Source organism: Astatotilapia calliptera, chromosome 4 (assembly GCF_900246225.1).
Source record: "Astatotilapia calliptera chromosome 4, fAstCal1.2, whole genome shotgun sequence".
Classification (NCBI taxonomy): domain Eukaryota; kingdom Metazoa; phylum Chordata; class Actinopteri; order Cichliformes; family Cichlidae; genus Astatotilapia; species Astatotilapia calliptera.
In genome coordinates, this window is record NC_039305.1 from 13757561 (window position 1) to 13829649 (window position 72089).

Here is a 72089-nt window from a genome sequence, read left to right on the forward strand (position 1 = left end):
GGACTGAGACGAGGCTATGGTGGAGGTCCGGACTTTTACTCCATAAGCTCAGAACACATACAATAACACAGTACCACCTACTGGTGGGAGGTAGTAATAGCTGCTGCTTATTACAATATACCACATCTGCAACCACCTCAGCTACATCCTGCATCGTTGAGACTGCTAGATATGTATTGTGTTTACCACATTCGGGAAACAAGATGAAATTAGCTTTGCATGAGTGCTAGAGGTTTCGGCAGCACCTGATTGTTTTTGCAGCTCTGTGCTCACTACTGCCCCCTGAAGGGTAAAAGCTGAACTAAAGGTAAAGTATGGGCATGAACTTGCACGACACTTTTTTTTTTTGGCTGAAAGTAATATTTTCCTTTGTGGATGACATCCAAGTCTCACTCCAGTCACTCCATTTTCTTTTCTTTTTGACAGTTTGACTTTCACTGTGCAATGCCTATGCCGCATTGCTCAGACTGTAAAGTTTAGGTTCATTCGGCTAGCTCTAATTTCCCAAGGGCTGCCACAGCGGATGGATCCGTATTGTTTGATTTGGCACAGATTTAAGGGCAGATGCCCTTCCTGACGCAACCCGTCCTTTTATCTGTGCTTGAGGGACAGGTGTCGTACCATTTGTGTTAGCTCCTGGTTTCGAACCACAGAGTTTTCACGTGTAAAGCGCATGCGTTAAAGGTTTCAGCTAAAGGTAAGCTCCTTTTTTTGTGCGCAATCAAAAATCTGAGTTTGTAGCTTCCGGGAAAATTTGGGACAACAGACCGTCTCCTAGCCAATCCTAGTCTGACTTTAAGGAAATGCGTTCTGACATATTTTACCCAGAAATTACATAAAATTGAAATTAAAAAAAAAATGTAGATCGGGTAAATAAACTTTAGTAAATAAGTAAATAACCTTTTTCATGAAAAAGAACTCGTGCCTCGATCCTGTAACCAAAATGTTAAAGTCAAATGATAACTGGATGATAAGCTGGTATGAACTGACCTCCTTTAAGTCTTGGTGTCAACTTTATTGTCACATCCCAGAACTATCCTATCCACAGTGGCGCAGGGCGTTCGCCACCAGAGTCGTTAAATTATAGCATGCTTCATGCAGATCAGCTCCATCTTATGTGGGATTGGCTATCTGCATCATTGTAGACGGTCCCTCTTCGTTCAGAGGTGAGTCTCTTCAGCACCTCCCCGGCACTGCTTAAACATCCCCGCGACCGCCTGCCGGAGACAGTTACTGCGCGCGCCACACCACGAGGGCATCCGTCTCCTTTTCTCTTGCTGCGTAACACACAATACAGTACGGATTTAATGCAAAACGAAATTTTGCATCACGCAGTGGTTTTCCATCTCGCCCATGAGACAAACTTGGGGAATATTTAAAGATGAACCTGCCGTGGACACTTAAAACACTTGAACCCACACAGAAGCGGTGTGTTCTGTGAATGCTGAAAAAAAAAGCCCAGTTACAGGTAAGATAATAACTTCCAAGAGCAACTGATAGGGATGTGTTAAAAAATGTACGAAAATAAAGGAGAAGTCAGATTTACGGATTAATGAATTAAAAACGGGAAATTGAATGTGCTTGAGCCAAAGAAATGTCTCGCCCGTTTTCCATGGGCTGTGGTAATTTTGTTAACTGTTTACACAGGCGCAATTTCACAACACACATAACCAAACAATATCCTATCCTGTTTGTATACAGAGTTTCCTAATATTGTTAATGAATGACTTAACCTCACTCTTTCAGTTTGTCTTTTCTGAACCAGATTTGTGTCATTGTCTTGTCTTCTGCTAAAAAAAACAAAAACAGATTCCTGAAGGCTTTTAGCTACAAAATACTCTTTTTACCATCTTTGCTGGAAGCAAACTGCATTCCTGACTCCTTTCTTCCTGTGCTGGCTCTTGGCTGTATATTTTTATAGGGAGAGATAGAGAATACCTGTTGCTCAGTTTGCACAGTACCTCAAACACAGCATTTTTTCCACAATATACCAGACACCTGCAGTGTTTAGGTGGTGATTCATTTTTCATCTACACAGGTGCTTTGGGCACCATGTTAATCGTGTCTGTGCTCTGCCTCTATAGAACTAATCACTAATCTTGTTTATTCTTTGCGATGGGAATGTGCTTTTTCCAGTTTCCAAGTGATAGGTAATACAACAGTGTAAGCACCCGAACAACAGTAACATGTGGTCGGCTGTTTACCAAAATACAAGACTGCAGGCAGAGTCCAACCTTTCCTGCTGCTATGGAGAAAATGATGCACTGGCATAATAAAACCTCTTATCTTTTTGGCTTCAAACTAAGTTGTCAGACCACGTTTGCCTCCTGTGTACTGGCAGTGAAAAGCACTTCAGTCTCACTGCAACAAGGCTATTGGCAGTGCCGTGATTCCCCCCATTCAATTACTTAAGCTGAGATAAATTTACATCCATGCTTTCCCCCTAATAAATTGGGGGGTGGGGGGGAAATGTGTCAACAACCAATCCAAGGTGGCTTGTCACAGCTGATCGTTTTGCAGCGTGTGAAATGAAAGAATTTCCCCCGGGAGAGCTCATGGCTTTAGGGGGTGTGGAGTGATTTCCCTCGGTAGCAGTAAGCCTGACCGAATAAACGCGCAAAGGTCTAACCTCAGGTAGAAAGCAGCATCTAAGCTTCTGTATGAGAAGATATTCCTCCTAAGACATGCTGTTATTCAGGTCTGTTCTCAACAGAGATACAGATAATCACGGTGTAGACTATTAGATTCCCTATATAAACTGCTGGCCATACGTGTGGAAAAAATACAAATTTTCTTATTGCTACATCGTGTGCTCGCATGTGGACAGTTTTCTGCCATATAATAGCCACTCATATCATCTGTCCGCAACATAGCTTCTCTTGTGCTTGTGTCCAGGTGGGATGTCATAATCAGTGCGACACAGAGAGACTGAGGTGTCATGGACTCGTGGATCTTCCCGTCATCCCCTCCGAACCTGTCGGAGCACCTCATGTACGACAGCTTCATGCAGGACAATGAGTCCATCCCCCACGGGAACTACACAGACCACAGCTTCAACAGAACCAGCACGGTGGTCATCACCTGCATGTACTTTCTGGTTTGTGCTATGGGGCTGTGTGGAAACGCTCTCGTCATCTATGTCATTCTGCGCTACGCCAAGATGAAGACAGTTACTAACATCTACATCCTCAACTTGGCGGTGGCTGACGTGCTCTTCATGCTTGGCCTGCCGTTCATTGCCATCCAGTTGGCCCTGGTCCACTGGCCTTTTGGGCCTGTGCTATGCAGGGTTGTGATGACCGTCGACTCCCTCAACCAGTTCACTTCTATCTTCTGCCTGATGGTCATGAGTATTGACCGCTACTTGGCTGTGGTGCATCCCATTAAATCCACAAAGTGGAGGAAGCCACGCATGGCCAAGACTATCAATCTGGCAGTGTGGGGGGTGTCGCTGATGGTTAACCTGCCAATTGTTATTTACAGTGGTGTAATTACAAAGCATGATGGCTGCTTCTGCACCATCGTATGGCCTGAACCTCAAGAGGCTTACTACACAGCATTCATGTTCTACACATTCATTCTAGGCTTCTTCCTGCCCCTCATGGTCATCTGCCTTTGCTACCTGTGCATCATCATCAAGGTGAAGTCCTCGGGCATCCGTGTGGGCTCCTCCAAGAGGAAGCGCTCAGAGAGGAAAGTCACCCGGATGGTGTCCATCGTGGTGGCAGTGTTTGTTTTCTGCTGGCTGCCTTTCTACGTTTTCAACGTCACATCAGTGACGGGCACCATCAGCACCACCCCGATTCTGAGAAGTACCTTTGCATTCGTGGTGGTTCTAGGATATGCCAACAGCTGTGCTAACCCCATCCTTTATGCCTTCTTATCAGAGAACTTCAAGAAGAGTTTCCAAAATGTCCTGTGTCTTAAAAATGTGGGAGGGCTGGACGAGGTTGATCGAAGTGATAGCCGACAGGACAAATCTCGCATGATGAATGACCCGACGGAGACCCAGAGTACTCTCCTCAATGGGGACCTGCAGACAAGCATCTGAGGGGCGGCTGATTGGACTCATGTACACACTCTCAGAAACAGTCATCAGTTACCAATCTCTCTAAGGTTTCATCAGGAAGAACATTATTAAATATTAAACTTATTAAAAACCAACACAGAGGAAAAATCAAAGGCATGCCAAACTGCAGTGTCCCTCTTGATGTATTATCAGGTTCTAAGCAAATCTATTATAACATAATAACACAAATTCATAAATGCTGTCTTTAGGCTGTGGATGAAATGCAAATTTAATCTCCTCAGTCCCGAGTGTATTAACTCTGAAGTAACTAAACAGACGTCAACACCCAATTGCAAATGTGCCCAATTAACCAGTGTAGTAGAGACCCAGCACTATGTACAGAGTTTATAGCAGAGAGGCTGTGCCAAGTTTACACATTTTTGTATTGGCTGAAAATAACAAGAGAACAGTGTGCTCAAGATATTGTGTAACTGCAGATTATTTGCTTCTTTTCGGGAAGTATTTTGACAGTAAACAAAATAGAAACTGTATTTAAAGAAAGTCAGAAAATGTATATAAATATATGAATCTCTCAATCCTGTCTTGTACAAAACAGCTGTAGAACATAACGAATGTCACTGCTGTTGTGTGTCGTTATGTTCTGTAAATAGCTACTTTTTTCTTATTTTTGTGAGTGATTTTCCTTGGAAGACAAATGTATCTCATGTAAATATGAATGTTCAGTAGGCCACCAAATATTTAGTCCTGTGTCACTTTTTCCCTGCATTACACTATGTACATATATAATTTAGGTCCCATTAAAGGGTACTGGCTTGACAGTTTATCAAGCAAGCCTCTAACCAAAGTGCTGCTAAGATGTATAGACATTTCGTAGGGTTGTAATACCATGGTGGTATTAAATAGAGCAATGTTACCTTCCTGTTTTACTGGATTTTTCACAACACTGCTTATTATTTAACGACATCTACCATATAATAATCTTGCTGTCATTGTTTGCAAAGTAATAATTACCAATTAGCTTAAATTTGGGGGAGCTGTTTCTAAATGATCAAGAATGAATCCAGAGTCTTTTTATTATGTTTTTTCCAAACCTGAAACCTGTTAAGATAATTTCTTATTTATAGTTATTTTACTGCAATTTTTTCTGTCCACCGGTTTCCCAGGAACTGCAGTGCGCATCAAAGGGTACAGATGACTTGATCTATATCTTAAATCAGTTCCTGTATCTGGAGGCTGAGCTTCCACATCACATATTATTAGTTAACACTTTGTATCCTTTGACTCTGACCCATCGTCCCCCGTGGCGTCTTGGGGCTACATTTTGAGTGTGGTTTCTAACACTTTGTGTCTGCGTGTTGTGAATTTGTGAAGGGCTAGAACACTTATCCTAAAGAGGCTGTGGTGTTCCTTTTTAAATCGTCATTGTGCTGCTCCAGGAGTCCACAGTTCCTTCTGGCAGCCCGTGACCTCTCTGTTCCTATAGTCGGATTACTATCTTTGTGTTTATGAAACATTTATATTAGATGTGGAGGTTTCTTCAAAAGCATCAAAGCTACTGATAGATTTTAATTAATTCATGAAGAATCGTGACTGCCCATGTGTTGATGTGAACATGTCAGCTAGCACTCTCTAGCAAACAAGAGGTAAAATACGTGTTACTACTGCCTTAAGCATGCCGAGTTCAATATGTACTTCTTTGTGTGAGTGTTTACATGATATGCAGAAGTGCACACACACACACACTTAGTCACACCCCATCCATAACTAACCAAATTCCATATCCAGCCTGGCACTCTCTCTGCACTATTGCTGCATATGTTAACAGGATTGTAACTTCTTATTAGCATTGAAAGACATGGAGCACCTCTAGTGTCCTATATTTCTATAGCAACAGTGACCAGTTGGTATTGGTTGCATAGAAACATTTATAGCAGGACAATACTAGAGAGATGACTCCAGGAATACATTATGACTAGATGTTGCTCAGAAGACTGAAGAAGAAGAAAAAAACTCACCATCTCTGAGCTATGAAACCAAACACATCAGATATACATGTGAAAGCTTATAGTCTGTATTAGTATGTGTGAGCAAAATAAACACCTTGCATTAAGTATCATGGTAGCAGATATCAAGGGAGAGCTGTGTTACTGCTGTTTATTAATGCTGATTTCTTAAAATCCATTTTTTCCTTTAAAATATCTGAATTGGTTACATTGCCTGTTCTATTGGTGTTTTATTTCACTTTTCTTTGTTTTGTGAATGTTACCATTCCTGTATTTTGGGATATATATGTTCTCCCAGCTCCTGTTTAGTTAAATTAAAGTGAAATAGTTATCTAATGAGATGAGATGAGATTGCGTATAGTTGTGTTGAAACTAAATAAAGAATATGTTCAAAAATCATTTGGTGCAGTCTTTTAAAACTGACCTTTGTCACAGCATGAATGAGCAGGTAAACACAGATGTTGTTTATGAAGAGTTTGGGACTTAGATATCAAAGGTATCCAGAGGTGTGGCTAAAGGGGAAATTTGATTGGACCCTCTCCCTCCCTGGAGAGGGAGAGGGTCCATTGCACTGACATGCACTGACATGTGGTCATGTCAATGCAATCATGGGTGGAAATTAAAGGGGTATAGCACCGCTCATTGCAATCATCAAGCTATCACTTTAAATTATAACTATTTCATGTTAAATATTATTAAACCCAATGAAAGCTATTAGTTTAAATGTAGACTGGAAGATAATTTATTTTGAAAGTTGAACTCCCCCTCATGAACCTCACATTGGCTCAGTCCACTATAGTACACTGCACAAAGCATGTGTGAGTGGTCTCAATACCCACTAAAATTAAGCACGTTTGGTGTTGTAATAACCGGACTTTATTTTTATTAATACGCTACCTCGCTGACTTGTGTTTCAATATTGTTACAAGGTGGCTACGGCTTATTTCCTAATGTGTGTTTATGGAGATGAGGGATTTGTGCACTCATTTAATTCTCAACCAATTTTCTAAGGATACAAAATGTTAAATTAAAATCCAATTTACTTTAAACTGTTTTAATTAGGCGGAAGTTATAGTCGCTTAACACAAATTAACACAAAATAACTGTCTTAGCAAATCATAAATACGAGACAAGTTTCACTTATGTCATAAATAATGAAGTAATGTAAAGTAGTGAAGGGATACAACCTCATCTTATGTGCTGTTTTAGTGCAGGATGTGGTTAAATGCCCATGACCAGGCTTGTTCTTTTTTTGTGTTGCGGTTTTAAATGTGACCACAAGGTGGAGCCATAATCACATGCCTACATCTGATCAGTTAGGCATGTGATTATCAGCTATCAGCTGTGTTTCAGCGTTCAGTCTAAGTTTTGACAAAGTGAGACTCCACTTTTGTTTCTGTCCTTGTTCTTCTATAACAGTACATGCACGGCAGCGCTTCACTTCTGAAAATATATTTTAATGTGCAAACAAAAACAAAAAGAAAGAAATGAGACAGACAGCATATCCATATTCCAGTTTTGTTCTGAGTTTAATCACTGAAACGAATGAAGCTCTCCTCTTCCTTTTCGTTTCAGCTGTGTCCCTGAATGTCCTTTGGGCGGTCTCAACTGCTCCACCACAGAACAAAACCACAGTGTGACCATTTCAGAAGTCTTCAATTTCACCCTTCAGAAATTCCTCACTGTCTACGAGCTGAGGTTACGCAGGAGACCAAAGGATATGCATGTTGGTTTTCAATAGAGCAGCTAAACAAACAGGGGTTCCTTTTTTTCTTCTTTATGTGGCATTACTTTGTGATTGGTTAGGGCCCTGGTCCTCTTTTTTCCCCCCTTTTCTTTTCTTTTTTTTTTTTTTTTTTTTTAAATACAAGTTTCAATCCGTCAATTTTTTTTTAATACACACAATCAGTGACCACAAAACCCTGACACATATGTGTGTTACCTAAAGTCTGAGTTGACAAACAATTTAATAGAACACTAGGTTTGCAGAGGCAAGACATACTGTAAGCCAAACTGGTTTACACCATCCACAGTTGCCATGGAGAAGATTAATACTGATGGATGCAGAGCCAGACTGCGGTCGCACAGGGCCCATATATGTGCAATGTGTTTAATCCACTAGAAATCTCAAACAGCCTTCTCACCCAAAAGTACAGAAGAAACAAATCATGACGGGCAACAAGCCTCGAGCCATTACTAAGGGCAATTTTTCACATATAAGACCATGAGAGCCCAATCGCATGCAGTGCTGTTAACAGGGCTTCTTTTTTTCCTTTGCACAGAAACATTCAAGGTGTTCAACTCGAAGAGAACACATCAGCCTCACATATTACAGGACCTGATCTGTAGTTTTGTGTATTGAATCTTCTTGTCATACAGTACAAAAACCCAAAGCTCACATTCAACATACACACTTTCTAAACAGCAAAAGGTGAGCCAATTAGTCATCACCATCATTATACCAACAATTCCACAAGAATGAAAGTATAATACGTCAAAACAAAAAAAGAAATTTCCAGTACCAGGACAGCAAGAAACATATGAATGTACTGAAAATAACAATTAAAAAAAAATTAAAGACACTGAAAAGAAAACAAGTAAACAAAAATTCAACGAGTCGCTAAAAAAATAAGATATTCCCTGCCCTCAGCCAGACTTTAAAAAACAAAAATGAAACAATCAACACAGTAAATAATGAAACATGAGAACACACAGGTCCAAATCTGTTTAGTTTCCATGGCAACGCTTCCCCAGCTACTGGCAAAGGCAGCGTCTCCAAGCTCTCCCATTATTTCTTTGCCCATAAAAAATAGATGTATACTAGATTCATACAGTATTTCATAACTAAATTCACAAATGATAAGAATCATAACCATAAGTTTAAAAATGTTCTTGCAAAGTTCATAATACGCTGATTTATATATTTCCTTTTTTGTCCTTTTTTTTTTTTTTTTTTTTTGCATTCAGTCCTTTATGCATATGACAACATACTGTCCTCCATCATCACTAAGTTAAATGCTTGGTCAGCTGAAATGAGAGCACCATGGGAGAGAGATGGAGAGTGTGTGGGAGGTGGAGAGGGACAGAGGGTGGGGTGTGGGGTCAGAATACTGTGAGAGAAAAAAAAATCCAGATATGACCAATCGGCGTGACAGTCGGTCACGCTCAGACTCTGCCCCTGCAGCAGGAAGGGGAAGGGAGAGAGAGCGACGGGGTGTGGAGCCTCTTCCCTCTGCCCAAGCCTGGAACTGGCGGTGCCTGACCCTTCCTCCTCCTCCTCCTCTTTATTCAGTTTTGTCAAGTAGATGCCAAGAAGTAGCTCAGTGCTTGTTTTGTTTTCTTTTGAAAGTATGTGTAATTTTACACATCTCTTTTTGTTTGTTTGTTTGTTTTCATCCTCAAGAACTGGAGGAGCAGACTGGTAGTCAGAAAGTTTCAGGTAGCTTTGTGTGTTTCATCCTGTCGCCAGTCACATGACTGTCTCATTTAAAAGCAAGTGGTTCTTCATGGTCATTGGTCACAAAGACTACTCATACTCAAGGAACTGTTTATGGTAGAATAAGAGATACCTAGAAAGAAAAGAGAAAACAAAATGAATTACAGTATCACACTGTATCAGACTGTGTACCACTAATGTTGTGTTTTGACTTTTACCCTTCACTATCGAGTACATCCTTAATGCTAGCCTTGGTGATTATGGCATCATCACATTTGAACCACTGATCCTTGTGCTGGCGGATAAAGCTGGTGTAGTGGCCACTCTCTAATGTGCCTTGGTGGTTGACCACAGCAAACAAGGAATACCTAAAAAGAAAAAAGAAAAGAAATGGAAAAACTGAGTTTTTAATGCAAGAATATCCCATCATCCCACCAGTAAATGAGCTCGTTCGGTTCAAAACCCAGTACCATTAAACTTTAAGGTCATTTTTCACACTATAGAGATATTAAGGAAAAAACATTTTCACAAACGACACAGTATCTTCCCAATAAATGTCCTGGAAAATTAAAGCAGTTGTAGCTGCAATGGATGAAGAAAACTAAGCAGCTTTTAATAGGCTTCAAATTGATTTAATTAGGGGAAGTCACAGCCGGATGGTTTGGGTCATTAGCATGTGCTACTGTGTAAGAGTCTTTGATGTCATACAGCAACAAATGCTGATAATTTAGTGATATTTCGTGAATTTTGCTAATGCAAGGTACTCACTTATTGTCATTGTTTAATACATCAACCGACTGTTGATACTGCCCGTTCATTCTGCTCTCTTTACTGTAAAAGACAAAGAAGACAGTTAATGTTTGAGGCAAGTATAAACTTCCTCAAAAATCCACTAGGTGGCAGAATACTACAATCAATGAAAGCACGTTGGTTCTCTGCCTGTAACACTAATGATGTTTCAGTCTATGAGCGGAGCTGAATGGATGCAACATTCAGGGGTGGGGCAAGACTGCTGCTGCATGCTCTAGTGACAGTGTATATTACTAGGGAGCATTTACACAAAGCATGTCATGAAATGTAATAAATGAATTGGGAAGGTGAAGGCTATACGAGGAAAAGTATTTTTTCCCCATTTGGATCTTAGCTGCCAAATATTTACTATAATATATATGAAAAGAAAAGCTGAGGGCCTCATTAGTAGTAGAAATGAAACATGTAGACTTCAGCGATCATCTAACCTGGACGCCATGAAGGGTGTCATGTCCAGCTCTAGGGGGAAGGAAACATACGTGGTGATCTTCCTCCGTAGTTTAGCAGAGTGCTCAAACCGCTGGAGAGGGCCAGAGAGGGTTGATGAGAAGGGAGACGGGAAAAGGAGAAGTGGCAAGAGAGAGAGGCGGGGGGTGGGGAAACCAATACTATATGTTTAGAATTAACAGGCATCATTTTTACAAAAAAACAAAACAAAACAAAAAAAAAAACATGAGTGAAATGTATGTTTTCCACCCTGGCTGTCAAACATTTCCATATTTGTAATGAGATAACAAGTGAGGCTGATATCCATCTAAGACAACATTACTGCAGCCTACAAATACATTATAGCTCTCCAGTATTGCAATAAATAAAACATGAAGATAATGGAGCACCATATGAGTCATTAAAAATCATAAATGTCCTGGGACACTGCACAAAGGTGCAACACTGTAGGAGGCAACAACAGCTAAATTGAATTATGAACACACCTACGCACATGTACCAGCCAGCTAAGGCACTGCATAATGTGAACCTTGCTGACATCAGATGAAAGGCTGCATACACACAGAGCAAAATGAATCATATATTAATGCCACTGCAATATAGAACAAGTACAGATAATTGAACAGCAGAATGCATTGGCATGAAGGCGGAAAGGAGGGAAAGTTCACGTCAAGATCAAATGCATTTGTTTTCCTCTGGCCTGCAGTGCAGTCTCTAACTAAAGGAAACACAGAGCTAGTCAACCTTATAGCTTGGCATTAATGTTTACATCCTGTCACGAGCGAGGGCAGGTTCAAGATTCTCCTCCGTGCAGCAAAAAAGCTAAAAAAAAAAAAAAAAATGGGTAGCACGATGGAAAGAAAAGTAGTTCCTACATAAAACTGCTCAAATTGCTGCTCAAGTTTTTAGGGGATGAGACCTTAGCATTATAAGGAAATACTTATTAGCTCAATTACATATAAAAGCATGCAGGAATCTCATCAACACATGCACACATTTGATTTTAAGGGTGAACTTTCCTTTTAAGTCACACAGCTCTTTTAACTATTTCGGAGTGGTGACAAAATTAGACGTGCGAATGTTAGATCCTCAGATTAGCCTTAAATAATCAAACTGTCAGACAGTGACAGACAATGTAACGAGTGATAATTGGCAGCGCATGGGTGACTCACTTTGAGATGGAAACATGCTACGATGGGAAGCTTCTTCATTGTCAGCTGTTTGGTGGACTCCTGGTAACTATGGCAACCACCACATTTTATTTTGGCACTGCTTCCTAGATGCTCAGGTCGCGTAAACCTGCAGAGTGAAGAATGCAATAAAGAGAGAGGGGAGAGATGACGTGTTAAAACGTGCAGCCAGAAAATGGATATGGAACGGAGGCATGAAACGCGAGAAGCAGGAAGAAAGATTTCTGCGTGGAGTGTTTCTGGTTGTGTTAGATGTCCTCTGAATGTGGAGCGCACTAAGCTGTTCTCCGTATCAGTGGAAGAACATGAAGGTCTGTATAATATGCCTGCTTGCACGGTTTTGCTGCAGCACATACGCATGTCAGTTTGCCTAACGCAAAAGCCCATGTGGTGTCGTCAACGCCTTTATCACCATGGCAATAACATCAACCAGTTCTGTAGCTTTAAGAGACTTGCTGCAGCAACTAGAGATGTGTGAGAAGCTGCAGTAAAAAAAAAAAAGTCAGCAGGAGAGGAGGTGAGAAAAAGAGAGGGGGAGGATGAGACAAATGTGAGTGGTAGAGAGTGAGGGCAAACGGGAAAAGAATGAAATAAGATAAGGAGAAGAGGAAAACAAATTGAAAAAATGAAGAGGCAGTAGAGGAGATATGAGAGGTCACACTCCCTGGTCAACCTGGTGATGGGAGAAGATGAGATTCAAGGATAACACGGCTGTTGTGCCTGAATAGAAACTATATGTGACCCCCTGTACATGTGCAGGGGTGGGGTGAATGTCTGACTGCTCCTGAAAAGATGCAGGTGGACTGATAAAAGCTTATTTCCTTTTAAATCAGCGCAGATTAATATGCCTACTAGGAGCCCGATAAACATGTAGCATCCAACCTGAGAAGGGTTTTGGTTTGCTTTTGCTTTTTGTTTATGTATTTTACATCACACTCACTGACACATCCACAAGTATTTTTAAAATCAAGAAAAAATGTTCTTCTTTGACTCTCCAAAAGAGAAAAAATGCCCACAGAAACATTTATTAAAAAACAAAACACAAAACAAACAAACCTTCATTTACATAAAAATGTCAAAAAACACTTAAAATGCAAAATGCCTGCAAAATCAGCAGGTGACAGTATAACTAATTCCAGCACCATGCTGCCAGTTGGCCCTGCCGCTGCCACTATAATCCATAATATCAGTTTTCCATGTCTAGACATAAACAGGGAGTATCTGCACCTTATATGGAGTTTTCCAGCAGGCCTTTTTTTCAGTGGCTTTAAACAGTTTTTCAAAATGTTAAAGTGTTGCATTAAAAAACACAAAGCAAAAGAAAGCACTCCTGGGGAACCTGGACTGAACCTTATGTATGAATGAATGAATATATACCTGCGCAAGCAGTCTGTGAGCGTGGTGGATCCTGACAGGTGACTTTCGCCATTAACTGTGCTTCCATCCCCTCCAGGGCTGAGGGGCCAAAAAGGCGTGGAAGAGCCAGGAAGGTCCAGACTGATGTCCCAGAAAGGGTCTATCGTTGTGGAAACCCCACTACAGGGGAAAAAAGAAGAAGAAGAAGGGAGTTCAATTATAATGTTTAACTATTAGTGTGTGGCTTTGTGTAGTTTGGCGTCACTTGGCAGGATGATGACATAGATGGTAACGAGTAAGATTAAACTCCCACAGCCCCCTTGAGATTCTGATCATGTCTTTGTTTAAGGCTGATGGAAGACTGAATGTGCGCATGTGAATAATGTCTACACAGTTGTTCCGGGTTCATCTGCAATTCAATGATGTGTTACGTCAAAGAAAATGGCTTTGCGTAAAGAATTTGTATTATTACAGCCCAATAAGCGTGATGGACTGCAGCCCAGGCAAAACAGAGGCCTCAAGTGCAAAATGTGTAGAGTATACATAAATATATATGCACAGGGGTGGGCTGCCAAACATTATCAATGTTGGTTAGATGAGTCATGGTTTTGCAATACCCAGAGCAACCAGTGGGTGGCTAGCAAGGCAAGCAGACATGCATTTATGGCAATAGGAGATCAGCTCTGCAGTAATTTGACACCAGTATGGCACTACTTTAGTTTGAAAGCCTTTGCTGATGCATTTTATTGCTTAAGAGCTTACCCATTATATTCAAAAAGTGATTTTAATGATTATGAAGGGGCGTGATTTACTGCCACGGTGATGCACTGTCATGAGCAGCTCTGCATCAGCAGTCTCTACTTTCACAGTGGAGGCAGGTAATGTCACAGTAAGCTGGGCTGGGCTTGCCTGCAAGTCTGGGTGAGGTGCTTTCCAGTTCAGTGCAGCGTGCTAGTGTTAATGTGACAGGACAGCTCTAGGGGGAAGCAGGCAATGCTTGGGTTGCGCTGCTGTCTAGACAACCTCCATTAAAGCAGCTCTGCAGGGACTGGGTCTTTGAATAAGAGCGCAAAAACCAATGGTTCCCCCACTACTTGAAGATGACAGGAATATGTGGAGGATGCATGAATGAGTAAATGTTGGAGGGAAAAAAAGACAGAAGGCGTGATGCTGCTTCAACATGAATGCTTAGTGAACATCTCGAGTGGGATTGTCTTTCAGCAGTCCCTTTCCATTACATCATGACGGGGGTTTTATCTGACCCCCCCCCCCCACACACACACACACACACACACACACACACACACACACACACACACACACACACTTACTGGCAAACTTGACAGGTAACATCTGATTGCAGGCCCCCGGTGAAGATTTGGTCAATGATGCAGTTACAGTGGTTTGGATTGTTGGCTTTCTTGCCATTGTCGTCTGTTGACCAGAGAGAGGAGACAATATGAACACACATGACTGCACACTGCCCACCTCTTTAGCACATTTAAAAGCTTCACAGTGCCTCACTCCCACTTCACAGCTCTTTATTCTCTCTAGCCAATCAGGGTAAGCCTTTCCGTTGTGGCTATGACTGAGTCAACCTGTCATTGCACTGCAGCAGGGCCTATTGACATTCCTTACACTACTTGCTTGCTGTCCCGTTGGTACATTGTAAGTCTCCTTCAGTATGTTTCCAGTGAAGTAAGGCACTGTTGTCTGTCGGTAGATTTTAGGTATAATTCGATATGCCAGATCAGAGACAGTAGGTGGCTCTGTCTCCTAACACTCCCCTCAATCTCAGCCGACACTGTTTTTACCTGCGTTTACTCACTTAAGTCGAACTGGAATTTCAAACTAAAGTATTTATGGGCCACAAACTCAATAAATAAATAAACCCATTAAACTAATTGTGTTTAAGGACGACTTACTGATAGTGTCTCCTTTGCAGTGCCTATGCAGTACATCCAATGCTGCAATGAGGAACTCATGGGCATCTTGCTGCTCGTAGCCTGCGAGGTGGCGTGCATGAGTCCACACCAGGTGCAGCAGCCGGAATGGAATGTGGGGCGAACGGTGGCCCGAGTAGAACTGGGAGAAGGGATGAAAGATGGGACAGGTGGGTGAGGGTGAAGAAGAAAGGTGGTTAGCCTATTTTTCCAGGTGTTACTAGGTGTGTTATTTTATCCACTTCATTCCAGTCTCTTTTGGCTCTTTTGTAAGCACTTCATTCAACAGGTCTTGCCAGATATAAATGAATTCTAACAAAAGTTACAAAACAGAACCAGCTCTGATGACAGCAAATCCACAGAGAGGGAAAGTGTAAGACACAACAGAGGCAAGTCAAAGCAGATGGGTGGGGGAAAAACAGGGAGAGTGTGCAGCAAAAATATCCATCTGTTATGTGCTGGAGATCTCTGGCTTGCTGTTGAAATTGGACTGAGAATTCAGGGCAGGTCAGGATGGACAAGCAAGTGACAAGGCAAGTACCGGCAGGGTGCAAAAACAGTGCAACGAAGTTCCAACAAGACCTCATTAATGCCAGAGGATCTCACATCTCGACGTGCGGATAATGCGCGCACGTCGCTTTATACTCCTCAGTTTTCTCTGAAGTCTGATTGAGCGGTGAAAGAAAAAAAAATGCTGAGCTGACGTCTCTTTTTGAATCTTACAGACTCTTCTCCTTTTCGGCAGTCTGAAGGTGGCTGACAAACGAATTACGCGACAACACGAAGACAAGAATAGGGGAGAGGAAGAGGAGAGAGTCGCTGATCAAAGCAGGCCACACCTCCCCTTTTCAATCCAAAAAAGCTGCCTGAGATCACGCAGGTGCCTACAGAGCCACAAGATGACTTTTGATGAAGATACAGAGGGGAGCTGGATGTAACCTATGAAACAAGGCTTAGGCACAAAAAAAAAAAAAAAAAAAAAAAAAAAAAAAAAAGACTGCTCACGTGCCCGGGACTGTTTAAATGTAAAATCCTGAATTGTATGCCTCAAAGACACTTCATGTGAAATACAACTGAACAGTTCAGCTAACTGAGACAGGACAGACATGTCTGTGTGTGTTGCGGAGGTGGGGGGCTGATGATTCAACTCGTTATATATTATAACACCACTTGCCAACTGTGTGCCCATATACACTGCAAATGAGAGGATGTAAGAAGGAAGTGAGACAGTGTGGGAGCAGAGCAGGCAGTCATTACGTAAGACTCTGGGTTGAGTTTATTAGATGTAAAATGCCTATTTTCTGTTGCATGAAGAATAAACAGTTAAGACTTTTTAAGGGCTACGTAATTTAAATCTGGCTGAGCAGATTCAATAAAGGTGTATAATTACTGCATTGTATGTTGCACTCTACATTCCTTTCAGGCAGCATTTCTTCCCTTGTCTCTGCCTCCCTCTTTGGACTTGACAAAAGAGCACAAGAGTGACTCAGCCTTTTATGGCAGAGAAAACATTCTGTATTGCATGGTTGTTAAAAATCTCTAAAATTATAGCTGTGTACACAAAAAAAAAAGATGATAAAAAACTAAACATTCACAAACCCATTTTCTTTGTGCCATTTACGAAACCTATCTAACAAGTTTGCACATGTCGACTGTGCGTCGTACCTCCTGAAAGAGCTGCGACATCTCACACACCAGACAGGAGTTTGATTGCATCTCGCACTTGTGTCTGTCGGAGAGAAAGAAGTCTCGTAGCAGTGGTGTGTGTGTCAGAGCCTGAACGATGCAGTTCATGAAGCACGTGTTGCCCAGATTTATTAGCCCTCGTAAACCTGCGGAACAAAAAGGGAATAAAAGAAGAGGGAGAACATCAGGGCTTTGAAGGTTAAACACAGCAGTGACTCCAATTCGCACTGGTGACGATGAAGAGATTTTTAAATCATATTTATCTTTGGACTACAGTGAACTTCCTTGTTCAAAAAATAATTCAGTACATAAACTATTTACAAGTCTTTTTCTTTTTTTCAATGCTCTCTCATTTTAAAGTCTAAGCTTTCGCTCAACTTAGCCAGACAGTTATTCCAAACCCAATTCAGCAATGTTTTAGCCGTTAGCTTTGGGTTATCTTCATGCTAAAAGGTGTATTACTTACTATTCATCACTCACTGAGTTGTATTGGGTTTCCCTGGGCCTGTTATTAAGAACTAATTCCATAGTATCATACTGCTACTACCATGCTCTACCATGGAGGTGTGACCAGAAGATGAGCAGTGCTTCATGTTCACTAAGAGCTCTTTCCAGAAAGTAAAATATTTATCTCAGAGTCCTTTAAATGGCATTTGGTAAACTCTGTGAGCTGTCATGTGTCTTTTACTGAGGGATATATCCCTACAAAGGACTTCTGAAGATGACACACATCAAAATTCTATGCTACTGGGAATACGCGTTGCTTTTATGCCTTTAACCTGAGCTGTGGCTCGACAGAATTTTAATCACAGAGCTCTGAAGAGTTAATTGGATGTCACGCTTTTGTACTGGCATGTAGTGTAAATTGTGAAACAAATGCACCTTGTAAGAATATAAAGTCAAGTAAAAGGTTTGAACACTTCTTTTACATTTAATAAATTGAGTTAGATTTGGTTTTTAACACTAGATTGATATATAAAAGGCTGGTTCATGTATTTAAACATAATGAAGTTATGCATAAAAGCCACCAATGCTTTGTGATCCATTTTTGTTTGGCTGAAAAGTTAATATGGTGTTGGGTCAGGTATGCCAGCAACACTGTGTGCAACTTGGATGTGTTCCCAAAGCTTTGAATGAATTCATTTAGAGTGAGAAATGATGGCCAGAAGAACAGGTGAGACACAGCTAGATCTTGGGTCTAATCCAACTGACCAAGGTTTGGTTCTTGATAAGAGTGCTCAGTGAGCGCCTAAACAATTTAGACTGGTCATGGTGGGCACACACACATAAAGACACCAGTTCCACTGCCCAGTCAGGTTGACCAAGCAAATTGTTTGAAGGTATAAAGAGAGTGAAGGCTGGTGGGAGATGGGGCGGGGAAAAAGGGTAAATTACTACATGTACAAAATTAGAGACACAATGGAAACAACAGGAGGGGTAAAAGCATGGCAAGAGATAACTCCAAAAAAGGAACAAAGAGAAAACAAGCTCTGGGTAGAGATAGACACACATTCTGATGTAGTGTGCATATATCTGAGAGGGAACACTGTGTCCTGCCTCTCCCAGTCCACTGCCTGCGGGGCTGCCCAGTCTGGTTGACCTTGAATATTACACCTAAATGCATGAGTGACTCCAAGCACACTTGCGCACACACACACGTACACAAACACACAAAGAGCCATGGAGAAAACCCACAGCAATCACAACTACGATGAGAAGAAAAGCTGTGCAGATTAAGACGTGCAGAATAAACAGTGCAATCGATTGCCCACCTATGGTGCAGTTTGTAGTGATTTTCCTCCGCTTTGGATTGTGTCGTAATAACTCTAGCTCCCTCTTGGTCGGCTCCCACGTCGTGTACTTCTCCCCTATGCCTGTGGACAAATGTGACGGGGCAGAGATTACCAGGCTGCTTTAGTTTAAAAAAGAGAAAAGAAAGAAAACTGTATTAATGAAAACAGAATGCTATACCTTGCAATTTCCATGCTTTCCTCTGTTCCTCTTTGGCAATCTGCTCCATGTCTTTGTCATAAATGTAGTCTTGACACACAAAACAATATATTCCACCATATAATAGGTCTATTGCTGTAGGAAGGAAGGAGGGGGAAAGAGAGTGAGTATTAGATTGCAATCAAATTATAAGTATTTTTTTTTTGTACAGTAATAGACATTTTGGGGGGGAGGGGGGGGGGGGTTAAAATGATTATTTTGCTGTCTAAAACCACTGATAAAACCAAGTGTTACCATCTTATTGCTTCCACTAGAAAAATGACAGATGTGAGGCAGGCAGTGATGGAAAAGGTGTATTTGTCTACCACCCCCACTTGTGCTTCCCATTAACACAACCCAACTTCTTCCATTTTCAAACTCCACAGCAACAATATTTCAGCTCTGTTGCTGTGACAACCTATTTTTAGATTAACCGGACATCTTTCTGTTTTTGGCGCTACTCACAATAAGAAGGTGAGCTAATGCATCATGTAGAAAAACCAACCGGTGTATATGTGCTGCTCAGTGTTTTGCAAGGGCGTGAAATAAGAAAAGACAGTAAAATATATATAGAAACAGGATGCTCCACTGCATACAACAGCACCCGGTTAATGAAGAAAAATTAGAATAATACAAGTGGCAGAGAGAGGAGGAAGACAAGGTCCTGCATAAGGCATGAGAAGCATAAGAGCAAAACAGTAAGAGGATGAAGAGGTGGGGAAATGAGGTTGATAGAAAAATAAGCAGACAAAGAAGGCATGAGCAAAGTCCTGTGAGTGAGCCTGCTAAGAACGGGAAGTGAAAATGATGGGTACAGAGCACTGAGAAGGGAGCTTGACATCTAGCAGTGGAGCAGACAAGGGAGTTTGGATTAATTTGATTAGAGGTAGAGAGGAACAGAGTGCCAGTGTCAGGGAGGCACCTGTGGAAAGCTCAACGCTAATTAAGACCGCATCCCCGCACACAGGACGGAGTGTGTGTGTCTGTGTGTGTGTGACCAAACTGCTGAAATGGATTAAATCAATTAAAGCCATTAAGATGTGTACAAAACTGTTCTATTGTCTCTGTTGTTCCCACATTTAATTGTGCTCATCAGGGTGATGTCAAAATCTTGCTCTTTAATACCTTTGTCTTATTTAGCATAATTGGTATGTAATGTTGAAGCTACTCTTTTTGGTAGCACAAGATTAGCAAAAGTCTACCATCCCCTTGCTGAAGAAGACTGCCAGTTTAAATGTGACTGGGACTAGGCACTCCCACAGGAACTGTAATGCAATGCAGTCAGCATCTATTTTGCCACTGGTCGTGAGAATAATTTAAATATAACCAACTAGGGTCTTAGAGTGCGTGAGAGTGAGCAACTTACCTAGATTGTGTCTCTTGTTTTTTGCGTGTTCGTGGATGTGTTTCTTTGTAAAACAGCCAAAAAAGACGCAGTAGAGACAAGAGTGGAGTCGGTTCAGGTGGGCGCCACACATGTGACAGATACACGACTTGGCCTGGGGAGAAGAACCCAAGGGATTACGGGGGTTGGGAGAGAACAGGGGACAAAAGGAATTAAGATCAAGGCAGGAAAGGACAAGTCCATAATTTTGAGAAAATCCTCTGAAGCAGGACAGAGCTTCGAGGCCTAGTAAAAGTATAAAGAGCAGAAAAATAAAGTTCTATCTTCAAGTGTCAGACAAACAATTCTGAGGACACAAAGCTTGAATGAACCTGACAGGAGGACAGACTAAAGACTGCTGGGCCTGCTGACAAATCAAACACAGCGACAAATTAATTTCACAGTGAATCTTTCTGTATTAAACATGTGCAAGCCATAAAGGGTGTTGATGCTTGACAGGCACACCAGAGGATGCAAACAATGTGCGGGTAACTCACTAACAGCAATAGGTGTGTTGCCAGTGATTTCATTCATAACATGGCATAACTGGCAAACATGCAAAAAACTCTTCCTTAAAGGAATCAATGTAGAATAATAAGCAGCAACTATAAAGCTAAAATGCTAAAGAGCATGAGTGACACAGAGGATAAAGGACCTGTTCTATGAACACAATGTGTAGAACTATAGTTCTGAATAATGTGATCAGCAATAGAGTAGGACAGAACTGCTTGACATGCAGGTCAAGCATTTAAAAAGGGTGAAAGGTCAACATGAAACTACTATAAATAAATATTAGGGGTGCAACGATATTCGTATTGATATTGAACCGTTCGATACAGTGCTTTCGGTTCGGTACGCATATGTATCGAACAATACAAAATTTGTAATTTATTTTATCAACTTTCCTTCTGACGATGCTGTCTGTGTTGAGAGCTCAGTGAACCTGCGTTCGACTACTCCGCCTAGGCTCGACAGTGCAGCCTAGGCGGAGTAGTCGAATGCAGATCCACTGAGCGCTCAACACAGACAGCATCGTCAGAAGGAAGAGCGCAGGGCAAGCTAGCGAGACAGAAGTTAAGCTCTCCTTGCAACATGGACCTCCCCCACCCTCATTCAGATCTGGCGTTTGGAATTATTTTGGTTTTCATGTGACGTATGACCCTGAAGGTAAGCGAGTCATGGACTAAAGTAAAACAGTATGTTGGATGTGCCACGCAATGCTCAATTACATGGGTGGGAGCTAGTGTGTTAGCGCAGTTAGCTCGTTAACGTGTTGGCCGTCTAGCCCCATGCACGGGGCGATCGGCGGTAGCTCATTAACGGAGATTTGTCGTGTTGTGGCGTTAATGTCATTTCAACGAGATTAACCTGAAAGCACTAGTGGGAACACAACGAATATGACTGCACATTTACGCCGACATCATCCTAGTGCAAAGACAAGTGGAAGCAGAAAAAAAACAAGCAAGCATGCTATTAACTTTAGCCGAGTCATTTAGACAGCTGTTAGCACATGATTCTCCTTATGGGGACCTGATATGTTTAATATGCTGCTGAGAATATAGCCCAGAAGAAGCGGATAGTATAGCTTTTATTTTGGAAAGAGACATTTCTCTGTAATAAACTCTCTTTTCCAAAGATGAGTGATTCCTCAATCAGATACAGGGCTCGCAAAATCGCTAGCCCGACGTCCCAGGGCTAGCGATTTTTCCAGTAGGGCTACCAAAATCTATCTCTGCCCTGCCCGTCGGGCTATTGTAGGAAGGAAAAATATATGTCAATGCTTTTGCATTCTTTCAGAAATGTAGCTGGGTAATTATGTAATTGGCATCGGTGAGCCACTGTCAATATGTGACATATTGAAATCGCGTTTGAATTTGCGCTTGCTTTTTTGTTTTCACTTTGCAATCGTGCGAACTGTGTATAGAGAGCGACAGCACTGATTGGTGAGTGATGATAATTTGCGCACCAATTCCTCTGACATCGTCTTATTAATCGTTAGCTTACTATGCAAACATGACAAGTGAAATCTCCCGCAGCTTAAACATGTGAGAGGTTGATCGCGCAGAGAATCGCTGAGCTTATGTGAGTGCGTGTGTAAAAGCAGCAGGATATATATTTGACTACGATGACCTGGATGACTGAGAACCTTCACAGACAGATATATATTTTAGTTCTGCTGAGCCAAATAAGACAGGTCAGGGTGAAGAAGTGACAGCCAAAGAAAAGCTTACCACAAAACGGAGAAGTTATGACAAATCAGACTATAAGGCAAAAAGAAAGTGCAGCTTTATGGTTTCATGGACAAAATAATTTCTGTGGCTGCAATATGACGAGCTAAATAACCAGGGCTGCACATAAGTGGTCCGCAGGTGCGCATTCGCTGTCAAAATAAAAAACACGCACAAGGGTTAGGGTTAAATTTAAAAACTGTACTTTTGAGTTAAAAGATATATTTATAATTTTAATAAATGACAAATTAAAAAGGCATGAACATTTTTTTGTATCGAAAAAATATCGAACCGTGACACCAAAGTATCGAACCGAACCGAACCGTGAATTTTGTGTATCGTTGCACCCCTAATAAATATATAAATGCAGTATTAATGATCTAATTAAAATCAGAGCTTTGTCTGATCTTTGTTTGTTTATTTAGGAATCTAAAGGACACTACAGCAGAAAGTTGTCAGCATGCCTTTTTGAAAGGGAGAAATTGAATAAGGAAAGGGAGGAGAAAGAAAGCAATCTAATCAAAGCCTTTCAGGGTGCAGACCTGATGCAATGAGTCACCCACTTAGAGGGGAGATAGCACAAAAAGAGCTGTGAAGTAGGTGAAGATACCGAAAATAAAAGGAAAAAGTACTGACCAGACAGCTTTCGGTTTTACACTTTTAGGCACAGTGTGTGAAACTAACCTCACCCTCTACTTTATAACTAATGCTACTGCATATAAACTCAGCGGTCCCGCGTTATGTTGTCTGCCTATTGTTAACTTTGAATTGGGATTCAAAAGCATAACCTGAGACACTCTGAAAAACATAAACCATCATTGTGCCATAGAAATAAAAAAAGAATTTAAAAAGAGGTCCAGTCAGTTTTGCCTTCTTCTTCCTGGACAAACCACATATTAGAACAGTGAACAATGAAATGGTATTATTACACAATTATCAAAGATACCACTAATAATGCAATCCCTAAAATAACTAACTACAATTGTAAATATGTTCTGTAGTGAAACTTTGTTCCCATGACAAAGAACTGGGCAAAGAAGTGGGACGTTGAATTGGGCTCCTACGGGCACATTAGTTTCAGGTCTGTGTACAGGTTTTGTGTTTCAGGAAACTAACATTATAGCTGCAAGTAACAACGCCGTTCAGCAAGGCACAGTTGCTAAAATCTCATCTCGCCGCTTGGTATGGCTATGCATTTTGTTTCCAGTGGCCCCTAAAGGTGAAATGCAACATTTTTATGCTTCCTTAAAAATTAACTTTCTGTCATGTGATATTTGGACAGAAAGTATATTTAGACCTCACTTCCTGAGACAAATACCGTATTTCCCGGACTACAAAGCGCACCTGAATATTAGCCGCACAAGCTAAAATCAGGGGAAAATCCTGTTTTGTACATACATTAGCTGCACCTGACCAAAAGCCGCAGGTGTTTCAATGTTGACTTATGTAAGAGAATATGCACAAAGGGAATTGTCAGGAAAGAGATGGCTGTTTGGAGACATCACTTTTATTAATATTTTGAAAAACAAGTTATGGGTACATATTTGCATAACTTTTTAGGTATATGTGCACGTAGCGGTAATTACAAGTACGAAACATGTACTGTGCTTCATAAATGAGTAACAAATGTAGTACATAACAATAACCTACAGCACACCAGAAAAATAGATTCGGACTACCTTTTAGGCTCAGGTGCAGTGACATGGCTTTAACAAGAAGAAAAGTCAGTCATTCACCACCATCTTTCTCTTCTTCCTGCGCACTAAAACCACCAAAGTCCTCTTCTCCAGTGTCTGATACGAACAGGCTCAGGATGGCTACGTCATCCACTCTCAGCTTCTTTCATTCGTTGTCACTTTCAAAACCAAACAAATCCTCGTTGTCAGTGTCAGAGTCGAACACCCTCTGAAGGGCCGTGGCGGTGTCTTCCTCTCCATAATGCAGCAGTCCAGCCCTTTGAAATCCGTTGGTGATCATGGATGTTTTCACACTTTTCCACGCTGTCAGGTTCCACCGGTGGAGTTGAGCATAACTTGCTTTTCGCAAGTTTATTGCCGCTCGTCATCCACGACTCCCGCTGAACGCGTAGCGTTAATTTGAAGTTTGTTTTTCGCGCTACTTGTACAGCACTATGTTGCCTGGCGGATGGACACGTGACCAACATACCACTCTTGAACCCCGATACTGTGTGTCTGATCACATGCCCTCCTGCCAGTCAACGTAGTGCCGTACAACAGCGGAACAAACAAAATAAATCCTCTTACGATATCACAAAAATCTTGGACAATCCATAGAAAAGCCGCACCTGACTAAAAGCCGCAGGGTTCAAAGCTTGTGCAAAAAGTAGCGGCTTATAGTCCGACAATTACGGTACTTAAAAAAAATCCTTACAACTCCTGCAAATGGTGATTTGAAGCTCATCTGCACCAATGTTCGAAACAACTGGAGAAAACAAAAAAATTCGCAATCACCAATATGGTGAAAACACCTCAAGCTGAATTAGCCACAAGCCCACAAATTCAGCAAGTCACTTTCAAAAGCCAAACGCCCCTAGAGACAGTCTGCTCCATTTACATTATATATTTCCTTTAGGCATTATTATTAGATGCAGCATACATTTTCAGTACAATAAACTTTCCTTTTTGCTTATTGTTAGCTTATAGTTAATGGTAGATCAGGTGCCTCTGAACCAGTAGTTATGCTGCTACAGTCTCAGATAAAGCATCTTCTCTAGCACATCCAAAGGTTTTTCAGTGGGGCTGAGGTCTGTATTCTAATGGCTAACCCATGTGTCAAAATGACTCATGCTATGTGGACCCCTCTTTCACAGGCTGAGCCCGATGAATCTTAGCATTGTCATCACAAAATAAGCTTAGGGAAGAAAAAAATTTAAATGATGGAAAAACCTGGTTATTCAATATATTCAGGTAATCAGCTGACCTATTTTCTTGTTGAACCTAGTCCTCCATTCTAATGAAAGGCTCTTTCTTACTTTAAAGTATACCTGGGAATGGGGAAAAAAATAATCCTGATGATACAATGATGGTTTATTCACTGTAGCATTATCAAATGTGTAACGTGTCTTTTTCTTTTTTTTTATTGTTTAAATGGCAAATGAATTACCTGAGTCACTTTCTTCTCCTTCTCCAACACTGATTAGTTACCTTCTATTCACCTTAATCTGGCTTAATGAATACCACCATGACTAGTTATAAAGTAGTGATGGATTGGTCAATTTAAAGAAAAAAAAAATCAGTTTGGACTACATACACAATAATTTATATAAAAAATATTGATATTGGGTGGCAGTGTAATGATTCTCCCACCTATAGCACATATCCAGATTTAATACTTGATACCCTCTATTTCTATCATTTCTCTTGTCAGCTACTTGCAACAGAATTTTAACAACAGAAGTTAACACAACTATTTCATATGTTAACAATAACAGAAATGCCGCTGTTAACTGTACTTGAGGCATTATGTTTTTTTAGAAGGAAAAAAAACATTTGGACTGAGACCTGAATCCCCGCAGAGATGATTTATCAGTGGGAGTGGGCAGAAATGGTCACAAATTGTGTAGGAGCCAGTGGTTGCAGGATAAAAATACCATTCCTGTGCAAAATTCTACTGTCAGAAGAGAAAAGAATTCAAAATTCACTTATCTGATTTGCAACAAAATATGCTAGTCAGGATGTGATCAATGCGGACAGTACCATGCAATGACACAGAGGTAGCCAGCAGAACTCCCAGTGCGGTCTATGTTTTGGATAAGCATTAGTAGGCATGGGCTAGATTGTGATGACATTGCAGTGGAGGGGATATTCACGGTTGCAGGCACTAAGCTCTGTTTTTATTCAAATTGGTCTGTGAGGCAGCCAGCTTTGAATGGGCAGAAGGGGCAGCACCAAAGAAAAGCTCTATGAGCTTGGTGAGTGAATAAGGAAATGAACTAATTACGTCACTTAAAACTAACATCTACAACAAACTCTAAATCTTTAAGGTCGCATGTAAAACATATAAAAGGTAAAATGGGAGACAGTAGTAGTAGAACAGATAGAGTGAAGAAGCAGTTCCGTTTTTAGAGTATAAATTAAGCCCTAAATACACCAGTAAGAAAAGCTACTCACTGTACTTAATATTAATAACATGTTTTTAACTGCCTGTCCAAACTCATCCCACCAGCAGTGATGTTAATCCCCATTTCTCCACTGCACCATAGCACCAAAAACAAGAAATCCTGCTAATGCCACGCCTTACCCTACTCCTCACCCTCCCCTACCTCAATACAGATGTATTGGGCAGAAAATCTATCCCTGTTCTCTGCCTCTTACAATAGTTCACAGGCTGTCTACTCCTCAGTGTCAGCAGTCCTGCATCTCTGTCTGCACCTGGAGCTTTTAATGTTCTATTAGATCAGCTATTGATCAGCCGCTGGCTCAGATGACTGGAACAAGTGTCGGGCAGGTAGCAAGCTCATGTTCGTGCTGCGCTAGGCTGCATCTCCCACCTGGGATGCACGCTCTTTGAGGGCGGTTAGGCTGTGCTCTGAGTGAAGGGAAATGATGCGCAAAGTTGCTGATTCATAGAAGAGCAGATTTAGAAAACCACCGATTTAAACGACTATACCTCCAATCTATTATTAGCATGGGCAAAAGAGGGCATAATGCTTTGTGGAGTCCACCGATGCTGTGTGGGGCTACTAGCAAAAAATGACTATGATGGAATAAATATGAATCCTCCAGTGCTCTAGATCTAACTTCACAAAAGTGCCATCAGTACGTCACACTTACTCCAAGCATTAAGGGTAATGCATTCAGTTATTCAAACGTAGCCAGTAATGTGATGAGCTGTAACTGAGGAGGAGAGAGAATGATGACAACAATTATGATGTGGACAAAGGTCTGGCTCAACGGAGAACCTTCTTGCTGCTGTAAAGAGAGGAGCAAGGAGGGGAGGGGCAACAAAGTCAATACAGACTAGAGAGCAAAGCTATATGAGAACAGTGACTCACCATGCTGCCTAGCACTCATAAGCCCATGCATGCTTTTCAACACACACACATACATTAACCGTAACTGACATTAAAAGTGCATACTATAAATACGCCTGAAAACACACACAGCAAACACAGACATTGTTAGACATTTGCTGTGGTACTTGGACACAAGTGTGCACATATACCGAGTCTTCTTTGACTCCATATTTAACAGGAGCAAGTCAACAAGAGACTATGGAAGGAAACTGATGGTGATGCTCCAGAACCGCACTGCTTCTGACTGACCTCATGGGGCTGTTGCCTGACACTGTCTTGGCAGAATGATGCTGTAACCCCCCCACCCCCACTATTTTCACATAACAATGCCTGGCCCACAACATGCACTTTCAGTAAGCTGCCCTAGAGATACACAACATGAATCTGTACGGTTTCACGTCAGCTCATTGCATGGTCTGTTGAAAGTGATATGAATGCTGTGTAGTCTTGGCTTGAGAATGTATTCCCACCTCATACATATGAATTTTAACTTGTAGGAGACATAAGGGATTGTTAGAGTGTGTAGTTTAGCCTCATACTGTCACATATAGTGGTATAACGACACAAAGCTAAACCCTAAGCCCCTAGTGTACAGAGTCTACTTTTCCCAGGAAAACGAAAAAGACAGACACACTAACACAGACACACACACACACACACACACACACACACACACACACATCCGAATAAACAGTGTATGAAGGAGAACTCCATACTGGGGATTTGTGCAGATTTTGTAGGCCTGCTGAACACGTGACAATCTACATAATGAATATGTGAAAGTAATTAAGATCACTGAATAAGGGAGTGACAGTCTGCATTCTCTATTCTTTTACTCTTTTATTTAAGACATTAAGTGATGTGGAAGAAAACAGGAAGCAGAATGCAGCAGTGAAAGATGAAATATGGTATTTAATTAGTAATACTGTATTTAGAGATCGTCTTCTGGAATATGCATATACTTGGAAACCAGCCATACTCCCTTGAAAGGTCATTGTGAATCAATGCAAAAAGCTCCATCACACAAGAGCACAAAGCCAACTTTAATTCAATTCACCTCTTAAAAACAATAATAATTTATGAACAAGTTTGTTAAGCTGCAGAGATGTTTAACTGTCCAAGCTAACAAATTGCTATATGGTTATTGCAGCTATCAGATGCCCAAAGCCTGCTCTACCAAAATAAGACAACTATTTATTTAATCAGAAATTGAAGAGCAGCTTGTTTTGAATGGCACCCTTGGACTAATCATCAAATTGCGTGTTTTTCCCTTCAGCACCAATATGCCATAACCATCACTTGCGAGAAAATCTATAAGCACCACTGAACAGAGCCACAATGGAGCTATTGCAATATAGCTTCCTTAAAAGTGATATTACAGAACAGACCCAAGTAATTGTCATCCAAGTGTCTGATGCTATTGTCTTTCTCACAAGGAGAGAGAATGTTTTGTAGACATAATGTCAATCCCAAGAAAAGCTGTCACTTCAGTGAAAGGTTTTAACTATAGGGAATGACCAAGTGTCTACAAAAAAGAGATTGATTGCCTCTTGGTTCTGGTCAGCCGCTGGAGAGTGACTGACAGCTCATTAGCCAGATGGTGGTACTAAGGGAGGGCTGGACAGCAGCCTCATTGGCTGGCTCATGCCACGAACAGCATGCTTTGTGGCAGTGATGCCTTTCCAAAGCCTGCTGGACAGTCAAATGAGAAGTGTAGTTGAAGGGAGGACAATGAAAAGAAACAGTCTGTGGGAGAGGAAGAGGGAATCAGTCAAAGGGGAATGAGACCAATGAAATTGCAAACTCATGCTCTTTTTCCACTTACACAGACTCCCATATCTGAATATTCGGGTGTAAGGATCAATGAGGCCATTGCAAAAGATAATACCACAACACAAAAGCTTTTGTTTTGTAAACACCTATTTTTTTTTTAATGTTTCTCTCCATTGTTTATCTAAGAGCAAACTTTCATGCAAAATCCTACCCATATGCTTAACCAACACTTTACATATGTGGCTATTATTTGTAAATTTTGTACCTACTTACTTAAAATTGCTTCCAAGTGGAAGATTGTTAACATTTGTCCTTTGGTATGTCTTACCAGAAATGAAAAAACCCAGAATAGTATAAAATGCACCTAGGGGTACAGTACAAAGAAGTTCACAGAGTATGTTACAGTTCCCTCAGGACACAGAGTATTTATGAGGCAAGACTTTCTATGACTAAAAAACTGGGAGGCAAACAGCATGTGAAAGGGGCACCACAAGGTGACACACCAGGTCCATGATTACTCTGGGAGGGGTTTACAGACCATTTGTTTAGTCTGACTCACTGAGCCATAGCCATGGTGCTTGACAGACCGAAACCCACATAAGAAGAAACCAAGGAGTGACAGAGAGCATACAGACATGGAAAAAACAGGCCTGGACAGGGGCCCAGGAACCAAAATCTGACATCACCAAAGCCACAGAGTGTTGCCTGCAAGCCAATCGGATGAGAGGAAAAAAAATAAATAAATAACTAACAGAAAAATAGACCATTTGATTATGCATTTCCCAGGATCCACAAAATCAAATTAATTCAGATAAAGATATAATTCGAAAAATAATAATTCAACCCATGTTTTATTTAATTCCAATAAATACTCAGCATAAGCCTTGAGTAACCCAACCATTTCTTCGTTCCATTTCCAAGTAGCCAGATTTTCTTCTAATTTTTAAAGTAGTTTTGAAAAACAGTTCTTCCCAAGGTTTTTTAGTCCTTATATCTGACCAGACCAAGAAATGTGATATATTTTTTTTTGTGCGTTTGATTGTTAAACCACTTCATAATGACCTATGTATCAATCAAGTATAAAAAGGCACCCGACTCAAGGGATAAATCAGTGCTCTAACTACACATAACAATACAACCCTTTAAATTGTGTAAAATAGCATTTTTACACCAACAAGATGATTCCCAAAAGAAAACTTGGAAGATTTGGCATATATTGTCATGGTGTGCAATGTGTCCTTAAAAATTTAAGACGTGACAACTGAAGCTTGAAAAAAAAACGAAGTGACAGACTTAAAAACTATCCAGGGAAGATGGATAGTATTAAAAGCCATGCCCTTAACAAACGGGGGGGATCCCACAAAGACCTCACACCGGACCTGAGAGATGTATGTGGCCCTTATTTTGATCCATCTACTGTTCACTGAAGCCTCATCAGAAATGGTCTCAGTGGAAGAGTGACTGTCAGAAGCCATTCTTAAGGAAGGGAAACTGGAAGAAAAAGCTGGGGTATGCCAAACTACAAAAGAAATCGATTTTTGGTTCAGGCTGTGTGGAAAAACAGCGATGACACAAAATATTGTCCTTCAACCTATTGAGAATTGTACAAATTCTATTTTTGCTTTATATACACTATATTTCCAGGCATGTATGTAGATGTTTAAAAAAAATAGCTGGACCTAAAGAAATGAGTACCGTAGCTGCTGAAGATTTCTGTACAGTACTGCACACCAATAAAGTTAAATAAAATATGAATAATCAAAAGAGTATTTGAAACAAACTTAATAGGCTAGACTTTAGAAGAACCATGGCTTAGCAAGGTTTACAAATAAAATAAAGTCAAGGTAAAGCAGGCAGCAGCGGCGTGGGCGCAGAAGAGGAAAAAAGCGTGATAAGAAGAGACTGTAGGAATAGATCCTGGCGCTAGAAACGTATGCTGATGAGTCAAGGAGCAGGCCTGTGATGCGATGGAGGCAGATCTGACAAAGAGATCTCCTCATAGCACAGAAATCAGGCGCTCTCTGGGATGGGCCGTGCCTCGGTGATTTTGTGCATGTGTGCATGCCAACTGAAAGAAGAGGAGGGAGAGACGGGCGTCGTAATTGTGTCAAGCCTTGAAAATATATCCGTTTTCTGAAATTTCCAGCAGCATCTAGCAAATGATTTATTTCTCATCTTCTCTCATCAAAAGCAGAAAAGCACAAAGGGGGGTTTGCACTTATGGGAAAGGTAGAGGAAGGCTGGGGGGCAGGGGGGCAGGGGGTGTGGTTTCTCAGATCATATATGATTTATCAAAACTAGAAAATACAAGTTCACTACTGTCAGCTCTCTAATCATTACTCTTTAATCTAAGTAACAGCACAATCTTCAAAGTAGTTATGGTTGCAAAAATTCTGCCAACCCCACCCCACTCTGCTTTCATCCTACCCCGTTTCCACTCAACCTAGGGTAATATCTCTTGTTTAACTGTATTGCACAGACCCTCACTGTGGAGTAGTCCAGTAAATGAAATAAGAGTTCATCGTCCTGGATTAAGCAATGTCAAGATAAATAAGTATGAATAGAGGCATTACCACTCACAACCATGGCCATTCACAAACTATAAATTTTGAATACAACTGAAATAGATTAGCCTCAATCAAATGACACAAAAGCTGCTCTGACACCCTTCTGTCAAAGTCCACTTAAATGGAAATCTGGCAATTAAGAGAAATAAAATGTCAGGAAACAGCACAGAAAAGGTCCCACACGACATACCCATTTTAATCACACACAGAATTTAAAGCACACTAGCTTAGCATATCAAAAACAGAAGGGATTTGAAAGACAGAAGGGAAAGCAAACCAAAACAATGGTCTTTCCTTTCCAATCCTTTCGCTACCCAGTATGGCTAAAGAAGATCTTTCCACTAACCAGCATCTAGGTTCTTGTTCAAGGCTAAATACAATGAACCACAGACTTATTCATCTGGAATAAATCCACCCCGAAGACAAACAACACTGCATACTTGTTTATTCTTGCCATTTCATTTCACGGGGCATCTTCAAAACGCCCCTTTATTTGTATTTAATTGTTTTCTCAATGGACCGTTTGTGTCCCAATTACGAAATGATTTAGAGGCCATTTGTGATTGTGCAGAGAAGACGGTTGCTACATTTTTAGAACAAAATGACACCAGGCTTCAGGCGTGACAGAGTCTACAAAAAATAACAACATTAAACGTGGAGTTTATGGTTAATATTTCAACTGTGTGTCAGTAGCAGATTGCAGAACATTACACAGCAGATAAGAGTACTTGTCATTCCAGCTGAATGGGGAATTTGCTCTAGAACCATAATGCAAAAAATAAATAATCCTAAGGTCCTCAAAATGAAACACACAGAATCCCAGGCCACACTGGGTCACCACATCTCTCCTGCAGTGTCCTATTCCTGATGTTCAATCTACCGGGTTTTACCAGTGAAGGGTTGTACATTCAGAACAGGCGACAGCGTAAATGCATCACCTGGGAATTGATATTGGCTTAAGGTAGGAAGAGTGACAGCTTACAGGAAGGCTGCTGAGGACAGTCCCTTCTAAAAGAAGATGGGAAAAATGCAATACAAGATTACAAGATTATAAGGCACTTCTAAAACCAAAACCACACTCTCATCTTTCTAGAAGGTGCCTCTTAATTTACAGGGCTTCCCACCAGTGTAAGATGAATATGCAAAAGGAACTGCACAGATAAGCTTTTATCTAGTCAATGAATATGACATTCACAACATCCATCAGTGTCAGTGTCATCTAATCAAACCATTTTGATGCAATAAGTATTCAACATAAAGTCATACTGGTATCTAATGATCTTAAGAACAAACACAAAGTGGTCTCAACTTTACTTTTGTACCAATGAACCAGCACAGTAGTGCTCTGCATGTTACATTCGTTAGAAGCTAAACAGGCTCAGTGACAAGTTGTAAGGCACAAATATATCAACTAAGTAAAATGCAGAAACTTTAACTTCTCTTTTCTACCTGCTTTCAGCCGTATGTAAACATACTATTTCAATATAATAAATAGTCATATGCTCGATGAAGGAAATATAACAAGGTATAGCAAGCAAGAAACATGGAAAAAGCCTGCATGACTCTAAGGCTACAGGCGTATTGTGATAATTTGACATGATAGAGAATCTAGGGGGATACATTATAATGAAAAACTGAACTGATAAAGCACATGGAAATGTGGAGCACAGAGCATGAATTAAAATGCAATCCAGTCTGGAACTGAAAATGTTAAACTGTACAGAAACCTGCTTGTCACTACTTTCAATGCAAAACCGTCATCTATCCTTGAGCACTTAACATCTAGCAGGATTGGGCCTGGATGACTGTTATTTATGCAACATACTACCAAGCACAGATGGCGCAGGATTGATGGAAAAAAATAGGAAAAGAAACATCACTATACCTCTGATAAACTGCTGTTGTGTTTGTCTCAACATTGCAGACACATGGAAAGATTTATTAGACGTACTTTTTATGTGAAAAGCGGAGCTTGCTGCTGATTCAGAGACTCTGGAAGATATTATCTTGCAAAAAAGATGGTTGTGTGGAGCTGACAGGAATGTTGCTGAGACAGAGAGCGCTGCAAAACAGATACGGAAAGATTCCTCCCAAATGTATAGGACAAACCAGATTAGCCACCACTAAACACAACAGGAGTTTAGCCATAACTCTGTACATCACTGAGAAGTGAGCAACACCTATGACAAGTCATACTTTTACGACGGACTTGAGCTGCTGTTGAGCGCTTTCTTGTCTGTAGTGTGCCAAAGAAACCAAACAGGTTTTTAAAATAAATTGTAGCAGTGCCCCCCATTATACCGTCATGTATACATTTTCAGATGCTCTCTCACAGTTTTGCTTTATAATTCTGTCGTCTTGGGTGGGTGAAAAAAGAATTAAGACAGACAGGGTGAGCGCTGTGCTCAAGTTAAAGCATGTCATTTCAACACTGTATAAGCAAAAAAGGGTTACTGGCCATTTAGCACTATTTGCTCTAACATACCCGCAATGTAACTGAGCCATGCTTTTGGCTGTTCTACTCATGGTCCACCCTCCCCAACAGGCAATATTTCTGGCTGTAACAGTGCATCACAAACGATAAAAGGATGGGGCCGATGCCTCCTGCTACACTGGTTTACATCCAATATTATGTCCACTAAATGAAGGAGGCACTGAAGCGGGTGGGTGAGCGGGAGGAAAGCAAGCAAGCCAGCTCTTATTCATCTGAACTACCTGCATTATGTCAGTGAAGATGAGGAGAGGGGGGAAAGCATCAACTCACCAGCTCTGCCCATCCTGCATCACTGTGAAGTACCTATTTTATCACAACGGCATAAATATGCATTACAACATGCAGGTGAAGCATAGATGGCTTATAAGCAAGCAACAATCAAACTGTTGCTAATGCAAGGTGAAAACAAAGCCAAGCTAGACAATGTGAAAACAGTGGCTCAAAAAAACAAGAGGAAAGAAAAAGAAGAAAGAAAAGGAGTGAAAGGGTGGGAATATAACAGAAACTGCAGCACGGTCCAGTGATGACATCAGTGTAGAGAGATACTCGTAGCTGTGTAGGCCAAGCAGGTGTGGGATGAGCCCAAAAAGAAACTGGGAATAAAGCAATCAGCGGAAGCCCCTGAAAGCGACATGGCCAGGGTAGAGAAGAGAGCAAAATAAAAAAAAAAAAAGAAACACGCACACAAAAAAACAATGACCTAGTAAGCCCAACAGAAACCCGCTAATAACGTAAGGACTCTGTGTGTTCGTGCGAAGACACAATAGGTCCCAATTGGTGTGGTTACTGTTAACCCGTGACCACAACTCCAAAAAAAGGAAAGAAAAAAATCCAAGTTTAGACATCCAGCAAAACGCTCAGCTAATAGCAGATTTTCTCGAATTAACAGTGTTTCACTTATTAAAGACAATTTCAGTGTTTTAGTTAATTCTGCTAAGGATCCTACAGTATCCGCAGTTCACCAGGCAGAGTCCTGCTAGCTAAGTTACCGGTGGCTAACCATAGTACTGGCAACGTTTGCTGCTGCAAGAGTACTTTCATTAAGATTTTGTGATTGTGCTTCGTGTGGGACACCATTTGCACTCCAGTTCTTTGTCTGTCTGTGCCACATTAAAAATTATTTCACTTCTGTTTGTGAGGCTAGCGTTGCAGTTCCTGTGTTTTTTGTTTTTTTGTTTTTACCTTGCGTCTCCTGGTCTCAGCAGTACCACTCCAAACAAAGCATTGGTATATGACTCGAAGATTTTGTTTCCAATTATCCACCTTATAACCGTTCACATGGGAGCACCCGGCCGGACTCATGACAGACAAAACATTCAGTATGGGTTTTTAGGTGACAATGAAAAGTCTCCTGGATTATTCACTTAGCTAGGCTAGCTAGCACGAATTGTCTGTCCAGAAATGGTTTCCGTTTGGAAATGGGACAATCGATGTAGTATCCAAAATGCTCCTCGGGCATCTGACAAACACGGTCTTTGATTAACTAGGTCTAAATCTTTTCATGTAGTCATCAAACAGAATTATCACTTCACTAAAATTCTGTTCCCCTTGCTGTTTTGACAGTTGGCTTTTCGTTTAGCTCCACTTCCACTCTCACGATTAGTTAGCTTTCTTTCTCTAGTTAGCCTGCTAACACTCAACTACAGCTTCACAATGCCCGCCCAGCCTGCGCTATGATTTGCCACAAAAAATTACGTCACTACGTTCGTGTTGGAACTCGAATGGTGTGCTTGTTTTACAGCCTAGAGTGTCCCGTAACCATTGACTTCGTCGATGACACAGGCTTGAGACAAACGCCTCCTGTCCCGGATAACGTGGAGTATATAACTGAACCAAATTTTACAAGAACGTTATTCTGAATGGTTCACGCTACATCCATGAGTGGAAGGGTTTGTTGCTTCTGAAATAAGCAATATTAAAAAAGAAAAACCTATTTGTTGCTGTCCTGTATCATGTCCGCCTCGGTTAGAGGATGTTCTATTGAGGCGATGCCTCTTTCTTACATAGTCACTCTTTATTCATGTAAAAGTTTCAGTTTATGATTGCAGTGCAGTTGAGTGTGTGATATAATAGCAATAGTGTAAAGTGGATTTTTGTTTATTTGAACATGTGCAAAAATCTCCAGCACATATTTGAAGGTGCAGTCCTATTAAACGTGTAACCCCTTTAAATTAAACAATTGAAGCCTACCACCTAGTGGATAAATTGTGCATGGGCATAAAGGATGCAAGGAAATTTGAAAATGTTTATGCCGAAATGACTGACATGAAAGTAAGACAGTTAGGGAATAATTACCCCTGGCTGAGGGCTCAAAAATGCAATGCTAATCTTTAAATATAACTATATGGTACACTGTATGTCAGCATTTAAAGCCTTGACAAACTCCATATGGAAGACCTAAGATTTTTTATAAGCTTTGTATGGAAGCCAACCAACAGGATCCAGTGGTCTTGTTGACAGCATCCTGGTCACCCACGATCACCAAAGGCAACAGAGGACCTTCAAAAGCGTTGGTAATACCTAATAGTCACAGCATTAAGGAGGTGGCTTAGTGGATAGTGACTTATAATGTTCTCATACTCGTGCTGTGTTTAGGAAAGGTGGTGGAGAAAGTTGTAAATGAGTGTATCTGCACCTGAGATGACGGCAACCAAGATCAAGCAGCTGGTCTCAGTACAGCCCTACTCTATCACACTAATTACTACCTTTATACATTATGAACCCAAGGCTGTGTTCCGAAAGCCTGTGTATGATTTGCATGATTTATTTTTATGATTTATTTTTTAATATTTATGAGAGGGTTGAAAAAGAACAGAAAATGTTTTTGTTTGTTTGTTTTGATTCATAAAGTGCTACTTTCTTACATTTTTCACTTGGGGGCAGTGTTAGCTAATTTTGCGCAACAAAGCCCACAATTCTGGATTTTATATACTGATTTCTAACTATGAATTCATTCCCACATTTAATATCTCTTCTTTTTAATACAGCCCATTTTGGAGAAGTCTGTGCAAGCCTCAAGCTTGTCATTGCTCTGCATCCCCTGTTGCTTATAACATCTCTTTTTTCCCCAGTATCATTAAATTAAAACAGACTTTGAAGTCTGATCATAAGCACACAGAAAAGGAAAAGGTGTTGTATCAGCATTATTACCCACCAGATGTTTTGCTTGACACCAAACAAAGGCTGTATTACACTATTTGGGATTTCCTGAGGAATATTTTTAATTCCAGTTATACAGTAAAATGCACTGCTATTCCAGTAGTGGTCATTCCACAGGAGTGGAATTGTTTTTCATGAATAAAATGGTACTGTATGGTTCCAAAAAATCTACACTGAAAGGTTTATGATGCTTTTGTGAGCTTTACGTTGTGGGCATGTCATGATGGTGGACTCTCTGCATGTAGAAACAAATTAAATATGAACTCTTCTTGAAATTGCACCTACTTCCCTGAAGACATTTTCCGAAACGTTAATGTTTTCTGAATGCATGTTATTAATCATTTATTAGTTAAAAGAAATACATAATATTAAGGTGAGCACCATTGGGCCTGAGACTGTCCTTTTCAATCACGAATAGTAGCTTTTCAGTATGCAGCAGTGAACCTGACACAGCATGCCTGTTTTAAGTTTCAGTAACCTGCTGTCTTGAAGACATAACAGTTCAGATGATGCTGTTTATCCTCAACCAAACGGAGAAAAATATGTTACTGTCCAATATTGAGACAGGCCTCGGGCACATTGTACTATTCATATTTACGACATTCATCAATCTTACCAGTTTCTTACCAGTTACCTATCTGTCATTTGGACTTTTTATTTTTTTTTCTTTCAAATGCAGACATGCACAAATTCCCTTCTTATCTTGAAAACAGTCAAAACCTTTTTCCTGCAGTGCCCAATTTATTTCATTTAACAGGCAGAAAATATACTGTTTGTTCAAACCTTGCCTGAGTCCTCAGCAGCAATGACTCCATCTGTAATTCAATTATGGAAATCAAAGAGGCCTGTTAAAAAAAACCCAAAGCTTCGTGGAACCGAGCTTCAGATTTCTTGGAAATAAGAGACGATGAGCATGAACGTACTCTGGTTATAATCAGGATGTTGAACAGTAAAATGTCAAATGAAGTGCAGGAATCAATTAATAGCTGCACCAGCTTATTATGTTCTCCTGTTTTGGATAGACCAACAACTAAGAACAGACAGAGTGCAAATGTGCATTTCATGTTACATGCCACAGAGGCTGACTAGTACAACTGAATCCTGACCCCTGATCTATCTCATGCACATATCCTCAAGTATCCATGGCAGTGAAGTAGTGTTTATTAAATTAAATGCAAATTTGGATTGGATTATGACCAGCAGCTGACCGGCTAGCTCTTTGGTGCACATAAAGACACTTTGTGAAAGCATCTTTCCTAGAAACTTTTATGAAACCAGGATTCACATGATGGGAACAAATCTCTTGTCAAATAAAACTTTCACTTTGCCCTAAATCTAAATAACAAGAAAGGTTCATTTTATTGGGAAACGATTTGTTTTAATGATGCACAGCTTCAGTGACTGTGTCTTTCATATAGAGATGCATGCTAAGATTAGACCACAGATTAGCAGACAGGACATCTGCATCCTGTCAGAGATGCTGGGAGGTGACACATCTGTTGGAAACTGTCAGCTGCCCATTCACGTCATTACAGAGGCTGAGTGGGGAAAGGCAAGCCACTCTGGGACTCCTATATATGGGTTCAACTGGAAGTGTCCTAAAGTCACCCAGGCTTAAAAGATATCTATAATTCCCTTGTTAGCTATAAGTTACAAGTTTAGTCTGGGCTCCACACGAGATATGTTCCAGGGCAAAGTTTTACTGCTGGAGTTCTTACATAGAAATCTATATTGAGAGCTAGAAAATAAATAAATCACATTTTGTTATGAAGTATGATGAAATGATTACTTCTCAAGAAATTTTAAGTAAGAAATAAAATAGGAGCTTTGTGTAAAAAAAAAAAAAAGCAAACAACCAAACAGAAAACAAAACAGAAGAACTACTTAGAAGAGTTTTTTCTGTTGAATAGCTAACCATAAATATGTAAATGCATACTCCATTTTAATAAACATTACTGGGAAGGATATACACTGTAAATAGTGTATATCCTTCCCAGTAATGTTTATTAAAGGAAGGCTGAGGTTGATATTTACAACTGTCCTCTGTGAAATTCACAGAGGACAGTTGTAAATATCAACCTCAGCCTACCTCACATCTGAAAATTGACTTCTCCCTTCTTCTACCTATTGCTGTTGAGATGAACTAGATGTGAGAACTGTGATCTTTGAGAACTATGAAGGATCATGCAAGTGTGAATAGATCTATGAGCTGAAAGTGATGTTTAGAGCTTACAGAACACATGTGACTGCATCTACAAATCACTATTCCTTCACGACTACCTGTGATGTTTAATAAAACCTCACTACCTCTGCAGGCATTCAGTCACTTTACTTGAAAGTAGAGCCACTGACATTTTCACTAAATATTATATAAGCATAAGCAGCACGCCCCAGCACTGTTGACTAGTATGTGCTGTTGGCAGCAAGTAAGTCCTGGATTTGAATCCACTGGCTGGCTGGAGCCTTTCTGTGTGCAGTTTGCACATTTTCCCTGCGTCAGCATGGGTTTTCTGGCCTGATCCCACAGTCCAAGGGGTTACATTAATGGTGATTTTAAATTTGCCACATTGGTTATCGTTCTGTTTGCCCTGCAGTAGAGTGTGACCTATTCAGGGAGTACTCCACAGTTTACCTTTTGGCAGCTTGGATAGGCTCCAGTCTTAAACTGGATAAATAGAAGAAAACGGACTAGAGTAGATGGATTACAGAAGCCATTAAAAAAATAATTAACATGGATTTTCCTTAAATCTATCAACATTTTTCTACTTTCAGTTGCATCACAAGGTGTTGACAACAGGTATTTGATTTTGCAGTTTTATGCTAGAACATGCTTCGTTAACACAGCAAGTGTAAGTAGATGTGTTAATTATCATGCTCTGCAGTCACTGTATATATGGAACAACTAATTTAAAGAACCGTAATGAAAGCAGGCCACTTACAATAAAACAAAATATAAGTCATAATTAAAATGTTACATTTCTAAATGCTTTTCATATACTTTTAACTTCATGTTATCACTGTCACTGCTTTCGCCGAATGAATAGTCACTTGAGTATCAAGAACAGGACTAAAGATGTCACTAATGTTCACGAAGCCTAAAAACCAGACCACACCACAAATAAAAAATGTTCAGTCAAATAAAAGTCAATGAACTAAATTCCTGTGTTCATATAATAATGGGATATTTATTCTCTCTACTGTGCGTGTTAGCCATTGGGATATTTTCATACCTTTCTAATAATGCTGGGTCACAAAATGACCCACTTTTTAAAATGTATTAATATAAGGTGTCAGAGCTTTCCCTGACCCAAATGGTAAAACACTTAGGGAACATAATGCCCAACAAACTCAATCTAGGTCACCTGTACTAACTCATGTAAGTTTGAGCAGTATGTAACACTCTGTCATACTGGAAATTAGTGTGAGGACTGAGCTTCTGGTAGGATCTTCAATGATGCCACACACTGAGGTATGAGAGAAAATGTTTCCTGCTGACCTATATTTTTTCATGGCTATTTGTTTTCATCAAAGCTTAATTTCAGCAGCTGCTCCCTTCCTCTTCCCATACCTGGCACACTCATTACCCACACGTAGCAAACACTATAAGGAAGCATTCTCATTAGTCACTGCAGCAATGAGACCACCTCTGTGACACAGCCAATGAATATTTAAGATCATCTTTACTGAGATTTAACTTCACATTTAATGAGGCCAACATAGAGACCTGCTGGTGACTGATCTCCCAGGAATATGGGTCAATGTAAGGGAAGACAAGACAGATTAGTTTTATATTTGCACAGTTATGACAATACTGTGATTTGTTCCTGAGAATTCATTTTAAAAAGGTATTGATTCCATCCTGTTTTCTAGGTTTATCGTATGCCACTATTCTGCATTAATCTCTATAAGTTGAATATAATATATAAATATAGTTGGATACATTGTAGTCCATTAGATTATATTTGTGCATGTTAAAGTTTATATGGGTTGCCATGCTTCACTCAACATGCATGACATGTGTTACACTTGTAGGGATAGTAGATTGCATTTACTGCCGAAATAGATGTTTCAGGTTGCTAGGTATTGGGATGTGAAGCAAATTTTCCCACTCATTGCAGGTCAGCTTTGTTTGCTCGGTGTATTAATGGATTATCTGGGCTTATTTAAGGGCCAATGTGTGCTGCCGTGGGTTTCATTCAAAATAAAAAACACCTGGGGAAAGTTATTAGCATAAACAGTAGGAAAAAAATAGGTTTCATTGGTTTCTCTTAAAATACAGTTAGCTTTAGGCTAACCACCACTTTAACACCTTAGACTCAAGATGAGAAGACAGCAACTTTGTTTCCTTGATGCTGTGTAATGAATTCAATGATGACACTTTAAAGTAAATGATGTTGACATCATTTCTCCCTCAGCTTTTTTCAGCCTATATTGCTTAAGGTCATAATTCCCTTTTGCATTTTCATAGTTCATTGGGTGCTCAAGAGAGAACCCAAGGCAGCAAAAGGAATTACATAATTTTAATTGTGCCTTTTTATTTTTTTATTCATTTCAAACATTTTAGCAATGAATGAAAAACTAATCTCCTCTATTTTGCCTTTCAGTGTGATTCACTTTACCTGTATAGTCTGCATGTCCATTCATTCATTCATTGCTCTTTTTCTTGTTTTTTGTTTTGTTTTGTTAGACTTATTTATTTTTTACTTTATTTTCATGAGTTTTTACACTCAACCTGGACTTGTATAGCAAAAACACAAAAATACATTCTGTAAATAATGTATGTGTGTCTGTTTGTTTATGAACTTTACTGCAGGTCAAGAATGTAAAACTTATTTGACATTGTGGCCCACATACAGCTCACTTTTATCTTAAGTGGGTTGAGCCTTTCTGCCAGTGAATTAAATTTTAACTGCACATTTAATCACAGCGGTATCTTAATATTAGAAAAAGGAGAGCGACTTCAACGGTTTTTCCACATGATAAAGAAATGCTGCTGTAGTAAATGAAAGAAATGTATCAGCAGAATTGTTTGGGCTTAAATTATAAGAAAGAAAATGTGTAAAATTACAGAGAAAGTTGCCCAGACTGGCCTGTAATTATCTAATTATGAATTACCACTCACTATTTATTTATTCTGGTGGGGATGGGAGGGGGGCATGCAAAAGTTTTAAAAATTCATTTAAAAGTCAAAAAAATTGTGCACTCTTTCACACATAGCATCCAGTGGGCCGGACTGCAGTCTTTGCCAGCCGGTTCTGCCCCGCGGGGCTTATGTTTTACACCCCTGCTCCAGGTAACTGAAGAAAATACGTACAGCACACAGTGCGTATCCACGCAATTACAAAGTATAGCACTATATCTCGAAAAGGTCGAATGAATAGAAATAAATATTTCTATTAGTTTTTTACAATTCGAATGTAGTGATGTCATCAGCTTTGTGGCTGACGTAAACAATCTGCGCCGGGAAGCTGAAGAGAGATGGCGACAGCTCAGGCGAAGCTCGACAAAGAGAGCGATGACTGCTCTCTGCTGCCTTTAGTTCATGATATTATTAAATGGTAAGAGTATTTATTGGTTCGTGTGTTGTCACATTGTGTGCTGTATGCACGGGACAACACTTGCTTGTCTCAGTCGCTTGGTGGAGTTGCTATGTTGTTTGCTGTGTTAGCTGAAGCTAATGCCGATAGCTACAAATGTTACGTTAAGTGTCTGCAATAACAAAGCAGACGGATGACGCACTCTTCTTTTCCCCCATTTGCTTAAAGCATGGACAAAGACAACCAGGATGTCCTCCAAGAACTTGGTAAACTAAAGGCAAAGATCCAGGAGGCTCGAGAGCAGATCTCCAACATGCCGGGGATAGACAGCAGTCCGCTGGAGCAGCAGCAGCAGCTGGCCACGTTGCGGGAACAGGTTCGCACCAAGAACCAGCTGCTGCAGAAATATAAAAGTCTGTGCATGTTTGACGTGCCAAAAGCATCGTGAGACTAAAAGACTTGGTATGCACGCAGTATAGAGGAAGTAAATGGAGGTGGCGTGATTCAGGAACACCGGATGGACATTGAAATAATAACCGTCTTTTCTTTAATTGTGTCGGACTGCAACATGTTTTGAACTTGTCTTTGTTTTGTGTTACCACAGCGCAAATTTGTTTATATGATATTTGTATTAAATTGGGATTTTTCGCTTTTTTGAGTCCCATGATATTGATACGTTGTAATAAATTGTATTTTGTATAAGCTTCGTCCTTTAAGGTTATTCGGAATACATAAAACAGACTATGAACCACGGCGAGCTTCTTAATAAGGGCTTCTTGCAGTTTTAATCTGCATGTGAATGACGTGTCAGGATGACGCAACAAGTGCATTTTAACAGATGGACAACATTTTTCTAGTTAAGGGAAACGGAGATCTGTGAAGAGTGTGAAGCTTTGTTTTTAATGCAACTTCTTGGAGATTTGCTTGAAATGAAAAAGAAGGGGAAGGCAGACTATAAAAGTAACAAGTTTTATTTTCTTATGCAAAAGTCTGGGTAGACAATAAATACACATTTAGCATTAAATTTGATCATAATGGAACAATCAAGTTTCACCATGGTTGAAAAAGTACAGTGAAGTGTAAACATGTTTCTTCTTTCCTCAAATGCTGCTCTTAGAAAGTTAAAATAGAGACAGATTTACAGCATTTTCAGAGCATCTACTGCACTACACAGATTTATGAGCCGAGCTAGTTCACAAGTCTCAGCCCAGGCTGCACCACTGTGTCAGTTTATGGGCTTACATATTCCTTGTCAGTAAACTGGCTATCCACCACGGCTCCTAACCCTCACAGAAAAGTCTTTCACAAACTGGCAAATGAACTGTCAGCATATGATGCAGCCTTTCTCTTTGGCTTGGCTGCCGCCTACAGCTTTCTCCTTTATGTACATCAAGTCACTGTGCACGCTTGGTCTCCGTGCAAACGGCGCCACTATTCCATATGCGTTCCCGTCCTTGCACTTCTTGTTTTTGAACGACTTCCTGTGGAGAACCTCGCAGTACTGGAGGGAAACTTTGCAGTGTCGGTCGGGGCTCATTTCGTTTGGCAGCTTGGCCATGGTGAAGAGAGTCTGAAACATTTGGTCTACGTTGGTGTTTTTCTTTGCTGAGATTTCAAAGTATGCGCAATGTTCGTCCCCGCCAACCAGCAGCTCAATCTCGTCGTCTTGCACCTCACGGTAAAAGTCCCTGTCACACTTGTTGCCGCAGATGACCAGCGGGACGTCCACGTTCTCCTTGGTTTTGTTTCGCAGGCAGGACTTGGTCTCGTATATCTGGCGCTTCAGGCGCTGCACCTCTTGGAAGGAGTCTCGGTTATCGAGACTGAAAACCAAGATGAACACATCACCTGGAAATACAAGAGAAGGTATATTTGAATATCAAATAAAATTATAATAACAATATTTGACTGTAATTAATTAAATGCATGGTCAAAGCTTCATGTGTCTGCAAAACTCAACTCACCAGTAAGGATTGAAAGCCTCCTCATTGCTGGGAAGGGATGGTTCCCAGATGTGTCCAGAATGTCCAGCTGGTAAACGTCTCCCTTGATACTGTAGAATTTCCTGTGAAAGTCCTCGATAGTAGGCGTGTACTGGTCATCAAACCTCTCGTTGAGAAACCGAGAAATTATGGCTGTCTTCCCAACTTTTGTGGAGCCCAGAATCACCATCCGATGGCAATTCTTGGCCGGGATGTCGAACTCGTTTTCGGGCGGTGACATTTTCTTAATCATGATTGCAGCAGATGCACCCGTTGGCAAATGGTGCTCTGTCAAAGCGATCGTTCAAAAATCCTGTCAGTGATGTGAGGGCTCTAACCTCGCTCTCTGTCTGAAGCCAGAGGAGAGCAGGCTGAGAATTTATGGAGAAGGCTTGCCGCGCCTCCAGTGCGTCATGCGTCACCCTACAGCTCTCAGAGCTGGAGCAAGACCTGGAATTGGTACTGTTTTTGTGCGTCAGCCCTTTCTACCGCTCATCAAAAGAAAACACGAGTTTGTTTTCAGATATAATGCTTAACTGTTTCAAAGTCTCGCCATCAAATATTCCTAATTTCACACATTTCGTTTACTTTTTTCTTCACATTGTTTATACAAATCTAGAAAAGGCAATCAAATTATTCACACATTTATTCACAGTGTGTGCATTATAATGAGGCATGGGACTGCAATAACATTACTGCCTTTAACCCTCTCAAGGCAGGCGTTGCCGATTTGCAACAGTTAAAAACTAACAACCTGATTACCCCACATACATATTTTATGAGTTTTTTTTACTCAGAAGTACCACTGCAGGACTTGGTTGTGCATTAGCAACAAAAAGTTTAATTTGAGCCTGAGAGGGTTAAAGCATTAACCTCATATGAGTATTCAACCACACAGTCCAAGCTCGGGCAGTTCAGACATAAGTCAAATTTCTTGCAAACAAAAGCTTTATTTGTTCTCTTTTACCACTGGCGAGTAAACAGACTGTACATCAGCAGAAAACAGATGGAACAAGGTTAGGGAAACTGAGAGGGGCGCAGTGATACACGCTTATGTCAAAGGGGTGACTAAAATGTTTGTTGTTGTTTTTTTTTTTGGGGGGGGGGGGGTGATTTTAGTCAGTATATTCCTCCGCATGAACCACCTTGTGTGTCAGCCTGTTTAGAAGATGATTACGTGTTTATTTGTGTTGCTAAATATCTTTAGGTCGTGAGATCATCACAAATGCAAGTAATTCAGGCTACATAAGATTTGGAACACACGTACTCATCAGGTACCCAGCTGAAGTGGGCTGCAGCTGGGTGTACCTGGTGCGCTGCAAGCCATCGATACCCATTTCTATTGATTTTTTGCTAGGTATTAATCGAAGCAGCCCAAGATAGAGCCTTCGGTTTGTGACTCAGACTCTGCTTTTCCACTTTACCAGTTTAATCCCTTATCACCTTTCACTTGTCTTCTCACCTGGGAATCATTGTAGAGAGGATTCAAGAAAGAAAGGAAGAAAGTATTGGGTGTTGTCTGGAATTGCTCGTCACTATTCACTTGGGTATTTACTGTGTAAACAATTTTCTTTGATTTGTCTAACTTACAAATGTTGCTGCTGTTGTGTGTGTGTGTGTGTTTTTTTTTAAATACATTAACAATTTTATGTACTTTTTTCAATAGCAGCCTGAAAAGTTAAACTCAAAGAGTCAATAAATTATAAGCAAGTAGTAATATGATATGACAAAAGTTGTAAAAAAAAACCCCAACTAATTCTGCATAACGTTAAAAAATAATGATATTTCTATTTATAATCTTTATTTTATTCAGAAATTCAGTTTATATATAAACTGATTTTTTTTTAACTCTTAAGTTTTCATTTCTTGTATGAGTGTAGCTTCACTAAGCTGATGCAACACAGCTGCCACCAGGGTTCACAGTGTTGATATATTCAGTCTTGTTGCCCAATACGCTAAATATGCTTGACATAATAAATTATATTTTACCCTATAGGTACAAGTCTGGATATTTACCTTCATTTCACACAAATCCTAAAACTTGCAAATACTGATGACCTTTGTTAGCATTCTGTGGGGTAGCAGGAACGAAATCAGATAGGTGTAGCTAAGCCTGGTTGTTCAGTGCTTCAGTGATGGGTTTGTGTAACCCGGCTGGAGTGAACAGTGCTAGACCCTTGACTATTGGTCAGTAATTAAGCCAGTGTGTTCTCAGTGATGTGTATAACATGACACGTGAGGAATAGCTTGTCCAGGCTTAGGCTTCAATAAAAAGACGTGCATGAAAATCTGATGGGTGATTTTAAATACTCTTATTCGCAGGGGATTATTCTTGTTGTTTTCGAGAGTTCTGATTAAGTAATTACAGTTGCATCAAAATATTTCTGCATATTATAGTTCCACATAATCCCAAAATAGATGGTATGAAGAATGTAAATACACTGAAAGATGTTGACGTTTCTTGGTTTCGGTTGTTTTTTTTCTGATGAACTTTATCAGAGTATTTCCACTGCATTTCTGCTGGACTCATATCGGGACTTTGACTCAGCTATTTAAAAATATAATCTTTATTTATCTTTGGCTATCTGTTTTTATGATTATTTTTCCTGAGGGTTCTCAGCATCTCACTTTATGACCCACTTTCTTGGAATTTGCTGTTGGGTAGTTGGGTTTTTTGTGAGAGGTGTGTCTGTTTCCTTATAGCCCTGCCATGCACACCACTGAATAACAATGGTGAATATGAACATTAGCCTGTGCGAGACATTCTATAGAAGTTACCTTGGGTCCCTGTGACCTCACAGACTATGCACTCTCAGTCATGCCTGGAGCGCAATGTAATTGAATTTTTTTCCATTTGTACAGGGTTTGTACACACTCTGTCTGAATACGGACTGATATAGGTCACATTCTTCAGAGGTCAGCAGTCGTCTCTTCTGTTCATGTCATGATATATTTATCAAGCATTTGTTGACGATCAGACTCTGAAAGAGCCGTGTGATTTCAATTGAAACAGCCCTGTTTCTCTAGAAGTTGTGATGCTGTCCCATTCATCCACTGATTCTCTTAAGTGCACATCAGATCTCAGGTAAAAACTTTCCCAGCTGACACTGGGTGAGAAGTAAGAGATGTGATTTTACCTTAAAAATGATAAGTAAGGATTTATCTTTAAGCATTAACCAATGTTTTTCTTAAGCGACTCAGTAAGTTCATAATAAATTCAAGTTCATAATGAAATATGTTTTTCATAATAGATATTTAACAAATAATTTCATTTCTTGGTAAAACCTCACATTGAATGGGTCATGGTCAGAGCTTATTTGCTTAGCCAGATGGAAAGAAACATCAACATTTTCACAGTGAATTTTCTTGAAGCTCAATGACAGATACACAGACCCAGGCTGCTCATCTAAGAGCTAGCTCAGGGTCAGTCCTAGAACATATAACACAGAACATGTTTTTTCAGGCACCATGTCTCTGCATGTGTTTTTACGCTTGTCATAAAACATGAGCCGCATGCACTGACCTGTCTACATGGCTGTCGGTAGAGTAAACACACCAGCTCCAGCCCACTCAGACCACGGCCAGTCACACACATTAGGCTCATTTCCTTCTCAGCCATGTTTGCCTTCATCAATTAGTAAAGAGAACACAGAGGAAAAAGGAAAAAAGAGATAGTGTGATTCTCTATGAGGACAGAATGCTTTATAGGCAATGTAAAAACAAAACTGTGTTATTTTGGTCTGGTGAGAGGACTGAACTCTTCACAACAGACCTACGTTTTGGTGTTATTTTGGGCATCTGAATAGGCGCACTAAGTGCATGCTTTATTGTGAAGAAACCAGTCCAGTTTAAGAAAAATAGAATCTCGAGTGTCCTTATTTTTGTCAATGACAGCACCATAAAATCTGACAACACAGCTGCGGCAGACGGTGGCGACACAGTCTGAGTCTTTTTGCTGAGAGGAGCTGCAGATAATTTTCACTGTGATTTGTGGCTTGACCTCATTTGTGATGTTATGTATAAAAGGAAGCCTAAGCACTCTCGCTGATTTCACAAACTGCAGCTACTTCTGTAGAATCAAACTCCCTACGCCAGAAACTACACAGAACACTAAGATTTTCTGCACTATGTCATCATCCTCATTCTTTTCTATGGCAGCGTACACGCATAACACACATTTACTTAGTGACTAATTAATAATTGACAAGAATATGAGCATGTGTGCACATAATTGTGTGAATGAGTGTGTTGGTGGAAAGAGATGGAGTTGGTTCATATTGACTTGTATGACTAATCTGCCCTTGAAGCCTAAGAAGTTTAGGAATAACTCTGGGGCGAGGTCTACCCTGGCTAGGTTGCCAATCTGTCAGAGGGCTAACACAGAGGGACAGACTTGTAGCTAATTTAGGATGCCAAGTTGACCTGATGAGCTTGTGGCATGAAGCAGGTCTGTTTCATGGAGAGCATACAGGCTTAGGAAGACCATGCAACACCCACACAGAGCCCCAGTCAGCCTTGATTCAAATCACTGCAGCACAGCACTAGCAACCCCCCCCCCCCCCCCCCCAAAACATAAAGCCATTTTTGAAAAAATTGTTAGTTAAATTTCTGGGTCGGGGATGAGTTCCTGCCCCAAGTGGAGGAGTTTAAGTATCTCGGGGTCTTGTTCACGAGTGATGGGAGAAGGGAGCGGGAGATCGACGGACGGATTGGTGCAGCGGCTGCAGTGATGCAAACGCTGTACCGGTCTGTTGTGGTGAAGAGAGAGCTGAGTGTAAAAGTGAAGATCTCAATTTACCGGTCGATCTACGCCCCTACCCTCACCTATGGTCACGAGCTGTGGGTAGTGACCGAAAGAACAAGATCGCGAAATGAGCTTCCTCCGAAGGGTACCTGGCCTCTCCTTGCCTGGCCACCTTGGTGTTCCCCCGGATAAGCTGGAGGAGGTGGCTGGGGAGAGGGAGGTCTGGGCTTCTCTGCTTGGGCTGTTGCCCCCGTGACCCGGCCCCGGATAAGCAGAAGAAAATGGATGGATGGATGCATAGTAAAATTTCCTATTACTGCTTCTACATTTGTTGCAAGCAGGACATATTGGATGAGATGACATCAAAATATAGATTTAGATAACATTTTTGTTTTAATTGTGTATAGACACAAGGCAGTTCATGCACACTCCATTATGCACAGGGTTATTGAAAACAGAAAAAGAACTACAGGAAAACAGTTGATTTAGCTCAGGTATGAGTTATGATGGTTGGGCCTGCAGGTTTTTTAAATTTTATTTTTAAAAGCTTCTGAAGCTCTTTATGCTCCTCAAAGACCCATCAGATATATTTGATGAATTTTCCCCCCTCCATTTCAAACCTTCCATTTTGCAAAATAATAGGTTACATACTCCAATAAAAGTACTGTGTATTTATCCATGGAATTTGCCTCTGTTTACTAAAGATGAATATGTAGCAATGTGCTAATGATCCTACAAGTGACAATCACAAGATGATGATTATAAGATGGTCATTTGGTTGTTTTTTTAAATACTAGAATCAAACTGTGTTTACATGGCGTGAGGCTTGGGCCTGTTGCGTGTCAGCCCAAGCTATCTCAGAGAAAACCTGTTGAATGAAACAGGGGCCTGTGATTTCCAGTACAAAAGCTTCATATTTCAGAGCCAATCAGAGCACCGGACTCAGTGCAAGTTTACTTTGCCAGCCACCTTCATGTTTGAACAATCTAACAATCTGTCAACCACATTATTATCTACAACAACATGCAAGCTGATGTCGTGCTCTCTGCATGACGTAGAACACGCGGTTGTAAATATGAAACAACAAAACATCTCCCTATATGATAATATGGCTGCCAGTCATAGGTAGGAAAACGCCAGTGTTTATGGCATTTAGTGACCTGTTTTAAGGACTTTGCTGGGCATCACAGTAGGAGGGAAATAAAACAAGAAAATTATATCCTTTTGAGAGATGTCCACGAGGACGGAACAAATTGTTCTATCAGCAATGTAGCTTCAGCTTCTCTCTGTGAGTAATCAGTGATTTGGCGTTAATGATTTCACATACACTGAACAGACAGTGGTTCAAAAGGTTTGTGTTTTTTGACCCATCTGACCTGGAAATTGTCTTGTCTGGTGGTTATTTTCCTCATGGCAGTAAATGTACAGACAGCCACATCTCATTATGTGCACCCAAAGACCTGAACACACCATAAAACATTAGACTCTCTCTCAGGTCACAATTATTATGACTCCCTTTAGAAAACAGTAAAGCCTGGAATAAATCCCAAATGCTCATCAGATGATATAAAACACAGAAAATGGTGAGAATATAGAGTCAGTCTTTAAGTAAGTTCACATCAATGCTTTGCATTCCAATTTTGCCTTTTTAATTCAGTATCACTTATCCTGAGCCCAGTTTCCAGAGTGTGTGGACAGTTATTTTCTTAAAAATAGCTCAGATAAACACTCTTCACCAGACTGCAGGCCAAATCTGACCCTTTGGTTGTCCCTGACCAGCCTACGTTAGGTGGATTTCAAAGAAAAAAAGATTACACATGCACATCTGTACAAGTGACTACAACTTCAGTGTAAACGCAATACAAATAACTTTTATTAAATGTGAGTTTTGTAGGCCTGAAAACTATGAACTCACACTAAAAATAAAGACAGACTGAAGCACAATGTGGAGTTTTTATCAAGACATAGACTCCTAAATATTTATCTGCTGAAGTTAGAAGTAAGGTTGAGTGCTTATTCTGTGGAGATTGCTGTGTTTAACAGTTTGAATCACCATTATGAGACTACCCATGAAGAGAAATACAACAACTTGACCGATAGTGACATCTGAGCATTTGCTAGCAAACCTGAAAAAGTAACAAGGACTTATTTTTATCCAAGCTTTACACATCCAGAGATGGAGCTGTCAACACCAGCTTTGTGATTTCCCAACAAATCACTAAAAACAGTGAGCCATTCTCTGGAGAGTATACCAAAGAGTGTTTGATGAACTCTGTCACGCTAATAGTACCTGAGAAAAAATGGCCTGTATTTGTATAGCGCTTTTAGAGCATCCCTCTCCAGGAGAATGGTAACAATGATGGATCAAGGACTTGACTTTTTCTTCTTGGTTCTGGACAAGAGCTGTGATATCCTACTATAAAGTTAAATCCAGAAACAGATCCTGTGATGATCACCCGTCTGCCGCCCTGCTCATTTCCACCTCAGACACTAAACCTGACTGCAATTCACTTGCTCAAGCTGAAACAAACAGGAATTCTGTAACTGAACAAGAAAAAACCCTGAAAAACTGAAGATTGAGAAATAAACTACAAATAAAACTGCAATAGCACTTTGTATAAAGTTGAAATTCTTTGAATTTTTGCAAAAGCATGTACATTTTGCTCACAATTAATTTTAGGAATTTTGATGAAATTGTGAGGCCTTTTCTGTGTTTGGTTGTCATCCTGTGCTGTTTCATCTTCTCTTTGTTGCTCTCCCTTTCGCTCTGTGTGTGTTCATGTGTATTTGTGCGAAGACCTAACCATGCCTTTGTGTTTCAGGGACGGGATTCCTTCTGCCTCCCCACCCTTTGTTCCTGTGCACCTGAAGATGAAGAGCTCACCTGTTTGTCATGGATGAGTGGAAATCCTTCCATAATCACCTGAGCATTAAACTCACAGGGTTAGTGAAGCCGGTTCCTTGTGTTTATATTTTTGCTCTGTATTACTCTGTGAGAACTGGTATTCAGCTGTTTTCTTCTCTGCGCAGAAAAAACGAGTTTCTGAGAGAATATATCTGTGTTTGGACCAGCAACCTCTCCCATAAGTCCAGCATTTGAATCCTGCTTGCTCCACTGGTTATGACAGATTTCACATTTTCATCGCCCAATTATAACATATACTCTTATCAGTAGCAGTTTATAAAGAGATAAAAATAATATTGAGCAGAATTCAGTTCAGAATAGTCCTGGGTCCATCCAGAACAGTTACAGTTTCACTTATTGCTCCTTGGGAAAATTAATTGCCCATCTCTGCTCTGCATGCTGCCTAATGAAGGAAATTCCACAATTTCCTTCGGGATTAATAAAGTATTCTGATTCTGATTAACACCAATTATTATCTAAAATTAGGAACCATAGCATCTTAGCATTTTGGTTAGTTATAAAGTTGATGGAGACCAAAAAGGAATAAAAACAAGGTTTCTATGCTAATCTTTCTTTAGCTTTGTGAAATGTTTAGCCATTTCAGCTATAAAATGGCTAAAATATATATTGATTCTGCCTGAGGTTTCTTCCTGTTAAAATGGAGTTTTTTCTTCCTACTGTTGCCAAGTGCTTGCTCAAATGGGGTCATTTTCTTGTTTGGGATTCTTGAGGAAATTGTTGTGGTGATTTGGTGCTTTTAAACAAAACTGAATTGAATTGAATAAAATCACAATATATCTGTGTATTTACTAGCTGGGTCGTTGCCCAAAGTAAAACAACACAGTGGGCTTTCAGGGGTACCAGGGCAGAAGATTACTTTATCATGACAAAGAAGAGAATATAAGTTTTATTTGACAGTTTAATGTTTGTTAGGGAAAGAGTAGTATCTAGCTATCCTACTCCAATTCCTTGCTGAATTTGATATTCTTAACATAAGTTAATTTGTTCTTGTGAGTTTTGTCTGCAAACAAAGGAGCTCAGTGCACCTTTTGGAAAATTGGCTTGAGGTACTACTTGAGTTTTTCCGTGATGCATCCTACCGACTTGTATCAGAGGTAACTGTCCATTACAAAATTGTTATTACTTCAATGAGCAGTGCAGTCAGTGGATGTGTCTACACGAAGTGATCTTATAAATGCTCAACCTTAGACGTCAGTGAGCTGCTGCCCTTTGCAGCACTGTTTACGTAACTGTAATAGTTCTCTCTAAAGAGCAGGAAGGTAGAAGAAAGGAAAGAGAGAAAGGTAGCAAGTCTTTAGCAAGGATTAATATATTTAACCTCACCTCACACACTCACGTAGGCTCCCTTGTAATACCAAATAGTAATAAAATCAGTTGAGCCACCCTCCAGGTTGTTATGTCAACATTTAACCCCCTCTGTGAGCGCCCAAACCCACAGGCACACACACGTACGCACAGCAAATATTACATAAACTCCCACCAGGTACCTGCGCTGCTGTTGTGTACAACCTGGGTTCCGTGTAAAATTACATTACAATTCTTTTCTTTTCTTTTTTTTTGCATGGAATGAGTTATATCTAATAATTTGCAGAACTCTTTAAATACCTTGTGTGATCAATACTAATTTAGCCTTTTTCTACGTGACTCACAGCTCTTTACAAATGAGTGTGATAACACCACACAACAGAGAATGCCACAGCCTAAACACCAGAGGTTTGAAAAGGACACATTCCCTCTGTCGCTTTGAATTTGAGGAGTTTTTAATCACACAAACCTAATTTGCAGGGATTAACTGCATTTCTCTAGGTTTCCTAATCTGTTTCTTTTTATAGAGATGAAAATTTGCTATTATATGTCATTACTTTCCGTATGCCTTTATTAACAGATTTGTGTGTAAGGGAATATGAAATATTTTCTTGTTCAACTCATTTTAAAAGGTTATTAATTTTTATCTCCATGTGCTTTTCCCCAGAGCAACATTTGCATACATTTGCCTAAAATGGTCACTGATAACATTAACACCTAAATGATTATTAAATGCTTTCCAAGGCTGACTAAGCTGTGAGTCTCCAAAGGTTGTGTGCCACGGAGCTCATCATCATTTAACACACACCTTGTCACGATCTAGCCTGATAAAAGCCTACTCATCGAATGCTGCGCCTGATATTACATTTGTGTCAGAGTCATTCGTGATGTGATGGTAATATTAGATTTTCAGTTGCAGTTAATATTAAAACCCCATCATCACATAAAAGTTTTGACTATTAAACAAAAGCCAAAAGAATTCATAGTGGTTATGTGTAAAAGCTGACATATATTGAAATAACCTGGCTTCCATTTAATCCACAGGCATGAATGGGTTAGGTTTTTTGACCACAGGCGTGAATGTGAGCATGAATGTCTAGCTGTTTGTTTGTCTGTGTTAACCTTGCAATAAGCGATGACCTATCACAGGTGTCATTTACCCCGCCCTTTGCCCTGTGGTAACTGGGACTGGCTTTAGCCCCTCTATTACCTTCTGGTTGAACAGAAGAAGATGGATGAATGTGTGGATGGATGGTTGGATTAAGCAGTCTGTTCTGGCCATCTTCTTTGTTTTTGTTTACACCTGCACTGTCTTATTGCCTCCCATTTGGACTCTGTATGATGCCATTTCACAAGCTAGTGAGAGGGCGAGTACTAAGTAGCCAACATGGATATTCCTACTGTTCAGCTAATCAGGCATATATGCATGTTCTTTTCAAATAATTACATAGGCATTATGCACAGCCATGCATAGTGGCCTTCAAGTTGAACACAATTCACCCTTCTTAATGAGCTCTGATATGTGTGTGTGTGTGTGAGAGAGAGAGATTATCTGTGTAAATAAGAAGGCATCAAACGCATCACAAAGCACACATAAATTACAGTAAAACACATTCACTCTACACTTTAAGTTTGAAAGTGAATTGTGTTTACTTTCTCGGAAAAATGTCAATACATGTTACAACAAAACAACTGCAAAGTTACTTCAAATTCTGATGTAACTTCACTTTAAGATGCAAGGGTAGAAATACTGCAACCATAGAAGAAAGGACACCGGAGAGATATATCAATCCTGACAAGTGTTTGAACAGTTAACACACAAAGGTGCCATGAAAAACAATGCCCTGGGCTCACAGGAAAGAGACTGTGGTTTCAGTCTCTTGTGGCTGATTTAGATGAATTACCAATATGAAATTATCCCACATAATGGAAAAAGGAAAGGCACTCTCAAAGTATGAGTAATCCTAGTTGATTGTGGAACCTTGTGTATTAGCTGGATTTCATAAGGCCCTTGAAGAAGTTTGGGGCTCAGCAGGCTAATGAAAAAAGGATATGTAGTCCTTTCGTGTACAGCATGCTCCAATGATTATAAGATTAACCCAACAAATTACTCCTGGACTGGGTGAAAAACTTAAAATAGTTGAAAACACATAGTTCTAATATATTTGTGTGGAGGATATATATTATGATTATTCGGGGTGATATGGTGATAGCAGACAAACAATCAACAAACAACAAAACTATGAAATCATATGAGAAATCATGTAGGGGGATATTAAAGCTGGGTGATAGGTGAAAATAGCCCTTAGCCCATAACTTGGAGGTGTAGTTTGGAAGTGATGGACCCAGTAAAGGCAACACTGGGTCACTTCAGAATGTTGCAGTTTAGAAATACCAAATAATTGTGTCTTGAATAGTAAGTCAAACAGGATGACCAGCAACAAAAACGTGCATGGTTCCTGAAGCCAAAAAGCATCAAAATACAAATTTGCACTGATGTAATAACTTCACTTAGTCCAAGCAGTTCTCACCTTTGTTTTGAGCTCCTCACTAGTGTTTCTTTGCATCAGTTCAAACAGAAAGGTTTATTTCAAGCAGCCATCTCCCAACAGTGGATGATGAAATGCTAGATTTGCTACTTGAACTCTGGAAATCAGTGCGATGCCACTTTTGGGAATTCGCATAGCAAGAATTGGACTCGTATTCTGCAGCAGAAGTAATTCTGTGTCTTACTTTTCTGGTCTTTCTTCATTAAAATATCTGACACTAAAGATCATATAATACTGTATATCTGCAAAAGAAATGTCTTGAATGATCCAGAGTTTTGCCTGGTACTGCAGCTACATATTATTTTGCGTAGGAGTGAATTTGAAATACAAAAGTGTTACTGGAGCAAGACATATTTCATTTGAGTAACATCTTTAGGAAAATGTCAGTGGCTTCTGACAGCAGGTCAGTGAGAGCACAAAGCATTAAAGGAAGTTTTGCCCTCAGAGCTCAGCTGCAAGTCAGCTAATTAGTCCACAGCATGACAAGTTTGTATCCTGCTGTTCACAACCAGACTTCTCACCTTTGATCCTCTTTTATTGCAGAAGCAGAGTGAATATTGAATTCTTACCTCATTCAGTTTGAACTCTTTCATGCATGAATTATGACAGCCAACAATCTGGATTTTTTTTCTGAAGTATTTTTGTTTATCTTTAGCCATGAAAAAACGATTTTTGAGCTTCATTTTTTTAAACATACTTTTCAAAGAGTTTTTTTTTTTTTTTTTTACATGTCCACGTAGTCAGTTCATTGGCTGACCAGTGCGTGGCAGGGTACGTGATACCATGTCCAATGTAGCAGTTTATGTGCAAGAATACCATCAACACTGACACAAATACAAGAAAACAGCCTTTGAATAGCTGTCCACTGTAGTGACCACTATGTGTGAAAGGCTTAACCATGTAGCCACTGTTTCCTGCCAAATGTCAATCAGAAAATAATTTCATGTTTTAGTTCATACAGTGTTTAAAGAACTCGCATCCTCCATATAAACATAATGAAATTTTAGATTCACCAGCATCTTTGTTAGGTATTCCTGTCCAATTGCTTGTTAATACAAATATCTAATCAGCCAATTACATTGCAGCAACATTTAGGTCATGATCATGTCAACCCCATTAGGACAACCTGCTGTTGATGCATGGCTGCCTGTTAATACATTTTGGTTGCTATGCCCCAGTTGTTGCAGTGCAACTGGCACAGCAGACAAACTTGTCATAATAGGACGAGCACAATTGCTGCTAAAAATATTAATAGCAACTCTATTCTAACCTAAGTGTCCTCTTGACTGTGTAACTGAGCCAACATGAGCAACACCAGGCCTGAAATAGCTTATCTGACATCAGAGATCATAATTTGTTAAACCACACCAGCACTTTTCTCACTGGTACATTAAAATCTTTTAAAGTACAAAATAAACCGGAAAGTGCTGTAGTTTGATTTTAAATGTATTCTTTATTTATTCAAGCAACTACACTTTACAACCTAAATGAAAATGAGAAACTGGGGCTGCGTTAGAGGGCAGCGCCAACTAGCTTATAAAGAGATAAAATTAATATTGAGCAGGACTGAGTTCAGAATATTAACCTTATTTCTTAATAAACTTTTTGGTTTCTCATGGGAAATTCATTGTCCACCCTGAAGTATTAATTATAACTATTATTAACTTTGACCTTTCTCACAATTTTAATACAGTGGGAGAAATAATTGTTTGATGGCCTGCTGATTTGTAGTTTTGCTCACTTAAAAAAAGAAACAAACAATCTGTAATATTATGGTGGTTTCATTTTAATGGAGAGAGACAGAATATCAAAAATCCAGAAAAAACACATTACATTAAAGTTTTGAATTGATTTACATGTTACTGAGTGAACAAAGTATTTGATCTCAGAGCAAAATGTGACTTAGTACTTGGTGGAAAAACCCTTGTTGACAAGCACAGCGATAAGATGTTTCTTGTAGCTGGTCACCAAGTTTCCACACATTTCTCTCCTCTTTACAGAAATTCCCTAGATCCTTCAGGATGCTTGGCTGCTGCTTGACAACTCAAAATTTCAGCTCCCTCCACCAACTTTCTATAGGATTGAGGTCTGGAGACTGGCTCGGCTGCTCCATGACCTTAATGTGCTTCTTCTTTAACCACTCCTTTGTTGCCTTGGTGGTTTGTTTTAGGTCATCGTTACGCTGGCAGACCTAAGCTTCCACATGACGGTCTTGTCCCTGATGTCCTGTGACATCGCCCATGATGGTGGAGAGGTTGCAACTGCAGAAACTGATTCTGTGGGCAGGTGTGTTTTATATACATAATGAGTTTAGATCAGGAGTATCTGTAATTGAATCATTGATTTGATTGATATAGACAGAGGCCTACTTTTAAATGATTTATAATAAGTCGAGTATTTCACCCGGTTTGTCTTATGGAGCTCATAGTTTATTCATCTAAACCTGGCCTCTGAATTTTTGACCCTGGAGCCAGGAGAGGATAACGCTGCTGAGCTATGCAATAAAGAAGCAAGGACAGTTCTGCTTGTCTGCCCTTCTTCTGTCACTTGATTCACACAGTCTAATGATAAATGCAAGGACAACTCAATAAAGAGAGAAACGAGCACTCAGATACACATACAGTACCATTCAATATTTCAACACAAATCTAGGGAGGGATTGCAGTGAAGATGTGATTATTCAAACAGATTAAATGGTGTGAAAAGTCCAAACCCCATTGTCTGTGTGGAAATGACCAAATTAGAATTTCCTCTCATGTTCTTGTTGTTAAATTTAGCAACTATGTCTGGACCAAGTTGCACAACAATAGAACACAAGGTCATGTCCTGCAATCTGTGTGTCAGTGCCTAGCTGCAACTCTTGGGCCCTGAAGAGCCATTACCAACAGCAGGAGGACAGGGTGTACTGAGAAAATGACAGACTTGGTCAATACTGGCAGCCTGTTAGCCTTGCTGCTGCACCGAGCTAATTATGTATAATTGGCCCTCACTGCTTTGAGTGCATTACTGGCACCATGACTCCAGGGATGAACGTTATCGAGAAACTGATGTTCTGTAATGTGAGACTGAACTCAGAGTTGAACAGGTGCAAACACACACGGGCGATTTACATAACTCATGTACAAATGCACATAGATTTCTACATGAACTCATACACACATGCAAATGCTGACCTTCACTGCACTCGCCTACCTGAGCTGTCACCTGAACCCAAGAGCAATCTCATTCTGATCTGCATCATAGCGACTCTTGTTTTCAGGCTATTCTTCATATCTTAAATTGACCCACCATGTTTATGGAGCCTGATAGTGATCAGCATCCCAGAAGATCAATCCCGTGCACCCAGCTTTTCTCTGACCTCAGGGAACCTGGCTACTTAAGCCTTAGCAAGGACAAGTTGTACAGGCGTGTATCTGGCTGAACTATGTATTACCTGGAAAGACCTTCTCCTGGCTGTGATGAGAAGGATATAATTCATTAATGCTTAAAGTGGAATTTTATTATTTTCTTGATAGTTCTTAAAGTACTTGAAAAGTTAAACAGAGTTTAGCTTATTAGAAAATAGCCATGGATGCTCTATATCCTTATGGAAATCCATGGAGTATTACAGTAGGGCTCTAACCCTTTCATCATTTTCCCAAAAACGCACAAAAAATGTTTTATACCATTAATTCTTACTACTAATTCTTATAACTTACTATTTTAGAGGCTTTAATCAGATATTGAATCTATACATCAGGGGCGGGGCGGGGCGGGGGTGGGGGGGGTCTGGAGTTCCCCACCCCTGCTATACATAGTCTGTTGCTGAATTGAACTTTTGTGAAACCCCTTTAAAAGCTTACTGAAGAGTACACATTTTGTGCTACTCAAAAGTTGCATTTAAATCCATACTAGGCAGCATTCATATGGACTAGTGCAGGTTCTTGTTCTTGTTGGCAATTTTGTGCTCTAGCTAGCGAGATTATCAGACATCAATTTAAATGCAAGGTGTTGGTGCTGATTAGATTACCTTTATACTAGTTTCATATCTGTTTAACTACAAACCAGCCATATAGCTCACTGCTCATTGTTTGTTGAATTCAGTTGGCTAAATCCACAATCCACACTTCATCCTACATGGATGAAGTGAAGAATCTGGCATCATGGTGCCAGGACAACCACCTCCAGCTGAACGTCGGCAAGACCAAGGAGCTGGTGGTGGACTTCAGAAGGAGTCAGCACAGAGACTACAAGCACATTATCATCAATGGAGCTCCAGTGGAGAGGGTGCAGTCCTTCAAGTATCTTGGTGTCCACATCTCCTCAGACCTGACATGGGCTGCCCACATTCAGGTCCAGACCAAAAAGGCTAGGCAGCGCCTGTATCACCTTCTGTGGAGAGCATCCTCACATAGAACATGACATCGTGGTTTGGGAACAGCTGTGTGAAGGACCAAAAAGCTCTCCAGAGAGTGATCCGTACAGCAGAACGCTGCTGCAGGATTGCTCTCCCCCCGCTTCAGGACACCTACACCAGGAGATGCCGGACTAGAGCAGCGCAGATACTGAAGGACCCGTCGCATCCTGGCAACAAACTGTTCCAACTTCTGCAATCTGGTAGAAGGTTCCGCATCTTCCGGGCAAGGACAGAGAGACTCAAGAGAAGCTTCTATCCCCAAGCCATCCGGGCCCTAAACACACACACCCGCCCTCTCACATCATCTATAATTGACTGAGACAGGACTCTCTTCCAGACACTCTAAACCCAGGCACAATGTACATTTCAATTCCTTTAATTTTAAATATGTTTATATTGTCTATTCTGTAAAATAGTCAGATGTCTATTCATATTAATGTACAGAATTCACCTGGTTGCTGCTACTACTGCACATTCACCCAATGTATATACTATATATATATATATAATGTTCTTCCTCTACACCCCCCCATTTTTGCACATGCCGAGGAGCGTGTCAGGCTACATTTCACTGTGTGTTATACTTGGACATCAGTGTAGCAGCACAGGTCAGCTGATCATCACCTGCACACAAAGAGACATCTATTGGAGCTCAAAAGAAAGAAATTATGTTTGAAAAGAATGACTTGTTTCTAAGTCATTATTTTCCCCCACCTGCCAAATGCTTTAACCCCAAAAAGCCACCCCTTTAGAACCATCTATATGTATATGTATGAATTATTCAATCTCTTTCATTACTGTGGAGGAATTTTCTCCCACTGTTCTTTACAAGACTGCTTAATTTCTTTGAGTTTGGTGGGCATTTGTTGATGCACAGGTCTCTTGCCACAGCATTTCAGTCAAGTTGTGGTCTGGACTGACCACTGACTGGGCCACTGCAACACTTTGTTTCTTCTGGAGCCATTCTGCTGTTGATTGGATATATACAAGGGGGGTTGTGGTTGATTCAGTTACTATAGGGTGCCCTGGTCTTGTGACTGCAAAAACAATCATGCTTATTAGTTGGGTGAAGTATTTGTGCTAAAGTGGCACTATGTGTTGTAGCCAAACATCTCCGCTTTGGTCGTGTATGTCCAAAAGCCTTTGTTTTAGAAGTCTCGTGGCGCAGTTTTGCAAGCCTAAGCTGTGTTGCTATGTTCTTTTTAGCGAGAAGAAGCTTTCTCCTAACAACCCTTCCGAGAAAATACTTGTTCAGTCTTTTTCTAATTGTTCTTTCATGTCAAGTGCATTTCATTAGCAGCACCTGTCTGCTACTTAATGTCTTCATTCCTATGGAAGCTTCAAAGATGAACTTAATTTTCCACAGCAATGCATAAAATCTTCTTAATGCTAATTAGCTCTAAAATGACCTTCTTCCTAAGATAGCTATGTGTCACTCAGGTTGCTTTCACTGAACATCAAGCACTCAACAAGCACTCAGAATTTAAAGTTAAAACCTTTTTGTTTTTCTTTTAAAAAGACCTCTCACATTTTTGCACTGAACTTAAGTTTTCAGTTGCATTTACATGGAAATGTAATTTCAAAGAAATTGTTCTGTGATATTACTCCGTGTTCAGCCTGTGTCAGAAGAACACTTCATGAAGACACACATCACCTGCAATGCAGTCAGGTGGGGGGGGAGGGATTTTGAATAGTGTATTGTTCCTTCTGTGTGTTACGTCATGCCACCTTGTTGACCCTTTTACATGCAGTACGAGATGTGATTATTAAAAAAAAAAGCTGGTTTGACTTACTGACTTACTTAGGCTCAGTCTTGTTATTTAATACCCAGACCTTATATTTATGAACATGTACTCATTTTTATGGTTAAGAGAACATGAACTAATGGATACAAATCTGAATATACAACAAAATATCAGCTTCCTCATTCTCACTCACCCTGGTACCTGCTGACAAGGCAAATTACTCAATGGCAGATGTCTAACAAGAGAAGACGCAACAGGCTGAGCTACAATTGATTTGTGTTGTTTAGTAAAGCTGGTAAAAGCAAATCTGTGTGTTAGATTAAAGGGATGCAGGAAGACAACAGAAAAAAGCATTTGCTTGATGTTGCACTTAAATGTGATTAGTCTCGCTATCCTGTAATAGCTAATCGGGTGTCGCACCTCCATCCTTTTTCGATTTTCTCAAAGCCTTTGAAGATCAAAGGAGAGCAGAGACTATGACATTTTCTATGTTTGTTTATTAGACGCATTGAAAAGAAGATTACATAACTTTCAATATGACTGCAGCCGTTAATGCCATAACTGAAAATTAAATATCCCCCCCAGCAAGATTATAATGAAAATAGATTTATTTTTGAGCGCTTGATGTAAAAGTCAATATTCTTTCCTGTTCTGTGCTATAATAAAATGGCTTGATGCGTGTGTACGTGCTTTAACAGGACTGTACATTCACAGCAAGGCTGATTTCCAAACACAGGTAGTACCGTATATCCCTATTTGTGTCCTTGGTATCTCAGTTCTAACAAAAAAGATATGCTGTGAAAACTCTTTCCAAGGACTTTCTGTACTTTTCTGTATAACATGAATAAATATCAACTATTAAAATTTTAATAAAACCAGTTAGTTTATATCTACATGGATGACAAAGAAGGTAATAGGGTCTGCACCACATTCTCACCCCACTCTAATTCAACAACAGCAGATTTTGTATTTGTGGCAACAACTTCAATTTAATTAAGAATATATTTTATATTTTTTTCCTATATATCCGTACAAAGGGCATGTCCCACCAGGAGGAGGCCCCGGGGCAGACCCAGGACACACTGGAGAGATTATATCTCTCTGTTGGCCCTGGGAACGCCTTGGTGGGGAGAGGGAGGTCTGGGCTTCTCTGCTTGGGCTGCTGCCGCTGTGACCCGGGCCCGGATAAGTTGAAGAAGATGGATGGATGGATGGATATCAGTACAAAGTTAAAATTAGTTAAAGTTGGTCAGTCTACTCTAGTAATGTGATGTTTGATCATGATTCAAACTTTTTTCTAAAAAGTTAAATATTACTGCCATCAAATCTGGTAAAAAATGTAAAAATGATTTTCACAAGTTAAATTTGGCACATTTGGTATTTTTTATTAACACTACACAAGGACTAAAAGGGCAATACATCTTCTGGAACATATACAGGAGAAGCCTGAACACTGAGTTTCAGCTATGACTGCTGCAAGAACAGCTGGGAGGGAGGGCTGTTATCCAATACATGTGCTCCCTCTGTACAAGGACAAGGACACACCTGTCCTTATAGAGCTCTATGGGTGTGTTTATTTTTGCCGGACCCAGTGACCCATTACAACTGCATATAGAAAAACCTTTAAGAGGATTATTGTTTCTGGTATGCATTTCCATTATTAAAAACAGAAACACTATGTGAATCACCCTTCATCCCCTTGTTTCAAAGCTTACTGAATGTTTAATCTACCTGCTAAACGCTGGCTGAATCTATCTTTATTATTTAACAAACTCTCAATCTCAACAAAGATGCAACAGAAACAGAAGTTTATTGTATCCTGACTTTCTGCCATTCTGAACAATTTACACATTAAGCTCATTCACTATTGCTCACCATTGCCACATAAAGGATTTTGGCCGCTATTAGAGTGGAATAGAACATTCTCACCCTTTGTCTCATTGTTTAGCAGGTTAGTTAGTTACTTTAAATAAAGCTTTTATATGAAAAGAAATTTGAATTTGACACACACACTGAATCTCAAAAGCAAGTGCAAGGGAGAAAGAAATATAATGAAGTTTTCTTGACCATCACATTCTGTTCTTTCGTGAGAATGAGGAAAAAAGCATTCGCAGACACTTCCATTAGCTCTGTGGCAATATCACAAGACCCCGATGCCACCTAAGGCCATCACAGCAAGAGCATAATTAAAAGAGCAGAACATTATCCCAGGTGCTTAGCACGGCCTGAACCAAAGAGTAAAACCTGTAGTGGAAAAGGTTAAGAGGAGAGGACGCCTAGATCTGGTTCTCTAACAGCTAACACACACACACACACACACACACACACACACACACACACACACACACACACACACACACACACACACACACACACACACACAAGCTCACACACAAGGGCGCACACATACACACTGGACAAGCTGTTCCCTCTCCTGAATCTGCTAGCTAAACACAGTCTGATCTGTGAGTGTGCACGCGCTCTTGTTTTGCACATCTTCTCTACACTTTGCACAGTTATTTTTCCTCTTGCTCTGTCTCCCAATTACAACAGCGGACTCTCTCTCTCTTTCTCTGAAACACAAACACACACATAAACACAAACACAAGTGCACACGCAAAAGACGCATACTGTTCTTGTTTGCATTTAACAGGGCCAGAATTTTCTTTTTCTATTCTTCAGACCAAAAGGAAAAGTGTCATCTTCCACTCATCATTCTGGACATCCACCCACTTGGACTGCACAGTCAGGACTCTTTTAATCCCTATCAGTGATATCGAACAGCAGGTAAGATCTTGACATTCTGACTTGTCATTTCCAATAGGAAGAAGATGAAACAGATGATAAACCATATATCTATGTATGAGTACATCTTGCACTGGATAATCCTGTTGAAATGTAGATGAGTTAGTGGTAGGTGGCACGTAACAAAAAATCTGCTCGATTCAGAGAATACCCAGTCTTTGTTTCTGTTCCTTAGTTTTATTTGTTTTTATTATACAATATACATATACATATGTGTGTGTGTGGAGGGGTGGGGTGTGGGTTATGACACTCACCTCCCCTTTGCCTCCATATTTGATAGACAGTGATTGAAAATGATTTTTAAAAAGGGGGAAAAAAGAAAAATAACTCATTCCCAGCCTTTTAGAGGCTTTGTCTAAAGACTGTGGCGAGACATGATAGGCTGAGGATATGTCAACACATTTACAGGACCGACTCTAACAGGGAAAACATGTTTTTGTTTTTTTGCAGTGCCGCTTAGTAGTGGACAACCTCAGGACACGTGATCAAGCCAATACATCAAATTTGCTGGTATAAGAGCTCATTTCCTGTTTGGTAGCTTTGCCAGAGACTTTGACTATAAACAGCCAAAAGGTATTCAAAGTTAGAAACAAAGTTAGAAACGTATTATGAAGATTTTCTGTGCCAGACCTAAACAGGACAAGCAGTTAAAAAATATATGTAGATGGATTGCTCATGTCTTAGAAAAGGAAGGATATTTAGCTGAACAATTTAAGCAAAATCAACCGTGTACTTCACCTTCTTTTTTCTGGTACAAGAATGATTTCTTAGGTCATCCATCCATCCTTCCTTTCATCCATCTTTTTTTGTAAGGTGGTGACTAATCTGAGCCCCAGCAAAATGCCTGAGCAGTTTATTCTATTTCTAACACTCAGCCCAGCCAGCTTTTACTGGAAGCTTATTTCTGCCACTTATATCCCACCCAGGTACTTGATCAGGTGCTGACTGCAAACAAGAGTCAGGAATTCCCCAAATCAGGCACAGGGAAACAATACCCTCACCCACCAGGGAAAACCCCAGCACAAGCCGAACCAATATGAAAACAGGTTTTAATCAGGTTGGTATAGTTGTTAATTTCTTGGTTGCGTATAATAATAAATAATAATAAGCTATGCTTTAGCTGTTAGCAATGGCTCATGGTCAAAGTAGTCATTCATTTTACATGAATCTTTAAACCTCTTTATTCATAATTATGTTCCTCCATCGATTTTCTTACCACATTAATTTCACCTTCCTCCACATCTTCCTCACTTCTTCACAGCTGGTGCTAGCAGCATTACAGGGATAGCTCAGTAGGTAGAGTGGTAGCCCCATAATCGGAAGGTCAGGGGTTCGAATCCACTGAACAGCTACAGGGAGCTACACACTGCTCCCTGGGCGCCCAATGGCTGCCCACTGCTTCACTGAGTGAATGGGTTAAATGCAGAGAACAATTTCCCCACGGGGATCAATAAAGTATACATTATTGTTATTAGCGTCCTGTGACTGTGAGGCCTGGTTACTAGTTGTTGCTGATGCTACTGCTCATGGTGCAGCAGCCCCGACAGCCAATATGCCTGTTAAGTCGACACATTTTCCTGCATCTATTTTTAGTTGATTTTTCTTTTTTTCTTTCGGCTTTTGAGCTCCACTTTTTCTCCACTTCCTTCACACTGAACTTTTCTACAAGCTGCATGAGTGCACAGCGAGGTAGGGGAGGAGGGGCCGGCCACATTAAGAGACATCGGTGTAACTTTGTTTGTTTGATTAAACATGCAACTATTTTGCTCATAATAACTGAAAATCAACAGCCTATTTTTGCAAAATAATTCATAATTTTTTTTTTTTTTTTTGGGGGGGGGGGGTTATATTGGTTGGGTCTGATTATTAGGGGGTCATAACCCCCCTAATCCCCCTGGAAATTACACCCCTGTTAAGAGATCTAATTGGACAATTCAGTGTCAGTAATGAAAATGAACAAATGGGCTGCTGTCACTGGCTGTACGGCTGATGCACTTCAGGCTGGACCTTTGGGCCGGTTGGCCAGATTACCAGACCACCCCTCTATGCTACCTTTCTCACCGCCTAACACGTAGTGCGATTCCTGAGTGTTACAGTCCCTCATCAGTCTCCTGGTAAGGGGCTGGACTCTGTACCAATGGCCATTTGCTATTTTACTCAAATATTAGACATTTTCCTTAGGAGGAAAATTCTTCAAAACATATGTGTTTACTTTAGATAGCTCAGAGAAGTACCTACTTAATGATTTGATCAGAGGTTTTTAACCTGTGCTAGCTTCAGCTTCATTTGGCCTGTTACAGCTACAGTTCATTGATTGCAGTGTATTGAAAAACAGAATTTGCCTACTGAAATTTGTGTCCTTCCTAAATGATTACAGGCTTTATGTAAAGAAGAAATGATGCACCACAGTGGTAAACATATTGCAACTCCAGTCTTGCTGCATAAAAAAAAGCCTTTTTTCAGCAGCAAGATTGTTTCTAAGTTATTTGAAATTCATTGCATTCTGTTTTATTTTATATCTTAGATAGATCTCCAGCTCTTCTGGTTTTAGCAGAAAACTTATGATGCATGGAAAATCCCAAGCACTTGTTATTTCTTTTGAAACCTATTATTCTACTGTTAGATAATGCAATACTCTAAAAAATCTATAACTTTGAGAAATTCACTGATATATACTGAAGGCCCTCAGGCTGGAGGAAAACACACAATTTCCCAGCATATAAGCAAAAGTATCCTCTGCTGATGCTTTCATGCCCACATGCCCAGGCCTGTAGCATTTGCAGAAATTATGAGGCAGTAGTAGCGCCTGTGAATCATCATCCCAGGGTGGAGGAAGACAAAAGCAGAGGACAGACCTTGTTACAGGCTTTGTGCTTCACATTGCTCACACACAGAGTAAAACATACTGTTGAGCACATGAAAGCAACATTGTTACCAGCCTACTGAGCTGCTGACGTCGAATCTGTTCTCCAGCTCACACACAAAGACACGTGCCTGGACCACAATGAGACACACACTTTGAAATACACACAGATACACATTCATTGTTTATACACATGTATGCAATGGCGTAAAAAGAGGAGGTTTATACCTTTTTGTGCCATTAATGGTTTTAAAACAACAAATAATAAAATAATAGAACTGCCACAAATGAAATGTCCAGTTCATCAAATAAAGAAATCATATTCATTGTCATTAGTGACTAGAATAAATCTAAATCATCTAGTGAACAATTTTAAGATATTTTCAGTGGGGTTAAATATGAATGAATTATAAGTCAGGATGTGGTTGTTAGGATGCAATTAAAATACAGTTAAGTCAGACTGGTTGATTTGCATGATATAGGTTCTTTCAGATTTCTTCTTAACGTGTGTTACTAGAAATAGAAAGAAATCGCTTTTCTGTTTTGATTTGCTTTCTTAATTTTTGTTTTACTGGGTTCAAAAAATGCTTACAGCATATAGAGGCAGCCTGACTCCTGAGAGTTACCACTGACTGCATAATTAACCATTATAGCTGGGTCACTGTCAGGACTTACCAGAGCAGAATGAACATAGAGGTATTTTTCTGAAAGGTGGGTAAACAGGCACAGCAAACTGAGTAAAAATCAAAAAGTAAACAGTACACATTGAGTATTGTGCACTAAAAGTCTTTATATATTAATGAAGATGAGTAATAACAGACCCATTAATTCCTGACTTTCTGTTTGATCTGTTGGCCTCTAGTTGGCGCTATAGGTTCCTAAAATCAAAGTCTCAGAAACAGCTTCTTTTCAAGTGCCATAGCAACACTGAACCTCTGTATGCTCTAACTCCCCACACTACAATTACCACCAACTCCTTCTCTTCCTCTTCCTGGAAGGATTTCTCTCCTGTGCAATATCGCAGCCAAGTGCAATAATTAATCAGTTAGCGATATTTTAAGTTATTAGAATATACTGCAACATTCTAATAGGAGGTGTACTTCACAAATGTGTCATTCAGAAGTCTTCTTTTTGAATTTCTCACTGTAGTCTGTTTACTCATAAACTTTCCCCATCTTTGGATTTATTTCACAAAATGTTTTCATTCTGAAAAATCAGTCACACTTGTCCAATTCAGGCTCCCCGGGGAGCTGGAGCCTACTCCGGCTAACATAAAATAAAGGGTGTACACACAGAAAGAGACAGATAATGTTTCTTAATTTTTCTACAGCCAAATTAGAATCACCAATTAACCAAACAGCTAAAGTACCCGAGAGAACACACAGAGAGAACATGCAAGCTCCACACGAAAGGCCCCAGCTGCCGTTAATAAGTGCACCACTGTGCTGACCCACTGGTGATTAAATCAGGCTGGGTTCTTTTTTCCCCTCTAATTAATTAGACTTCATTAGACTTTAATATGACTTAGTTACAATAAACAAAAATGTTTTGTTGCACAAAGATGACACATTATAAAGATATTTTCCTGTTGAGCTTCTCTGTTGAGTTTATGTAAATGACACGCAGGTACATTTTACATTCACCTATTCACGTTGCTACAAGTGGTGGCTTAACTTCAAAACCAAAGAAATTAAAGTTAAAAACAGAGTTTCCAAAGCTTCCATCTGCTGTTTACTTATTAATACCTGCGTCTGTTTACATCACCAGGAGGTGGAAAAGAAGTTCATGCCTTTTTTTGTTGTTGTCCCGGGGCTAGCGATCTTTTCAGTCGGGCTACAAAAATCTATCTCTTCCCTGCCCGTCGGGCTATTGTAGGAAAAATATATGTCAATGCTTTTGCATTCTTTCAGAAATGTAGCTGGGTAATTATGTCATTGGCATCGGTGAGCCACTGTCAATATGTGACATATTGAAATCGCGTTTGAATTTGCGCTTGTTTTTTTGCTTTCACTTTGCAATCGTGCGAACTGTGTATAGAGAGCGACAGCACTGATCTGTGAGTGATGATAATTTGTGCACCAATTCCTCTGACATCGTCTTATTAATTGTTAGCTTACTATGCAAACATGACAAGTGAAATCTCCCGCAGCAAGCTTAAACATATGAGAGGTTGATCGCGCAGAGAATCGCTGAGCTTATGTGAGTGCGTGTGTAAAAGCAGCAGGATATATATTTGACTACGATGACCTGGATGACTGAGAACCTTCACAGACAGATATATATTTTAGTTCTGCTGAGCCAAATAAGACAGGTCAGGGTGAAGAAGTGACAGCCAAAGAAAAGCTTACCACAAAACGGAGAAGTTATGACAAATCAGACTATAAGGCAAAAAGAAAGTGCAGCTTTATGGTTTCATGGACAAAATAATTTCTGTGGCTGCAATATGACGAGCTAAATAACCAGGGCTGCACATAAGTGGTCCGCAGGTGCGCATTCGCTGTCAAAATAAAAAACACGCACAAGGGTTAGGGTTAAATTTAAAAACTGTACTTTTGAGTTAAAATATATATTTATAATTTTAATAAATGACAAATTAAAAAGGCATGAACATTTTTTTTGTATCGAAAAAATATCGAACCGTGACACCAAAGTATCGAACCGAACCGAACCGTGAATTTTGTGTATCGTTGCACCCCTATTAAATTGCCTCTAACATCGTATAGTTTTACATGTATTGCCATATACAGGATCTGTAAGTGTGTCTGTGAGAGTGAAACCTCTCCAGAGAAGGGCTAATTACCAGGCCTGGAACAGATCTTGTGGACATGAAACGGATATAAAAAGTCTAGTTTGCTGTCATGGAACAAGTTACTTCAATTCCACTTACATTCATACAAAGCACCTCTGTCTATTAATTAACTTTTACTTATAATTTTCAATAATGTGTTTTGTGTCTGTCTATTTATGTTAAAATACGAAACAATATACAGATCTAGTATTCAAGGTTTAAAAATGGGGGTGTTTCCTCCACAGATTCTTCTATTTATAAAGCCTCAGACAGCTCAGGTTTTTCACCCCCACCTTATGTTCAGTTAGTATTTTTTCTCGACTTTTCCTGAACATCTTCTTTTCTCCTTTTTTATATAAGGCCTCAGATATCATGACACAGTATTGCAATTTCTTTCTCTAGCCCACCCTTTCAGTCACAGCTTTTTAGTAGAAAATCTCAAACTAAAATTGAAATCAAATCTTAAACTTTAGTTTGTTTTGAGTAATTAATAGTCTAATTTGAGCATGCGCGTGAGCAGGGAGAACTCTGGTGTAGTTAATCTGCAGTTTGTTGAAGCTTTGCTGTGGAGGTAAACCTCTTCTCAGCATCAAAGCGTTTTAAAAGCTGATGCGTGGGATTAAAAATATACACTTTTGCTCAGGTTGAGTCGCAAACATCATCAAGAAATCTTCTCATCCTGGACACCACCTTTTCACTATGGAAAGTGCTGCAGATCAATAAGAGCCTGCATATCCAGACATCAGAAAAAATAATGTCCAAGCCATCAAAGTACCAAACTCCATCTGATAACACTGCCTCCACTCACAACATCCTGTGCCATTAAAGTTTGCTATTTGCACCGCTCAGAGAGATGTTCCAAATGTCATTGTGCACCCACACAATGACCACATAAAATCACAGACACCAGAATGGTGTT

General features: G+C 40.1%; 4 protein-coding genes across 6 annotated transcripts; 2 read left to right on the forward strand and 2 right to left on the reverse strand.

The window, feature by feature from the left end:
- Window positions 1-548: 548 nt before the first annotated feature.
- LOC113020717 (somatostatin receptor type 2-like) lies at window positions 549-6432 on the forward strand. 2 transcript variants are annotated; one of them, XM_026164919.1, is made up of 2 exons: window positions 549-697; window positions 2896-6432. In XM_026164919.1, the coding sequence occupies exon 2, from the start codon at window positions 2939-2941 to the stop codon at window positions 4049-4051; it is 1113 nt and encodes a 370-aa protein (XP_026020704.1). In that variant the 5' UTR covers window positions 549-697; window positions 2896-2938; the 3' UTR covers window positions 4052-6432. The 2 variants fall into 2 exon arrangements, with proteins under 2 accessions (XP_026020704.1, XP_026020705.1); XM_026164920.1 differs by lacking the exon at window positions 549-697 and adding an exon at window positions 712-1468.
- A 1105-nt stretch (window positions 6433-7537) lies between these two features.
- Window positions 7538-36029, reverse strand: LOC113020721 (ubiquitin carboxyl-terminal hydrolase 22-like). Of its 2 annotated transcripts, XM_026164921.1 has the most exons (13): window positions 35554-36029; window positions 20257-20389; window positions 18873-18986; window positions 18674-18775; window positions 16881-17047; window positions 15198-15357; window positions 14604-14706; window positions 13294-13452; window positions 11899-12025; window positions 10708-10799; window positions 10238-10300; window positions 9688-9837; window positions 7538-9602 (listed from the first exon to the last, which is right to left on the reverse strand). In XM_026164921.1, the coding sequence occupies exons 1-13, from the start codon at window positions 35671-35673 to the stop codon at window positions 9560-9562; spliced, it is 1533 nt and encodes a 510-aa protein (XP_026020706.1). In that variant the 5' UTR covers window positions 35674-36029; the 3' UTR covers window positions 7538-9559. The 2 variants fall into 2 exon arrangements, with proteins under 2 accessions (XP_026020706.1, XP_026020707.1); XM_026164922.1 differs by lacking the exons at window positions 7538-9602; window positions 9688-9837; window positions 10238-10300; window positions 10708-10799 and adding an exon at window positions 11288-11548.
- Window positions 36030-42958: 6929 nt separating this feature from the next.
- Window positions 42959-43766, forward strand: med9 (mediator complex subunit 9). Its single transcript, XM_026163697.1, has 2 exons — window positions 42959-43088; window positions 43296-43766. Exons 1-2 carry the CDS (start codon window positions 43009-43011, stop codon window positions 43513-43515), a joined length of 300 nt encoding a protein of 99 aa, XP_026019482.1. The 5' UTR covers window positions 42959-43008; the 3' UTR covers window positions 43516-43766.
- Window positions 43767-43826: 60 nt separating this feature from the next.
- Window positions 43827-45387, reverse strand: LOC113020025 (dexamethasone-induced Ras-related protein 1-like). The gene is made up of 2 exons (XM_026163695.1): window positions 45032-45387; window positions 43827-44915 (listed from the first exon to the last, which is right to left on the reverse strand). Exons 1-2 carry the CDS (start codon window positions 45300-45302, stop codon window positions 44392-44394), a joined length of 795 nt encoding a protein of 264 aa, XP_026019480.1. The 5' UTR covers window positions 45303-45387; the 3' UTR covers window positions 43827-44391.
- Between the last annotated feature and the right edge of the window lie 26702 nt (window positions 45388-72089).

What these genes read in the sequence shown, in the direction of transcription:
- LOC113020717 (XM_026164919.1), top strand. Translation starts at nt 2,939, where the DNA reads ATGGACTCGTGGATCTTCCCGTCATCCCCTCCGAACCTGTCGGAGCAC.
- LOC113020721 (XM_026164921.1), bottom strand. Translation starts at nt 35,673, where the DNA reads ATGAGTCCGGCCGGGTGCTCCCATGTGAACGGTTATAAGGTGGATAAT. An exon ending in CACTACAAACTGCACCATAG is followed by an intron (nt 17,048 to 18,673) that starts GTGGGCAATCGA and finishes TTTGTTCCGCAG; the next exon opens with GTTTACGAGGGCTAATAAAT. An exon ending in GTATTAAACAATGACAATAA is followed by an intron (nt 9,838 to 10,237) that starts GTGAGTACCTTG and finishes TTTTCTTTTTAG; the next exon opens with GTATTCCTTGTTTGCTGTGG.
- med9 (XM_026163697.1), top strand. Translation starts at nt 43,009, where the DNA reads ATGGCGACAGCTCAGGCGAAGCTCGACAAAGAGAGCGATGACTGCTCT. An exon ending in GTTCATGATATTATTAAATG is followed by an intron (nt 43,089 to 43,295) that starts GTAAGAGTATTT and finishes ATTTGCTTAAAG; the next exon opens with CATGGACAAAGACAACCAGG.
- LOC113020025 (XM_026163695.1), bottom strand. Translation starts at nt 45,302, where the DNA reads ATGATTAAGAAAATGTCACCGCCCGAAAACGAGTTCGACATCCCGGCC. An exon ending in GAGGCTTTCAATCCTTACTG is followed by an intron (nt 44,916 to 45,031) that starts GTGAGTTGAGTT and finishes TTGTATTTCCAG; the next exon opens with GTGATGTGTTCATCTTGGTT.